The following is a 72,089-nucleotide window of genomic DNA, read 5'->3' as shown; positions in this document are numbered from 1 at the left end:
TAAGGACGGAGGACTTACAAATTCTTTCTGTTCACGGTATTAGATAAAAGTAATAAACAGTTTAGATTTTTATTTTTTTCCTTCTTACAATCAAAAGTTTTATAATTTTGCTAATAATTGTGATATATATGATATTACTGGATTTTGAACTTCTTTTAAGTAATTTTTTCTTCTTAAGATTTGTTTTTTTCATATTTTTTTCTTCAAATTTTGCTAATATTTACAATTTTATTTATTCATGTTTTCTTTCAGTATGATCTATTTTTAATCCTACGAAATCTATGTTTTTTATTTGAAAAAATCTACAACATGATCTGCTCTTCTTCAAGTCACATCAAAAGTGAGTAGAATACCAAAATTCAATTAATCTTCTCTAGCTCAAAGGTTCTCTTTTAGTTTCTCTAATATTCTCAATCACCCTTTTAATCTTTTCCCTTTATTATGTGTAATGTTTATAAGCAAACCATATAAACTGTAATGGGTCTATGTTATCCGATTGATTATCATGATGATGGTTATGTGTTATATGAGCCTTGTTTTATGGTTCCTTAAACATTTGTTTGGTTGCTGTGAATCCTTTTTTTTCAAATGTTAGAAAATGTAGTTTTGAGTTCTAATTCTTTTACTGAAATTAGCTTTTTTGTTCTCTAGACTACTATGAAGGTGTTCATTTTAATCATTGTGAAATCAAATTTGAAATTTTTTTTCTTCACAATATTTAACTAGATGAATATCTTCTTGTTTTATTGTTTGGTCTACTAATAACATCGGTAGGTGACGTTAACTTTTCTTTTGGTTAATGTTAAATATTATAGTGCTTTATTTTTAAATATATTTTAATGGCTTAACTCTTGATGAATCTGGATACTATATTTGGATTTGTTGACGATTAGATAACCAAAGCATTCTTGTGTTATAGCTTGCTCGTCTGGTGACATCATCATATAATATTGTCGAACTTCTTAATTGTCAAATTACATTTTTTTGTAGTCGATTGCTAATGCAGGCTCACAAATTTAGAAGCCTCAAGCGGTAACGGAGAAAGACATGGACAATTGTATGCTTTTTATTTAACTTGCTTCATTTATAAAGAAGTAAAAGTTTATAAACAATATATTGATAGACATTTTGTGAATGAAGTGTATCCAACATATTAACGTCAAATGGGTTTTTGACTTTGAATATAGGGATGAGTTTTGATTTAATTATAGTTTGGATTAACATTTGAATCAAATAAAGGTTTTTAAGGTTTCATTTTGGCATATCTTGATGACAAAATATAGGTATGAATAAATTCAGGGTTTTTACTTAGTTTGCATATATTAAATACTTGAGAAAGAATCATGGCATGCTTTAAATCAAAACGTTTATATTTTGTTTTGAAAAAAAAAAAAAACACTGAAACTTCAAACTCAAATCACAAGTTTAATTAGTTGATTGGATGAAAAGTAATTGCTCTATGAAAATTATTCACAAGTTGCCAATGATGGGTTACTAAAGCGGTTAAAGACCACCCACCCGGGGGGGGGGGGGGGGGGGGGGGGGCGGGGGGGGGGTTTTTAAAAAAAAAAAAAAACACGCGGGGGGGGGGGGGAGGGGGGGGGGGGGAAGGGGCCCAAAACAAAAAAAAAAAAAAAAAAAAAAATTATTCACAAGTCTTTATATCTCTATTAGAAAATCATCATGTATAGGTTTTAAAGGTTGTTAAAATATTTATAAAGAAATGTAGATTGATAACTTATCTAGATGCTAGGTGAATGTCTAGAGAAATTTGGTCAAAGGATTTTGAGTGTGATTTTATACTTTCCATATTTTCTTAAAGCCTAAAACAACTTCTATTTTTTGGGTTTTCTCTAATTAATTGATTAAAGACTATAAAGATCTCGACATGGGTATTGTTTTAAAATGAAAGTTTAATTTGTGCATTTTCACTTATAATTTGATTTTAATTATGTGTTTAACTACAAATGTAATAAGACACTAATTTGTAATTGTTGAATATAATTTTTTTATTTTTTCCATCAAAGAATAAGGCAATGACTATAATAACACCTTTAAGATATAAGTTTACAAATATTAAGTTCATGGTTTTAGCCTTTGCAAAGGTTTTTATTTTTATTTTTTTTTATTTAATTATTTTATTATTTTTTATATTAGATGTATCCATATTTCATTGCAAGAACATTTTCCAACAAGTTGGGGGTTTTTTTAAATAAAATGCTCATTTGAGACAATTTTGCATCAAAGATGTTTCCAATGTTGATCTGAAGAAATTCTCAAATACATAAGTTTCTTGCAGGTAATAGAAGAATGTTGACCTCGAGATCATGAGTCTTTACATCTATTGACATCTTGTAGGCTCTTGTGAAGCTTATCATATACAAAAACAAAAATGCATGAAAAATGATGAATTTTATAATGTTATAGAAATGGCTTCTCATTCCTCAAGGCCAAACTAATTGTCTTATCATTTTTAATTTTTTATTCCATCGTATTCAAATTTCTCTCATGTTTAATAAAGCTTTTTTCTCCCTCTCTCCTTTAAGTATGTTTTCACATTACTGTTTAAATGTGTAGAAGAAACTTGATAAAATTAACATTTTCTATTCAACACTTATTTTTTCTTTATTTGTGTTCCTCTTGGTTCAATAAAAGAGTACGCGTGTAAGCTACCTCAATGTCAGTAGAAATGAAGAAGCCAACTACTTCATTGGTTAACTTAGTTTTAGCTTCTTTTTTTAGTTAGCATAGAAATGAAAAGAAAAGAATCTAACTAATTATTTGCTCTGGTTACCAATTATTTCACAATAAAGTAGAGATTTTTAAATAAAGAATAAAGGGAACTATGTAAAATGTGTAATATTTGAACTTCAAATTGTTTCTTCACTAAAAAAAATATTATTAGTAAATAAAGATAGAAAACTTAGTAAATCAATTTTTTTTCTTCTTTTGAAGTAAATCATAATCATTTTAGATAACTAAAAGAATTTACTAAAAATCTATCAATTCAAATTTTAAATAGTATAACCAAAGACAATTTCAAAGGCATTTTCATTTGTTTACTAATTTTTATTATATATATATATACTAGTAAAAATGTGCATGTGCAAATGCACGTCACTTATTGTGTTGTATATGCTAAATTTCAACATGAGAATCGCAAATTGCATGAATGCGTAAGGTGGAACGAATTGATTCATATCTTAATCCGAAAATCCCCGCTCTGGAAATAAAATACTGCTTTTGTTCCATGGTCGTAGCTTTCTTATATAATACTACTGTTTGAGTTCTATTATGAGTTGTGTTCATATTAGGAATCCTCAACCCATTGTGTTTCTTTATTAGACTCTGTTTCTTTTTTTTTTTCTTCAAGATATTTTAGTAATACAGCAATATGATGAATCTGTTTCCCTCCATTATAGATATTTATATGCTTGTAATTAAAAAATATTTTACTTCTTAGTATTGAATATTAGAAATTAAAGTATGTACCAATGTTGTACCCTAGTGGTTCAAAAGCTCAGTTTAGGTTAGAACTTAAAATTGCAAAGATTTCATTATCTTATCAGTAGTATATTATTTATCAAAGGACATCGGTATCCATAAGTTGAGCACCAGCATGCTTGTCCAAGACATTAAAGCAGGGTCTTATTTTTAATATGTTTTCATTTCTATGTTAACTTAAACACAAGGAATTTAATGGTGGATCATAATACACTTTTTCATAGCGCTAGTTTATTTTCCTCCACTTCAAAGTATTAACTCCATCTAAAATTGATTTATATTGTCTGCAATATAGTCTCATGTTGCATCATGTGGAAAATTAATATAATCTGACAATTAGAGCTTTGAAAGTAGAAAACATTGAAATTCGAACATAATCATGGAAAGGAAATTTCATGTCCCGAACAGTCATGTTTCTTCCAAATTTTGAGTTCATTACCTCTAGTGTGCTATATGGGTTTATCTTCATCTTTTTGAATTCTTGTCTCAGGGAACTGCAGACGCCATTAGAAGGTGCTTGTGGGTATTGGAAGACTATCCAATACTTGAATTTCTAGTTCTCCCAAGTCATCACTTATATAGGATGGACTATAAAAAACTGATAGAGGTCCACAGAAACAACAATGCCGATCACAATTTCTGTTTCAAGTGCCGTAGGGAATGGGAACCCTGATTTTGGCTTTCTGAAAATTAATTCTAATAATGAAGTTCTTGAATTCAAGGAGAGGCCAGATAGAGAGCATGAAATGTGTAGTAGGATTGACCTTCTTGATCGGGTTCATACATCTCCATGCAATCACTTTGATTGGAGATGTGGAATTTGGTGTTTCAAACTGACAATTTTACTCTTCTTTACAAGACTCTTATGGAGAAGCCCCTATTTTACTCCTATTTTCAAAAAGAGAGAAGCTCAACACTGTTAAGACTCTAATGGAGAAATAGAACTTCAAAATAGAATAGAACATTACGGGTGAACAGATTTTATAAAATTATGTAAAAATACCAATTGAACCAATCGATGGTACTAATTTTACGTATCACCAATATGTTAATGAACAAACTGATGGAACAATATCAGAAAGAATTTAGATCATTCAGAGATCAGTTCAGTCCCACTAGAAACAACTCCATCAGTCCTAATTAATTGCCCAATTTGAAGTCGATTTTCTTCTGCTAATTCTATCCTTACCAAGATTTAAACTTTATTACCTAAAAAAAAAAAGACACCAAGATCTAAACTTAACCATACTCATTGTTAAGCCAATCCTTCAATGTTGGTTAATGCATTAGTCTGTGACAAGAAACTAATATGGATAGAGCTTTGAAAGTAGAAAACTAATATGGATAGAGCTTTGATTTATATCATATGGAATGCTCTAGAATGAAAACCCATAATAACATGTAATTTGCATGAATACAGGATCTCTCTCTTCAAATCATTTGGATTATCAGGGATATGAAGAGTTTTGACAGGAGAAGAGCAAGAAAGATGAAGAACAAAAGCATAACAAACAAGGAGTTATATAACAAGAAAAAAAAAAGCCATACAAAAAGAGAGCAACCCTTACAAAACCAGAACGGCGACCACCAATAACAAAGAACACAAATATGAGAACATAGACAACCGCAATACAAGAAAATAGGAGGGATCCATTTATGCAAAAAAAGAAACGAACCGGGAGCGACTATCACAGGTCACTAATGCTACCCCAACAACGAATAGGAAAGAGATATACAGGAAACAACAAACAGGATACCAACCAAGTTTAGAGTGAATAGAATCAACCTTAAGTAACCAAGGAAATATAATCAAACCAAACAAAGTGGCTCTCACCAAACGGATCATAATTAAACCATATAACCAGCCGATCAGTAAGTGGATGCCCAAAGAGCCTCACATCTGATTATTTAAAAATGTGCTCTATCTCACCAACCATTGTATTGATATTATCACCTCATTAAAAATAATAGTATAAAACATATCATATATAATATAAAGACGATGCTTGAAAGAAACTGTCAAATAGTGGCTTTGGATAAAAAAAATATATGTATTATAATAAAAAGTTTATAGACCTTATCACAACGTTATAATCAATATTTTTAATGAAAGTCATAAAAATACTATTTTTCATATAAAGACAAGGTTTCCCCACAACGAATATAAATCTATGGTTATTGGAAACGAATGTTATATTTGGTAGAAATTTATTATTTATTTATTATTTTTTGGGAAAAGTCATCATCAGACTACGCACTCCCGTGTTAGCATATAAGTGTATTTATTGCTTACAAAAGAGAAAAGAAAAGAAAAAGAAAACGAATAAAAGAAAAAAGAAAAGAAAGAAATAATAATATATTTTTGGTAAACAAGGAAAAAAAAACACAATTGATACCGAGGGACACGAGGCGGCGGAGTCCAGGGCCATCTCATCTACCGAGTATCATTGTCAAAGCCGTCGAAAGGATAATTCTAATCATTAAGGAAAGTAGAGTAGAGATAAACCCACCTCAAAAAACCCACCATAAAATTAGGGTTTCCATCATCTTAAGAGAAGAGAACAAGTAACCAAACGGAGAGAGAGAAAAGCCAAAAAAAAAAACACGAACATACGAACTCTGAAGAAGATGAAAGATTTGAGCCACAACATACGAACTCTTTAGGATATGAAAATCCAAAACCAAAAGGGAAAAATACCCGAAAACAAAAAGGCTAAACGGGAAGAGGGAAAGATTCTAGCAAGGTAGAATTACCTCACAAGTAGGGTGAAAGGAGAGATGATCCATCTTTACAAAAGATACAAGCAAACAAAATAAAATTAAGTCAGAATTGACTACGGGAACAAAAAAAGAACAAGCAAAGCGAAGAATAGGTTACCAGAAGCTCACCGATTAGGGAAGGGAAATCTTGACGGAACGGGAAAATGCGAACAAAAAAACCAAAAGAAGAACAAGGAAGGGAACCGAAAGAAAACAAAGAGAAAAAACGATGAACGAAAAAAAGATTGAGAGAGAAAAAGAGACGAGAGAGGGGAGAGAGCCAGAGGGAGAGAGAGAGGAAACAGAGATAACAAACAGAGAGAGATTCAGAACAGAGGAGAGAGATGAGGGAAATCGAGAGATAAATTAAGTGAGGGATTAAAATTAAGATAAATTAATAATAAGTATGACTAAAATGTCCAAAACCAACAAAAATAACTAAAAAAAACAAATAGTACAACAATTGGTATAAAAATAAAAGAAAAAATACAAAAAAGACAAAAAGAAGAGTACAGCATAAGGATAAAAAATACGCAAAAGGGCATTTATAAAGCGAAAAAAAAAGAAAAAAAAAGACACAAAGAACCGAGGAACCAACCACCGCAACAAAAGCCAAAACCCAACCACCAAAACCACAAGGCACACGCATCCACAGCAACACAAAAAACGAGATGAGTCAAACAAAAGAAGAGCCCCTCCCAAACGAACCAACTACGAAATCCAAAAGAAAAGCCAAGAAAAACAACCGCCTCTCCCAAAGAGGCTCAAGAGAACCAAAGGACACCGAACCAGAACACGAACACCCCAAGGACCCAGACAAACAGGAAGAGCCACCACGCCACACCCGAAAACCACAACCAAACACCCAGAAACCCAACCAAAACAGCCAAAAAACGAACCCACAAGAACACCCAAAAAACAAATAAGAACACCCAAAAGACAAACAAAGGAGAAAAAAAAAAAAAACAAAAAAACAAAAAAACCGCACAAGAACAAAAAAAAAAAAAAAAAAATAAAAAAAAAAAAAAAAAAAAAAAAAAAAAAAAAAAGAAACAAGAAAGCCCAAACAAACAAAAAAAAAAAGAAAAAAAAAAAAAAAAAACAAACCCCAAAAAAAAAACAAAAAAAAAAAAAAAACAAAAGAAAAAAACAAAAAAAAACAAAAAAAAAAAAAAAAAAAAAAAAAAAAAAAAAAAAAAACCCAAAAAAACAAAAAAAAAAAAAAAAAAGACAAACAAAAAAAAAAGAGGCAGCGGGGAAGGGGCTACCGGTTATGGACATCCCGCCCAATCAGACTCAGTATATGCCTCAATCTTCAAATGTCCATGAGCTGAAATTAAAATTCCTTTTCCTGGAGTAATTTTCAAGTATCTCAAGATCCGATATACTGCATCCAAATGTGAGGAATAGGGATCATGCATATACTGGCTAACAAGACTAACTGCAAATGTGATGTTAGGTCTAGTGTGAGATAGATAGATCAACTTTCCCACTAATTTTTGATACCTTATCTTGTCAACTGGTTCTCCTTCCTTTGCCTTCAAGTGTAGGTTATGCTCAATAGGAATCTCAGCAGGCTTACATCCTAGCATTTCAGTTTCCTCAAGAAGATCCAATGTATACTTCCTCTGGGATAGATATACACCACTAGTAGAATATGCCAACTCTAAACCTAGGAAATATCTTAGTTTTCCCATATCTTTGATCTCAAATTTAGTTCCCCAAAAAAATGCTGAAATCTCATCATCACTACTGCCTGTGATCACAATATCATCCACATATACTAAAAGTATAGTAGTGTGGCAACCATCTCTTTTATTAAACAAAGTGTAGTCTGCATTGCTCTACTTATAGCCATTAGATATCATTGCCTTATGGAACCTTCCAAACCACGCTCTTGGAGATTGCTTCAGCCCATATAAAGCCCTCTTTAACTTGCACACTTTCCTATAAGCCTCTGTAGTAGAATACCCAAGTGGTATATCCATATATACCTCTTCTTGGAGTTCTCCATGCAAAAATGCATTCTTCACATCTAATTGTTGTAAACTCCACCCTTTATTAATTGCACATGGAATAATAGTACGAACTGTGTTCATCTTGGCAACAGGGGCAAATGTCTCCTGGTAGTCAACGCCATAAGTCTGAGTGAAACATTTGGCCACCAATCTTGCCTTGTACCTTTCAACAGTCCCATCTACCTTGAACTTGATCACAAACACCCATTTGCACCCAATAGTCTATTTTCCTATGGGTAGAGTCACCAAGTCCCACGTTTTATTTTTTTCCAGAGCTTGCATTTCCTCATCCATAGCTTCTTTCCAGTTTGAGTGAGATAATGCCTTTTGCCAAGTGTTAGGAATAGAAGTAGAGGACAAAGAGGAAATAAAACTTTGAAATTCTGGAGATAGATGTCAAAAGCTTTGGTTCAGAAGGGGTCACTTGTTGCTTTTTTTTGATAGGTCTTCAGAGGTCTAGTCTCCCCCTGTATATCATCCACCAGCTATTCTTGTCCTGTCATTCCATCTTCCAAAGGAGGATCATTTGTAGGAATCTCAGGAGAAATATTGAAAGGAGGAATCAACATTGGAACCTCTTCACTAAAACTCTCCCCCTGAAGAGGTGTAAGGGAAAAAAAGGGAATTTGTTCTTGGAACACAACATCCATAGAGACGAAAAAACGATGAGAACTAGGATTACAACACTTATACCCTTTCTGTGTAGGAGGATAACCCAAGAAAATGCACTTTTAACCCACGAGGATCTAACTTTCCATGAACATGGTGCTTTCGGACAAAGGCAACACATCCAAAAACCTTAGGTGAGACTGTAAAGACTGCTGTACCTAAAAGAACCTCAAGGGGATAGCGTTGGTCTAAGACTCGGGAAGGCATTCGGTTAGTTAGATATGCCGTAATAAGAACGGCTTCACCCCAAAACCAAGGAGGCATATGCATAGAAAACATGAGGGAACGTGCTACCTCAAGTAGATGTCTATTCTTGCGTTCGACAACCCCATTTTAAGGTGGAGTGTCGACACAACTAGTTTGGTGTATGATGCCATGGTTTGCTAAGTAGGAAGGGAATGCGCCACCCAAGTACTCAGTTCCGTTATCCGTACGAAGGATTTTGATTGTCGCCCCAAACTGAGTCCTAATCATATTATGAAAATTTTGAAAGCATGAGATAAGTAAACCCATGTGGTCCTAGTACAACAGTTGATAAAGGTAACAAACCATCTATGACCAGATACATACACGGTCCGAGAAGGACCCCACACATCAGAGTGAATGACTGATAAAGGAATTTTACTACGATTATCTGAAATAGGGTAAACATGCCTGGTCTGTTTGTCCAAAATACATGCCTCACAATAAAAATCATTTAAATTGCACCTTTTAATCAGATCAGGAAATAATTTGGACAAAATAGGTAAAGGAACGTGGCCAAGATGACTATGCCATTGTAATAAGGTAACAAATGCAGGGGAGGTGGAACTAGAGACCGTAGAAAGAGCTGATGGGGACCCATCCATTAAGTAGAGCCCCCCTTTCTGTCTACCATTGCCAATCGTAAGCCCTGTTTCCAGGTCCTGAAACACACAATGAGAAGGAAAGAAAGTTATTTTGTAGTTCATATCACGAGTAAGGCTACTAATAAATAAAAGATTAGCCGAAAACTTAGGAACATGCATGACATTAGATAAGGTAAGAGAAGGCGAACAAATAATATGATCCTTTCCCAGAGATAGGGAAGAGAGACCCATCAGCCGTTCGAACATCCTGAGCATAGGGACAGATGAATAAGTATGAAACAAAGTAGATGAGCCTATCATATGGTCGGTTGCCCCAGAGTCGATTACTCAGGAGGGATAAGTCAAATTGACATTGTGACAACCAAAATACCTGTGGGGATTTGTGGATCAACAGAGGGATCAATGACAGAGGCTATATTCGTACCGGAAGTCGATACTGGAGAAGATGAGTCAAGTCTGGACATCAATTGGTGAAGGTGTTGGAGCTCATCTGAGGAAAGAGGTGTTGGAGTACTCAGGGTGTCAGAACTGGCTTGATTTGCAAATGTTTGATTGTTGCCCTTGATTCCATTTCTACCTTCTCCACGGGAATTTGTTGGATGTCCATGCAACTTCCAACATTTGTCCTTTGTATGACGCTCTTTTCCACAATACTTGCATTTTACTGGAGGGCGGAAATTACCCGATAAAGGAGATATGGGATCAGCCATAATTGCAAGGAGAAATTAAAAAAGTCCCTGAACTTTTTCAAAATTTACGAAAAAGTCCCCTAATATTGTTGCAAATTGCAAAAAAAATCCCTGAACTTTTTTAGAATTACGAAAAAGCCCCTGAAATATTTTCAAAATTACTCCCACTAATCACGTGAAAAGTATCTTCCTTAGGTTACCTCCAATTGGTATATTGTTGAATCAAAGTACACCAGGAAATTTCTAGGAAAGACTGGAGGGACACAACCAGTCCGTTTAAATACTAGACTCCTTAGACAAAATTTTCCTAGACATGCATTTAATCACCCAATATACGGTTCCAGGATACCCGAAAAGAAAACAAACAAGTGAATAGTGACTTCAAAAAAAATTTCTACAGCATCTCTGTAGGATGAAAACAAAACCTTGCTCTAATACCATGTTGTAATGTGAGGAATTGCTCTTCTAAAAGTATATTATTTACAAGACCCTAATAGCGTATATATAGTTACAACCTAGTTAAGTCCTAAATAAGTAGGAAAAAGAAATATACAAATAAAACTTTAGACTTATGAGGAAACATAATCCTATTCTAATTAGGAAACCTCAATCCATGTTTTCAACATTTCTCATGAAAACCAATAAATGTTAATTGAGGAAGAAGAAACTGCAATAAAAAGGTTTAATCAAAATCACACATCTCAAAAATAAACCTTTATTCCAAATTCCAATCTTAGCTATTGTTAATAGGTTCACTTAAGCATAGGTCATTCAACTTCCATGGCCAATACATCATACATTTGCACGTGACACTTTTAATAGTGTGAGTGTGTGTATATATCATACTATCATACTACTATTATAAAAGTATGAACTCAAGGGACATGGCATACATTTTGTTTTCCTCTAATACCATTCTATATTCAATCAAATAGATTTTTGAATCAGTAATAAATGATGTTTAGAATGGTAAAGTTAAATTCTTGAATTAATTATTCTCATTTTTTCCACTTTTCATTTTTCAAAGAAACCATTAATTACCATTACCCAAAAAATAAATCGGCAAAATCCGTTTTGAAATGAAAAGCCACAATTGGAAATCCTCTAATAAAAAGGGGAAGGAGTCTTATTTTAGAGTTTACCAAGGAGGTAAAATTCCTATTATTATTAATTAGGTATATGACAGTTAGAGAATGGAATTTAATATTAGCCATTAATAAAGAGAAAATTCAGTCATATCAGTCAATCTAATTCAAATCTAACCCATTTTAAGTTTTGAAATTTGGAAGGACATGTAATCTTCAAATCTCTTTGATTACCCAAATCATACTATCATATCATACTATTATAAAAGTATGAATTCAAGGGACATGGATAAATTTTGTTTTCCTCTAATACCCTTATATATTCAATCAACTAGACCTTTGAATCAGTAATAAATGATGTCTAATCAAATCTAACCATGTATATACTCACAAACTTAGGCAACAACACAACAGGGAAAACGCCTTCATGCTGAGAAGGCGAGTTAAACGCCTCCGTTCTTATAATATTTTTAAGATTAAGGATCTCCCATCTTCTTCATTCAGGTTCTCTCTCTCTCTCTCTCTCTCTACCCTGGATAGATTATAGGCATTATCGATCATGTTGAATTAGTCTAGCAGGAGTAATGGATATGGTGTGATGGGTATGAAATTCACACATCAGATTGGGTTGTTCTGATAGGAACCTTGGGTGATTTGTGTGATGGGTTGATTGCTATCTTGAAGAACAATCGTGGCAATCAGGCTTAAATATAGCCCATTTACATATTCATTCCTCATTGCAGAGCTTTTGTGGATGTGAAACGATTTGATCAAGGCCTTTTGTATTATGTATCTTAATTAGATCAGATTCCATCTATGGAATATAGAAAAATGGAAACCATTTCGTATATTTTCCTCCTGCTTGTGAATCTTAACTAGATTTGCTAATTTTTCTTGAATTTGGGTTTTTGCAGGTTCTCACAGTAGAAGTTTTCATTAAAAGAGCAGTTATGGGACGGGTGGAATTTGTCGACAGCTTTCGATGTTATTCTTGGCCTGAATTTCATCCACAAAATGGCTTCGTCCTCCCCTGTGACTGCTCCGACATGAGGCTCTAGTGCTTTAGATTCAAGTCCTCCGCCACCAGTTGCACCGCCACCGTTGCACCACCGCCAGCCACCACTAGATTCATCTTCTCCACCCCCATCATCTTTAGACTCTTCACCGCCACCCCCTTTAAAATCATCACCACCACCACCGAAAGCGGATTCTCCACCACCTAATTCTACTCCTTCACCACTTGTCACACCCCACCCGCCAGTCTCGGTTACCCGCCTGACAACCCGTGGGTGAGATCCGTCACAGGTTCCACGATCTTACCCATCAATAATAATCAATGCAAGAAATAGATAATCAAGAGCAAAAGCAAGTTCAATAATTAATCGAAGGGGTTACAGGAGTCCAAATACTCCAATAAAGAATCAAAGAAAGAATCAAATGAAAGTAATCAAGTTCAAAAGAATATCGAGTTCAGTGAAAGCAATAAAATAAACTAAATTATCTTCTCTTTCAGTAGACTTTTCTTCTAAAATAACAAGATAGGGAGTTCTCCAATTCTTCTCTAGGAACTTCTCAAAATGTTCGACGATCTGCATTCTTCAACCATTAATGGGTGCTATAAGCGCACTCCAAGCATCCACAGGAGGTTTCGTGGATCACATCTCCGTCTCCCATTGACGGTGCCACATCCTCTTCAAATAAGCGGTTGGAGCCATATAGAACTGCTTCGGTTTCTGACGACGTGCTACCATCTGTACAATTTAATATAACATACAAAGAAAGGAATGAATTCTGACGAACTCAGTAAGGATAATATATTTCTCATATATATGTCAACACAATCAGCAAGGCATATATGAAATGAATGATATGCAATAATATGAATACTACTAATATCTAACTATGCAAGTCTCTAGATAGTTGACATGCTTTAAGACATAACACCAGCCCTCCTCTGGGTAGGTCTAGTCACTCTGATCCCTCATGGACTGGTTACCTCTGTTGGGATCCCGGGTAAAGAGGTTAAGTCCTCATTAGTCGTCCATGGCTGATGTTTAAGTTAACACTCTCTCTCACATCACCATTGGTCTAAGTATTGGCGCATGTCAAGGTCAAGCCTAGCCAAGTGCGAGTCATCTACTTGATTATATCAACTTAGGGTTGGATACTTCCATTCCTCGCCCCGGGTGATCTTTTCTGGTACCTTTCCCCCTAGAGTCATCGTATCCTATGGCTACAACCAACTCGGACTACGGACTCATCAACCCTATTGGTCATCGACAAATAATAGATGGGAAGCTCTCATGTCTTCTCACGGATATAACTCACCAGTCTTGAGCGCCCATGAGCCCAAGTCTACTATTTGTGACCCTACCAATAAATGACCCCCACAATGTGATCCATGTCCTCTCACGGGTTGGTTACCGATCTTGAGCACCACAAACCCACATTGCTACCATGGGTTACTCGATCTCAATACCCTTCTGAATTGGGTCTGATATAACAAGGACATCCTAGCCAAACACCATTAGACAAGCCCTAGGTATGACATACAATAATCCGGGAAAGTGTTAAAGGGCACCATCGGAAATGTCCCATACTACTTCCACTGAGGTCTAAGGACAAAAATGTCAAAAGGACATTCCCCAATCCCAAATCATATCTAATCAATCATAATCCCAATTCAGTCACAACATACACAACTGATATCTCATCATATAGAAGAATACGTAAAGACATGATCAATTGAATAAGTAACATACATGAATAAGTATTAGTATATGATCAAGTAATAAAAGAAATACATGAGTAAGGTCCCACTGTACTTACAGCAGTAACATCATAATTAGAAAATGCATTAATAGTAGCAAATCCATGAGTTTTCCAATTTAGAAACTAAGATTCATGCAATCTAAGTTAATATGGAAACAATTGTCCTTACCTTAATTAGCTTCTATGAAAATCCGAAGATCAAAGAGAATGGTTCCAAAGTTAGCAAATAAACCCTAAACAAGCATATATACATCATTAGGAAAAAGACCTAGAAGATTAGAAGTCAAACAGATCAAATTGGATGAAGAACAAAGCTACTGTTAGCGTTGGTCGATTGGGTGGTAGCTTGGTCCAATCGACCAAGCAATCAACTAGATGAACAATATGCAGCAGAATTCAGAATTTTGATCCGAAACTCATCTTCCAGGATTCAAAACACTTCGAAAATTCAAAGGGACATTAGGAATAGTAATCTAAGACTAACTAGCATAGATTACACACCAACAAATGGTCAAAAACAATACTTACTAATTTGGAAACATGATTTCTAATTTGGTAAAAATCATAGTTTTCAATGAAAACAAGCTATAAACTCAAGAGAGGAACTAGAGATGATAAGATCTCATCCTAGTAGAACATAAACAGTAGATCATATATGAATCTAACATGAAAACAGATCTAACATGCTAGAGAAAACAAATCAAAGGAATGATCATGGCTTTATGAAGAAATCATAAGAATCATGGCTATGATCAAGTATGAAGACCATAGCACTATTGGAATGAATGGAGATTCATTCTCAACATAGAGACTGGAGATTCATTCTCAACATGACCATAGCACTATTGGAATACCTTCTTCATAATCAAAGTATAGAAATTAGTTCATGCAAGAGTAAATCAATAACAAGTTTGAGAGATTACTAACCTTGATTGAGGAACAAGATATGAAAACTTGTGAACTTACAAGTAGATCTTCTTCAACATCAAGAGAGGATTTGAGAGGGGTTCTCCATGTTCTCTAAGGGTTTTAGAAACAAAAGATGCTAAGAAACACATAGTTCTATTATATAGAGCACCAAAAGACCTAAACAGAGGATCTTCAAAGATTTGGTCCCCGTTGGTCGATTGGCTGGCCCAGTCGACCACCCAGTTGACCAAGCATGACAGCAAGGCCTAAACAGGGATATCGAGGTCCAAACCTCTTTCAAATCCAATGGTCTTCTCCCAACTCACCATATGACTTACCTAGTATAGAGGAATGCCTTCAAATCATGTCCAACTAGGCTTTAGGTCCATCAACAAATCTCATCTTCATCAAGGTGCAGTTTCATTTTCAATTCTACCAAAGCTTCCAAGTATGGAACACCATCATCAACTTCCATGGGTTCTGGGTCAAACACCATGTCTTCCACCGAGATGGCCCGTAGTTGACTTCTTCCTTTACTTCGGGTCTTATGACCTACAAACAATAGGGTTTCCGGGTCAAAGTTAGGGTTGGATTTCACATATGTCATCCAACAGTCATAATAGTGTTGGGGGCATCAGTGGGCATGTGTCCCATACCACAACCCTTTGATATCCCAAGCAATGGATACCCAATTGGATGCCCTTCCATCACAACTACATCACATCATTCACTATCATAACATAATCAATTGTTCAATATCATAAAGTGATAAAGTATATTGAAACAACACATACAACATGTATTCAATAGTATAACAATGACTTATACAACTACAACAAGTTACATGATTAATGAACAATGTAAGAAACAACTGATTCATCATATAGCATGTCATTGCATATAAACAAGAAAGTGTGTCCTTACTTGTAATTATGTAAAAGCTTACTAGAATGCAATCAAACCACAATTACAAGACTTTCAGCAAACTCAAAGAACACCTAAGCATAGGGTTACAAGAATATATTAAGAACATGAGTCAAATCAAAGCAAAAACAAAACTCACATAAGCACTGTGACCCAGCCGGTCGCTTGGGCTGGTCGGTTGGGTCAAGCGACCTCCACAAGCAACCGCCCCGTTAACAGAAAGTTTTCAAAGTCTGAAATTCTGACTTTTGAGCACCCAATTCCAATTCAATTTCGGGATGATTGAAGTCCGAATTTCATTCTTAATAAGTCTATAACAAAGGTGCAAATCAGTAACCTAAAATTATAAAGATTCACTACCCAATTCATCTCCCTTGATTAGATCCATCATTTATTCGAATGCAGGGATTTGTTCTCGGACATGATCTCCTCAAAATCATTAATTAGGGAATATAACCAATCATAATTAGGTCACCCCAACATAAATGAGATGGATCGATTACGGTGGGAACTCACACTTTTGTTATATACTGACGCCTATTTTGCTGCAAACAATCTTAACCTGGAAAATATCTGACCGTACCTAGCGAAGAGAGGATCGGAAAGGCTCGTTAACCTACTCTAATGGAAGACAGAAAGGACAACTAACAACAACAACGGTAATGGGCAAGAGAGAGCGGGAAGTAGGGTTTCTACCTTGTAGAAGATTTCATACCTGCATGACCATAGTTTTGTCCAAACTATTGAATCTTTTCAAATCATCAAAAAAAAAAAAAAAAGTTTTTAACATGATTCGATGGGCGAATGATAATGATCAAGAACCTAGAAAGGACACTTGAGTTTTGAGTGCCCATAAAAGAAGGCTGGTATCGTATAGTTGATCACGACTGCATTTAGGGAGCCCGAAGGGCTTCTTCAACAAGCCGGTAGTGATCTCACTTTCGAAAGCCCTGATAACCAATTAGCTAGGGCGCTCATGGAGTTGATTTTTTGCTGGGGCCATCCGCAAAACCCAGGCAGAAACCCTCAACCCGACATTCATTAGTTTCGAATGAAGAATGAAGAGTGAAGAGTGTCCACATCCAAAGTCGAGCAAGGACTCGCTGCCTAGAAACGTCGCACTATTGTCCAAGGATTGGGTGCACGACGATGGGTGGCAAACTTTTGTTAGCAAAAGGATAGCGTAGCTGTTGAAAAGGCTGCCCAACAACATCAAACTTCAACTTTGGCTCCTCAAATCCATTCCGAAAGTTGAGGGAAGAGAATGGAGTGAAGGGGATTCATTTACCTCAACCAGATTTGCAAAACAGATGGGGGAATGGATCTAGATCGCAATCCATGTTTCTCTCACCTTCCAGCACGTGTCTTCTGCCACCTAACTGTCCACAATAGCAATCCCAAATATAATAATGAGTTAAAAGGATGGGGTTTGCTATTTATAGAGGACATGGGGCAAATTAGGGCAAAATCCTGCAAGCAGACCATGACGGTTGCTTGGGGAGGTTGATTGGCCCAATCAACCACCTTAAGCAACCGCCCCCTAGTAATTTTCAGTACATGGGTGCTTTGCTCAAGGGGTTGATCCCCAACTCCAACCTAACCCTAAACAACACATGGGGGAGGTCTTACCTTCAATTCGGACATCTTCAAACACCTCTTGACCTTGACTGGGACTCCACTTTCACAGCAAGGTAGGTTCTTCATCAAGAGAATCTAGATCCATGGATTAAGGATATGGATCATGGACTTTAATCCCGATACTCCACAACTTATTCCGGCTTGACCTTTGGGTTATCGAACCTCCAATATGGATTCCGGGTTAGAATTATGGGGGTTGCTACACCACCACCACCATCTTCCTCTACCAAATCTCCACCACCGGATCAGACGTCTTCTTCCCCACCACCACCAACCAATTCATCCTCACAATTGTTGTCGTCTCCTCCTCCTTCCAATAACAACAATAATTCCACCTCCAAAAATATAGTACTTCGTCATAGTCGCCTCCTCCACCATCCAAATCACCCTCACCAAACTCATCAAAGGCATTATCTCCTCCCCCCACCTAGTCATAGTTTGTCGTCGGATTCCACTTCGGATTCGTCTTCATCATCAAGCAACAATCCAATGTTCTTACAGTGAAGTTTTGAGATCACACTTTATCATAAGTAGTCTGATCTATCAGTATAAATCAAATAGCACGTGACCTTGTCATTGGAAGATAAAAAAGTCCCCAAATAGAAGATGATGATTTCAAGCAAACAACCAAATTTTCTTTAGAAGTGGGAGTGTAATTTCGAAAGCCAAAATTTTACTACTACCACTCAATGCTTCTCTTAGTTTTGAAATTCCGTTTCTTCTTATTCGATTAGGCATTGGATTCTATGGGAGAAACTATTCCTACCATAATCTATAAACACTCCTTCATGGTTTTTATTAAAAAAAGAAAAGAAAAGAAAAGAGAAAAAGTAACGATTTTTTTTGTTAAAAAAGAAGAAGTAATGATTAGTTTTTTATTTTATTTTATTTTTTAAATAAAAATAGTTTGAGGGAGAGAAAAGAGACAAGATAGTTGTCTTGTGTTTGATAATTTACGAAGAATGGATAGATTTTATTATCATACTACTAATAAAAAATCGTTGGACTTTGGATATTTCATGAGCCATACAGAAAGAAGCTGTGATGCAATAATTGAGCGAGCATGGTGCAGCTGTAGTAGTTGAAGCCCAGGAGATTTTGGAATATGAAAACACTACTGAAGTACCTTTAAAGGAAACTTGCTCCGCCGACTAGAATTTTATCCAATTATATAATCACTTCCCAAGGAATGAGGAGAGCCATATACTTCTTCCTTCCGGTGTTTTTTTTTGTGATTCTTTGTTCAGTTTATTTCATTTTACAGTGATCCTCTCCATGTTCCCAATTTTAATTCTCATTGTCTCACTCTGGAGCTCCAAATTATATGACAAGGGCTCTAAATGTGAAATTGCTGGTTCTGAAACATTACAAAATCCTCTAAACACCTATTGCATAATTTTCTAATCACGATCATAACTATCTAACAGTTACCATGAGGCTTTGCTTGGTTGTCTAGACTGTCAAATCCCTAGACTGATCAAAATTTGACAATTTCAGATAGATGCTTCAGCTACTATTTGTGTTCATGCCACCTCTAGCTGTCAAAATGTCAGCAACTAGATGCATTCCCCCAACATCCTCTAGCTGGTCTATGTCCTTACCTTTAGACGAAAGTAAACTAAGGTAGTTTTAGGAAATAATTAGATCATAGCAAAAGACTGCAGTGGGATCATTTACCATAGGTTTAACAACTAGCAATCTTCGAGATGATAACTTTAGATGACTTTCCAACGATTCCTTATAAAATAGACAATTTTCACTATAAAATGCAAACAAATGAAATATATTAAACACTAAGAAGAAGTTAAACAGTATAAACTCATAAAGATTATTCATTGTTGGGAAAAAAAAAAAAGGATTATACATTGACAATAGAGCAAATTGCACTGGCACCACAAAATGGAGACTTTAAAGCATTGACACCCCACTTTATGTTTAAAAAGCACAGAGACCCTCAAAATTAGATTTTCATTGGTTATATTTGTCCAATTTGTCATTGAAAACCTTTCAGACATTGTTTATTATAGGAATATTTTTTAAAATAAACAATGATCTAACTGTTTTCAGTTATAAATTTGACAAAGATATCCAATAAAAATCCAATTTTGGGGTCTATGTGCTTTTTAAACATAAAGTGGGGTGTCAGTGCTTTAAGGCCTCCATTTTGAGGTGCCAACGCAATTTGCACTTGACAATATGTAAGAGTAGAACCATATGCATTTACAAGAATCATAGTTGAATTACTTAAAACCAGGGAACTAGAAGGGTTTTTGGGAGAGATCCTTCAAACAAAAAATTAGCTCAATCAAATATGCAATTAATATAAATATCACACTCTTGTGAGAACTTGCAAATGTTTACAGTATAATTAATTTTATAGTCTATATATGTCTAGATTATTTATTGGCTAAATTTTTACCCTACAGTTCCAAAATAGGTATACCCAAAATTATTCATGGAAGCTGTTAAATCGAAGTCATGGAGTAGTTAGGTCAACAGCCTCATCATCTAGTAGGGTGTTATTTGTACGGATACTTTCAAAGTGACACTACAAGAGTGGAAGGCCGAATCAACATATGGTACTGGAGTACAAGTAAAAGTATGAATATGCTGAAATAACTATGATAAATCTAAGCCTATTGATGATTATGTCCTTATAATTGTTGTTATTTCTTCTTATACTTATGTTATTCCTTCTTCTTTTTCAAGGTTGATGTAGTTGTAAGTTATAATTTGATAGTCATGGTGTGGAAATCTTTAATGTTGATTGTTTTCTATTTATAATTTATATTAGAAAAAAATGTGAAATTTTAGCAAAAAAAATATATGCATTTGTTTCAGTAAATAAATAAATTTGCAACCTACTGTTCTGTTATGTTCTTTTCATACTTTGAATTATGTTATATTCATATTATCGGTCCTCTGGGTGATGAACTGGGACGTAGGCTTGCAGGATTTGAAAGTTTTCAATTTGCTAGCAAGTTTGGGTTTGTTTTTGCAAATGGGGAACAAAAAATAAATAGGGACCCTACATGTGTAAGGGGAGCCTATAAGTAGGCCTGTAAACGGACCGGATTCGGCTCGGATACACCAGTATCCGAATCCGAATCCGAATCCGAATCCGGCAAAAACTTAGAGAAGGCATCCGAATCCGAATCCGAAACTTTATCGGATATCCAATAATAATGTGATCCGATAAAATATCCGATTATTGATTGATAATTGTCATTTTTTTACATTTGTTACTATAAATTTCTAATTTTTGATTACCGAATACCGCTATCCGAATCCGATTACCGGTATCCGAATCCGATTATCATCTATTAAAATGTTAAATACTTTACTCTATCCGGATAAAAATTTATCCGGATATTATCCGATCCGATAAGCAATTATCCGAATCCGAATCCAGTTGCTTAACGGACGGATACAGATATTTTCCGGTAAGAACATTTTCGGATACGGATACCCTTAAACGAATACGAATGCGAATTCGGAGGCGGATTTCGGCTATCCATTTACAGGTCTACCTATAAGGCCAGCTTGAAGAGGCTTCCAAATTTAAATAATTTTATGAGGCTTGATTTGAGTTTACAATGGACTAGATTTATATTTTAACATCTTGAGGGATTTAATATAATTTTAGATAGATACTAAAGATATTGATCTTAGAGTAATCTCCAAAATCCTTGAAGTTGAGGTATTCTGGCTTCACTATCTTTGGGGGAGTCACTCATGATGTCCTGTATCCAAACTTAATGGTGACATGTGTAATTATAGTAGTAAAGTATTATTCACGGTCCCTCCGCCACCGTCATTGTGACTAGGCATCCCAAATATATAGGTTTTAGGTTAAATTTAACTCGAAGAGAAACATAAATTTTTAATTTTTTTTTAGTTACATAATAATAGAAAATTATATTTAACAACACATTACATGTGCATTTGCATGTGCGTCATTACTAGGATATATATATATATATATATATATATATATGTATAAGATGTATTCTTACAAATTGGTTTCTTACGATTAAACTATAAGTGAGTTAGTAGACCTACCAAATCTGAATAAAGAAGAAGACATAGGATTTGATAAAAATTGAAACTGTCAATGTTATGTTTGCTTGAGCTTGTTTAATTATGAGTATTTTAAACCAAATAGAAGTCTATAATTTGAAATTACAACATGTTATCTATGCTTAGTCTAAATTAGAAGGCATACAGTCCGACTTTAGTGGATATTGAAAGGATTGACGGTAAGGTGTGTATTTGATGAGCAGGTTGTTTTAAGGGCAAAGTAGTTCTTAGTCATGGATGTTGGGTACTCTACAATTGTTGGTTTTGACGCTTTGTTTTCTGTCTTCATCTGTTTGCCAGTATGTCATGAAAAGTTTCATTTTCCATAGTTTCGATATTCCTTCATTTCTTTGTTTCTATTCTTTCTCAATCGATTGACAAAATATAAATTTATATTTTAGTCTTAATTTTGTATTTTTTTATTGGATTTGGATGGTTGCCTGTATGTAATGGATAGCAAGGTAAGGAAGTAGGTCCCAATTGAATTCCAAAGAAAACATTTATGTTTCTCACTCCATTTATTAGGCCCATAATAAAAGCTAATGAATCATATAGCTATAATTCTTTCAATTTTTTAATCTACAATATTTCTTTTTATAGTCAATTTTTTTTGGCAATTCCTCTTACAATCATTCATCTACTAAAATTTGCGTCTCATGGCTTTCTTTTATTTTTTTGCCCCTTTTCATTCTTCTTTGTATGGATCTTGGTTTTGCTACTTTATTTTGAAAGGACCCAAATTAGAGGTTTTGGGGTTTGATGTGTTATGGCTGGTTCTAAAAGAAGCCATCCACACAAAGTATGAGGAAAAAGAAAAATTAGTCCATTTGATGATACCTCACAATTTATGTTCATCTCATATATTTAGACATTCAAGTAAAGATTGTTTCATCTATTTATCTAACAGTTAACAAGAAAATTTAACTCCATGGATGCTCTTCACTTCCACATGGTTGGAGAGTTTTTGCATAAGAGGTAAAGCGTATGTATTCATCTCACTGAGGTCATGGAGACAAATTTCTTCAATGACAACTGGGGATCTTACTTTCCCATAACTTAGATTTAACTTATAACAATAAATCCTCTTCCCTGTAGCAAACAAAAGGTACTCTCCATCATAATGTTGAACCCATTATGACTGGATTCGCTTCTTTTGATGCTTTCACTTTAACTTGTATTTTCAAAATTAAACTCCATGAGTGCGTATAGTAGTTATTCAATAATCGTGCCATGATAACGGATTTCGTCAACCTTACCAAGCAAATAGACGACTGTGATGAAGAAGAAGAAGATGAATACTTGCTCCATATGAAGATTCTCTTATATTGGAGATTACACTATGTAGTTGATTAATTAGTTTTGTCTTAAAAAATTAGATGTGCCTTTGCTTGCATTTATTTTTTATATCCTTCAAACCCTTTCCTATTTAGAACAAATGAAGTTGAAGCATATGAAATTGGTATTTCAAATGGCATTTACAACGTAATATTTTGAATGGCTATCAAGTCTACTAACTATTCCATCCAATTTTTGATTCCACGCCTCTTGGAAGGGGCCAACCCTAGGCCTTAATAAGGAGATTCAAATGGTCTGATGGTCCTACTCTCACTTATAAAGAGTGTTGAATTTGTAATGGACATAAAATTTTTGGCCACTTCTTCTAGTGTTAGCATTTTGGTAGTCTTTCTTTGATTCAAGATTCGATTTGTGTATTGTTTTTAATTTTTGATTTGATAGACATGTTGTTTTGATAATCAACGTTGGTTATTTTCATTTCGCATCAAGTTTACAATTGCAATACAGCAAGTGTTGCCCCAAATAAATGGGTTGTTCTATCTTGTAAAAAGTATGCATACAAGAATTCTTCAGTTGATAACTTCAATCATTATTTGCTCATTGTGAACTTTTCCATGCTCTACAGAGAAGTTTTTGTTGGTAAATTAGTATCTAAATTATGCGAAATGTTTGTTTGTTTTGAGGTTGTCATAGTATTATAGCATTGTTAGTTACCTTATTTGGAATTTGGTGACTGTTTCATGTCAGTCATTTGATGTTGATTGGCTTGTAATTCTAGAAATAATTATTTGATGAATGTCAGGAGTAATATGTATTTATCTTTTCATTATTCTATATAAGTGCAATGTAATGTAATTGAATTGTACTTTGTTTTCAACATATGTTTGTTTATTAGCTTTTGTATTATCTTTGAATTAGAACCTTTTTATAGACCACATTCTATGTGTAGTCCTCTGTTTTGGTTGTCTTGTTCCCCTTTTTTATTAGTCCTTTCGTGGTTGACATTGAGATTCTTGTTGATAATGCAACATACAATTGTCCATGTGAGAATATCAGTTCTTGTAGATAGATACCCACTTTTGGTATTGTTTGCTCTTCTGATTTGTTGATTGTCATTGCAAAACTTGGAGGAACTGACAATACTTTCTTTTCAGACAGAATGGATATCCTCATTTTTTGTTGGGCATAGTGGTATTCCTGATATTCGGACCAAATTTCTTTTAAACTGACCAACTGCAATTTTAGCTTGGATGACATTCTTTTTTAATTGGTGACAAACCAGTCTTGTTCCAATGCATTCTCTTTGGGCAAGATTTAGGTTTTTTTGGACACGATTGGACAATTGTTTTTCAACATCAATTGGTGAGGTGGTAATCCATTTTGAGCCAAAGAGTTGAGAAATTCCTCTGGATATTGTGTGTCTGCATCATCTGTTGTGGAATTGTAGTTGTAGTATGTCACTCGTTCCCCTAAGAACCGGTCAATCATTTTTTCATTTATGTTGTCAACTATTTTATTCTTAGTTGCTAAAGTTTCTCTTTCTGTGATATCATTTGCTAAGTGGAGCTCTAGCTGCAGTGTTGGGAATATTTCATTTATCAATTCTTCTTCTTCTTTGTTTTGATTTTCCATTTTGATTAACATTTCATTTAGTATTTTAATCATATCTTCAAATTTTGTGGGTTCTTCTTCATTTCCAATCTGTAATAAGAATTCGTTGAATTTGTAATCATTTATAGCCTTCATATTTATTGTAAGGTGCATCTTTTGCATGGTTGGCCATAAATATATCACCAAACTGGAATCCACTATTTCAATTTTGGTTCCTCTTTGTACAACAGATAGTACTTGTTTGAAGTCTCCCTCGAAGATGACGACTTTCCCTCTGAATCGCATTGTATTACCTATTATATCTTGCAATGTCCTGTCAACTGCCTTAATTGATTGTCTTTTGTGCATTCGTGCTTCAACCCATATGATCAATTTTGCTTTAAGAAGTTGTAGATACTTGAATCTTCAATGTTAATTGGAATTTTGAATCTTGAATGTGCTGTTCTCCCTTCGAGCAATATTGAGGCTGCAACTCTAAATGTTGCTGTTGCAATGGCGATTTGTCTTTCTACTCTTATTGTTACTAGTATTGCTTTGTATAGAAATGTTTTTCCAGTTCTTCCTAATCCATCAATGAAGAATGTGCTGTTTCCTTTAACACTTTTTTGGTTCCACATTCATTTTAGTTGGCACCTCATAGTCTTCTGTGGGAATTGGGATTGTATACTCATCTTCAATTTCTTTATAACAGCTTGCAACTATTTCATTCATTTGATCCTCAAGCTTTGGGATGTCATATTGTTCTATACTTTGGCCCATTGAGTGTAACAAGTTAGTATACTTTTCATTGTTTTATTAGTTTGCTCTCTTATGCTTGTAGTTGTTTTTCTAAAGTCTTTAGATAATGCTTCAAAATGGCCTTCGGGTCTTCCCATAGCTTTCTAACATTTACCGGTTCCCAATACACTAATATTGTTGCTAAAAGTTTATGGACGGTTATTGGCATGTTGAATAATGCCGCATCTCTTAAGCATTGGGAGATTGCATCATCGCTTTTAAATAGTCCTATCCTTTTTGCTGTTTCTTGGAAAGTGTGGCATTTTTTTTTCATTTACAAACATAATATTTTCTAATGATGTTGGCCCTTTGATGTTGTTTAGTAATAATCTCAAATAGAACTGCACTCCTTCAATTGGGTTAGCCAAGTTTACTTGTCCAATGGCTTCTTTTATCTTTCTTCGTGTCCAACATTTCACCTAATTATTCCATACAAAATTCTTTGGTAATTCTTTGCATATTCACATACTGAGTTCATTTCGAAGACTGAACAACATTCTTGATGTGTTATCAGAATGAATCACATTAGTCAAATCCCTATTCTTCCATTACTAAATCAGTTGTTGGTTTGGTAGATGCAGTTGAAGGTTTTTCATATAAAGGAACATCTCATTTAAATTAAATTAAAAAAATTCTCCACATTGCTTCTTGTGCTAATACCCACCTTGTGTTCCTATACAGTTTTATTTCATCCATTAATGATCCAGACATCATCTCCGTTTCTATCTTTCTTGTCCTTGCAATATAGTAATAGTAGTTTGAGTTGCCTTAGTCTGAAGTTTGGAGATTGAGAGAGAAAGTTGTTGAGTTTGCAAAGATAGAGAGAGGAAGGGAGGTTAAAATGGTATAGGTTGATCTTGAAGAGGCTATATGTAATTAGGTTTTGTTAAGCTTTTGACTTTTAGGTTTCTTGTGCATTCCAAGTTGTTCATAGTTTCTAAGATTCATAGGTTATGTGGTAGAGGTCATATTAGATTAGCAAGCAATGATAATCTCAGGTTAACGTATTGTGTTTGTTTTAGATTTTGATTTTTCCATTGGCGAGAAGAGTGTTCATATTTGTTTTAACTTGGCCTTGGGGTTGAAGTAGTATGGAGTCTTTGATCTTTTCTTATTTTCTTTAGGTTTTTAAGGTCAAATTTTAACTTCCAGAGTTTGCTGAGTGTGTAGGGCTTTTGGGTTTTCATGTTTGTTTTGAAGAATTTAGATGGTGATGAGGCTCATTCAGTAAGCTGCAGTAGGTTTCAAGCATGCTCTTGTTTTAGTAGTCTTCGATCTATAGGAGTTTTGGTACTGTTGAGCACCACTGAGTCGTATCCAAAGCCTCCTCATCTCTTAGTCCTCCCATGAAGAGTGGTCTCCCATGAAGAGTGGTCTCATCTTTGTTCCTTTCCCATTTTGATCTGGTTTCTTGACTTCATAGTAGACTTGCTTTCTTTGTGTCATATTTTGCTCGTGGATTGATTATTGGGATTATTGAAATCCATTGGTAAACAAGAAGCACGACCCTCATTCACTCAAGCTGTTGTGATTTTAATAAGGATAATTGTCTAGAGAAGTTTGCTCAGACAATCCTGGCTCGTCCAGTCCTCTCTCGAACCATAAGTAACTCTTCAATGATTAAAAGGGGTTGAGATTTTACCTACCCAGTGATCTTCGCCCACTTTTACCAATCTGAGCGGTTTCCACACCTAATTTGAATTCCTGAGTTAACTCTCATGTGAAGTGAATTTTGGACCTTTTTGTTAGAATATTAATAAAATATTTCACATAAGATGGGCTTCATTGATTGTGTTACACTTTGATTTGGTTTCCTTATTGGTCTGATAGGATAATATAAAGTTACTAAAACTCTATTATGAGACTAGCTAGTGTGGGCTAATAGGGACCGTTAGATCTTGATGGATGATCTAATGGGTTTGCGTATATAAAGGATGCTAGGATCGTCCTTCCTCTAAACCCTATTCATTATCACATTATTCTCTGCGTTAGTCAGAGAGGTTATACCATCAAGCTAGTGAATAGAGAGGAGTCTAGAGGAGAAGATCCAACATCAAGTTGATCATAGAATCAACTTCAAGTTCAAGCTCGTTCAAAGAGGGAGACTAAAGATAAAGAGATTCCGCTGCGCTTCGTCTCCAATGGATTGTAAACAAGGTATGTTAATCATCATCTTGTGCTATTATCATACTAAGGTGTTTTTAGTCAATCTATGCGATCTTGGATAGAAATATTCTTATATGTGGCATCGAGCCCTGTATAAAATCAATTGAAAACCTATAGTAATGTTGAATGATGAATTTAGAGTTCTAGAATCGAACTTGTGTAACTTGTGATTTTTTTCTCCTGAATATTTATCCAAACCGTATGGTTTTTTGTAAATAAATTTTTTTCTAGAAAGGATCTTGGAAATTCGAGACCACCACTGTGAAATCCAGCCCAAACCTAGCTAGGACACCCTATCTGTTTTGGGTGAAGAAAGACTTGTTTAAATGTTAGACCTTGATGTTGGACCTTGATTTCAGTGTTACTATCTTTGAAAGTCTTAGGAAGTCATGTCAGACCTTTCCCTTAGGGTAGATCCAATGTCTCGAAGTGAAGGAAGAAGTCTCTGTGGGCCCTCTCTATAGAAGACATGGTGTTTGACCCGAAACCCATGGATATTGTTGATGGTGCTCCATACTTGGATGCATTGTCAGTGTTTGTTAAGAAACTGCACCTTGAAGAAGGGGAGTTTAATTGATGGACCTAAGGAACTCCTGAACATGATTCGAAGGTAATTCTCTGACCTAGACTTGTTGATTGAGTTGTAGGAGAAAGCCCAAGTGATTTTGACTCAATCTGGCCTTCCAATTCCCTATCCCAAGTTGCTGTCATTGCTTGGTTGATTGGCTTGGTCAACTAAGCCAGTCAACCAACCCAGTCGACCAAAGGATTATTAAGCCCGAGAAAATCTGATTTTTGGGTCTTTGAGCTCTATTTAAGTGGTCTTCGTAGCATAAACCCTATTCTATTGCTGAGACTCTCTTGGAACATGGAGAGGCTCCTCTTAGGCCATTCCTTGGTGTTGGTGAAGATCTTCTTCAAGAATCATTGCCTCTCATCCCCAAAATCGTCTCCAAGGTATGTGTTCTCTCTCTCACTCTCTATTCTACTCTAATCCCTTCTCTTTCTTGCTATTGAGACCATGAAGATGGTGATGCAACCTTGCAACCACCTCTTCATGTGTTCTCTCCTTGCTATTGCATAAACCCATTTCATTCTACCAATGCCATGCTCTCTATTTGGATTCTTAACCTTGCATTACCATGATTTTGTTCATAGCATCATGATTTCATCACCTAAATTGATTTGTAAATTATGCTAAGTTTGATTTTAGGTTAGTAATTGATCCTAATCTATTGTCCATCATTTCATTACTTGAATCCCTAAATTCTCTTTGCAATTGCATTTGATTTCATTGAAAACTATGATTCTAGCATTTAGAACCTAGGGTTTCAAATTGGGGATTTCTAATTAGACCATTGTTTTATGTTAAGTACTTACCAGATAATGTTCTTCTACTTTTCCTAACAATTCCTCCAAATTTCGGAGTGATCCGAGCTCCGAAAGTTAGGTTTCGGATCAAAATTCACTATTCAGCCCTGCACTGTTCACTTGGTCGACTGACTGGGTCAGTCGACCAAGCCAGTCAACCAATTGATGGCTGCATTGTGTATTTGCCTGTTTTGACCGTTCGACCTTCGATTTTCCCGATTTCTTTTCTATTCTTTCATTTATGTTTGTCTAGGGTCTAAGTACTATCTTTGGATCATTCTCTTGTGATCATTGGATTATCTTCATCTTGACTCAAGGTAAGGACGGTTATTACCATAATCACATGGATTATGTGAATTATGCTTCTATGTTGAAACTTGGAAGAATCACCTCTTTTGTGGTAATTCTAGTATCACGTGACTGCTGTATGTACTTTAAGACAGTAGTACCATGTTTATATGTTATTTGGTTATCATGACTATGCATTCTTGTTAATTACATATATGATTGATAATGTTATGTTATATATCTTTCTATATGATGAAGTATCATTTGTGTATGATATGATGGAATTGGAAATGTGATTGAATATGTATGATTTGGGATTGGGGAATGTCCTATTGACATTTCTGTCCTTGGACATCAGAGGGAATAGTATGGGATGTTTCCGATGGTGCCCATTGACGCTTTCCCAAATCATGATGTCATACATAGGACTTGTCTAGTGGTGTTGGTTAGGATGTCCTTGTCGTATCAAACCCGAATCAGAAGGGCATTGAGACCGAATGACCCGTGGTAGTAATGGGGATTTGTGGGCACTCAAGACCGGTAACCAACATGTGAGAGGACATAGATCACATTGCGGATACTCAATAGAGGCCATTTATTGATAGGGTTGCAAATAGCTAGACTTGGGCTCATGAGCGCTCAAGACCGGTAACCAACCCGTGAGAGGACGTGAGAGCTTCCTGTCTATTATTTGTGGATGACCAATAGGGTTGATGAGTTCGTAGTCTGAGTTGGTTGTAGCCATAGGATACGTGACTCTAGTGTGAAGGATACTGAATCGAGTTGGTTGTAGCTATAGGGGAAGTATCTGGATTTGACATTATACGACTAAGTAGATGACTTGCATTGGGCTAGGCTTAACCTTGACATGCGCAATACTTAGACTAATGGTGATGTGAGAGAGCGATGACTTAAACCCCAGCCATGGATTGTCCCAAGGGATGCATGACCCAATTACCATTGGAGAATCCAAGATATTGGAATGACTGAGGGAAGAGTGATTTGAGACCTACCCAAAGAAGTATGGTGCTATGACTTAAAGCATGTCTACCATAGAGACCAGCATACATAAAGTTAGATTCATACATGCATCATCTATTTCATATCATCTTGCATCATGTATCTATGTTATTGTGGAATAACTTGCCTTGCTGAGTTCTTTTGAACTCACTCCTTTTTGCAACATCTTTTGTTAGACTCTACTACAGGTACTACTACTGTTGACTATGATGGTTAACACTATGAAGACCAAGTTTGATGACTCATACACTACTGATCATGGTGACTACGTCGGTGAAGACTATCAGTACGAGACTAATATTTGTTAGGAGCAGTTCGGCTTTTGTACTTGTGTGCCAGCGATGGGATATTGACACATTCTCTTTTTGACCTCTTAGTGGATTCGTTGAGACCGTAGTTTAGTTCGTTCCCCTTTCATTTGGGAACCGGTTGTAACCTTTACTTTTATTCGATCTACCTTCCGCTGTTGTTGTAGAGTGGATTTCCGCCTCATTTCGCATGTTGACTATTTATTCTATTGGTATCATTTTCTGGCACTCGATGTTCTTTTTGATCATTCTAAGATACTTTCTTGACTTTTATTATTAAATTACTTGAATACAAAGATTTGTTCTTGCTTTTGATTATATTATTGTGCTAAGTGGTTATGATCGTTCCTAAACTGGATCGTCAAGACCGTGGATCACTTCCCCGGGTAATCCAGATAGGGTACCCCCTGGGTGGATTTTGCGGGATGTGACAACCATTGCATAGATCTCGAAAAAACAAAGAGATTGTTATATTATGGGTCATCACCGGAATCCGGACGCGTCGGCACGTGTTGCCGGAATTCGGCAACGGTTTTCTGGATTTTTAAAATGTGTTTTTAATTCATATAATTGATGACGTGGCAGTTTGACCGGATCAACGGGTCAGGTAGACCCAACCCATGACCCGTCAGAATAACCCAGATCTAAACCTGGTTGACCGGTCAACGGTCCGACCGAATGGGCTTGCGTCGGGTGAACTGCTTTACTATTTGAACCTTTTTTTTACTCAACCCATTTTTGACTCAGCGAGGCGACCGCCAGTATCGCGAGTCAACTTTGCTGGTCCAGTTAAAGGTTCAATTTTGGTCCAAATCAATTGAATATGGTTCTGTTTTGATTTAGACCGTTTCTATTGATGGCCGAACCAGTTTAAAAAAAATCCAGAATACTATATGTTTAGTATTTTTTAATTTCTTACCAATCTGTATGGAATTTTGAAGCGTTCTCTTGAAGCTCTATGTTTTGGACCCTTTCGAACGTAATGGAACCATTTTCAAGATCCAAATTTGCCCCTATGTATGTGAAATATAATAAAACATGTTTATGGGTTTGAAACTTTGCCGTTAAATAAGTCTTTGACATGATTCTTTATTTAGTTTCATAGTCATATATTGTGAGCATATTTTGTATGAGTTTTTGTGCAAATGTATGATTTATTTTATACATGCTTTGATTGCCATTTGGTAATCCTGAATCTTTTCCAAACAATGTACTAGCATTATTTGTTGGTAACATAAAGTATATCCCAATATGAGAATTTCATGAGTTTGGCTGTGAGTGACTGCCAAAGTGGCATCATGGTTGGATTTATGGAATGTCAACCATATATAGTAATGGGATGTCTCTCAGTGTTGATGCGTTTTTATACACCCAAAGCTGATAATTATGTATTAGCATTAAGAGGGAGACACGTACAACATTTGGTTGGGAGTTGACTAATCTAAGAAGTTTATACACCCAAAGGTGGTAAATTTTTGAAGGTTGGAATACTCTCATGGCCGTTGACGTGTAAGGGAGTATCACAACTGTAGGTCATGAATTCTGCCCAAAGGTGTTTACATGATGATATATGTATACTCTCTAATGATGTATTGATAACGTTATCCACATTGTGCTAATAAAGTATACATTGTTTATTTTTTTAGTCACCTTTTCTGTCAACAATAACATGGTTATTATTGAGGTTCTTACGGGGTCAAATTTTAAAAATGGAAGGAGGATATATTGTTTGCTATGGAAATGACAGATGTCCACATATCTTTAGTTACTGAAAAACCAGCAGATTTGACTGATAATAGTACACAAGAAGAAAAATTACTTCATGCTGCCTGGGTGAAAAGTAACTGTATATGCATACTGTCAATGAAGAGGTCTATCAGAGAACACCTGAAAAGTGGTTTGCCCACAGAGTGCACTGCTAAGGAGTTGTTGGAAGCAGTGGCACAGAGGTACCGTGTCTCATCTAATGCTGAAGTTGGTACATTTCTGCATGGACTTTTTACTATGAAATATGATGATTCTGGAGGAGTTAGGGATTATGTCATTAGGATGGTTGATTTTCAAACCAAACTCAAAGCCCTTGGTGTTTCACTTCCTTATCATGTTATTGTCCATTAGGCCCTTAATACCCTCCCACTTGAGTTTAGCATCATAAAGACAAATTGCATTTTCCAAGATGAAGCTTGGTCCATCAATGACTGAATCTCTAGGGTTTTATCTGAAGAAGAGAAATTAAAAAAAGACAAAACCCATGTAGCATTGTTTGCATCTAAACCCAACACCCATAAGGTAAAGAAGTTCAAAAAACCTAGTCCTAAGGTTGCCAGGGTAAAGGTAAAGAAACCGGTTAGACTAACAATTTAGGACCCAAGAGAGCTCCTCTCAAAAAGGATGATGACGGTTGTTTCTTTTGTAAGAAGAGAGGTCACAGGAAGGTTGACTGTACCAAATATAAAACTTGGTTAGCCAAATGCGAGAATAAAGGTACTGACTCCTTGGCTTTTGTGTGAATCCAATATTTCTCTACTTCCATCAACTTCTTGGTGGCTAGATAGTGGTGCAACTAATCATGTTACTTCCACTTTATAGGGTTTCATAAACAAGAGGAAGCCAAGTAGAAGGGAGTCAAAGCTTGTTGTGGGGACACATGCAGAAGAAGATATAGTATTAGTGGGAGACATTATTTTAACATTAGACGCTAGTTTTAAGTTACTGTTAATGGACACTTTTTATGTACCCACATTTAGAAGAAACTTGATTTCTGTTTCAGTTTTAGACTTATGTGGTTATTCCCTTGAAGTGAAAGATAGTAAATATCTTTGTTTTTTAATTCAAATAAAGTTGGATGTTGCACAATGTCATATGGATTACATAGATGATTCTGACTTCAAATGAAGATATCTATGTCTCCTGTAATGTTGAAACTGTTGCTCCTAAAAGACCCCTACCTAAGGAACAATCTTACACGTTATGTCATAAAAAGACTTGGCCACATATCTAAAGAAAGAGTAGGAAGGTTGATAAATTCAAACATCCTGCCTACACTTGTTGGTGGCCTAGATTCTTGTGTAGACTATTGTAGAGGTAAGTTGATCAAAACCAAAAAGAAATCTACAGTCCGTAGTTCTGATCTATTAGAAGTTATTCATACTGATATTAGTGGTCCCTACTCAGCCACATTGTGTAGAAACTATTATTTCATCACATTTATAGATGATCATTCCCGATATGGTTATCTGCACTTGATTAAAGAAAAGTCTGAATCTCATGAGATGTTTAAGATTTTTAAGACTGAAGTTGAAAATCAATTGGGAAAAATCATAAAAATTGTTAGATCTGACCGGGGAGGAGAGTACTATGGCAGACATGGGGATGCTGGACATCTTAAAGGCCCATTTTCCAAGTACTTAGAGGAATCTGGTATAGTTGGCCAGTTTACTATGCCTGGTAGTCCTGAGCAAAATGGTGTAGCTAAAAGGCATAATTGCACCCTTATGGATATGGTTAGGAGCATGGTTAGTAGAACTAATTTACCTAATTTTTTATGGGGTGAAGCCTTGAAAACAACCTTTATATTCTTAATTATGTCCCTTTCAAATCTGTTCCTTTGACTCTTTTTGAGCTGTGGACTGGTCGTAAACCTAGCTTGAACCATCTTAAAGTTTGGGGTTGTCCTGCAGAAGTAAGATTGTATAATCTAGCATTGGGAAAATTGGAACCTAGAACCACTCGTTGCTATTTTGTTTCCTACCCTGATCATTCCAAGGGATATCATTTTTACAACCCCTGTGGAGGTACCATAATTGTTGATTCTCAAATAGCCAAGTTTTTGGAATTTGATGTAGCCGAGAAGGGTAGCTTGTGTTCACAAAATGTGGAGGATAACAATGATATTGGAACATCTATATCTTTCTCTCTCCCCAATCAAATGGATATAGCATACTACATTAGATGCTGCACCCGTTGAGGTTTAGGAACTTGTTGTTGCCAATACTCCTATTCAGGATCCTCAAATTCATGATGTAGCTATTGAAGCTCCACCAAGGAGATCCACAAGGGAAAGGAGATCTGCTATACCAGTAGACTACGTGGTTTACTTAGGTGAGCACGACTATGATATTGGTATTTTGATTGATCCAGCCACCTATCAGGAAGCTGACTCTAGCCCACAGTGAGTTTTGTGGATGGATGCAATGAAGGATGAGATGCAGTCAATGAGACATAATGGGGTTTGGGAGCTTCTTGAGTTGCCCAAAGGTTGTAAACCCATTGGTTGCAAGTGGGTGTACAAAACTAAAAAGGACTCACAAGGAAAGATAGAGAGTTCAAGGCTAGGCTAGTAGCTAAGGGATTTACTCAAAAAGAAGGAATTGACTATAATGAGACTTTCTCACCTATTTCCTTTAAAAGACTCTTTCAGGGTAATTATGGCATTAGTGGCTCATTTTGATATGGAATTTGCATCAGATGGATGTGAAAGCTGCTTTTCTTAATGGAAACCTTGATGAGGAGGTCTATATGGTTCAGCCAGAGGGTTTTGCAATGGATGGTTCTGATAATCTTGTGTGAAAACTCAAGAAGTCTATTTATGGTCTCAAGCAAGCTTCTAGATAATGGTACTTAAAGTTTGATAATGTTGTCACTTCATTTGGTTTTGTTGAGAACCTAGTAGATCAGTGTATATATAGCAAGGTCAGTGGGAGGAATTTCATCTTCCTCATTCTTTATGTTGATGATATTTTGCTTGCTAGTAGTGACATTGGTTTACTGCATCAGACCAAGAAAATGTTGTTTGAGAACTTTGATATGAAGGACCTTGGTGAGGCAAGTTTTATCTTAGGCATTGAGATCCATTGTGATCGTTCGCGCCACTTATTGGGTCTCTCACAGAGGGCATATGTTGATCGTGTTTTGAAGAGATACTACATTGTAAACCTAGGAATGTTCCCGTTGTGAAGGGAGATAAACTGAGCCGGTCACAATGTCCTAGAAATGATGTTGAGAGAGAACAAATGAAGAATGTACCATATTCTAGTGCACTTGGTAGCATCATATATGCCCAAGTTTGTACTAGGCCAGACATTGCATTTCTGTAGGACTTCTAGGCAGATATCATATGAACCCTGGTTTCGATCATTGGGTTGCTGTAAAGAAGGTTCTGAGGTACTTGAAGAGGACAAGAGATTATATGTTAATCTACAGACGTGTTTCAGACCTACAACTAGTAGGGTATACTGATTCTAATTTTGCTGGTTGTGAGGATGATAGGAAGTCCACATTTGGATACATTTTCATAATGGCTGGAGGGGCAATATAATGGAATAGTTCAAAGCAAAGTATAATCACTTCTTCTACTATGCAGACAAAGTTTGTAGCGTGTTATGCTGCAGCTACTCAAGCTGTTTGGTTAAGAAACTTCATTAGATAGTTGATAATTTTTGATTTTGTGGATAGACCTATCCAGTTGTATTGTGATAGCAGTTTCTCTGTGTTGTTTATTAACAACAATAAGGGTATCACAGGGTCTAAACACATGGAAATTAAATATTTGACTATTAAAGAAAAGGTTAAAGGATGTGACATCACAGTAGAGCATATTGGTACAGATGATATGGTTGTAGATCCCCTAACTAAGGGTCTCTGACCTAACGTCTTTGATAGACATGTGGTAACTATGGGCTTGGAAGCATCCTTAGATGCGGTTTCTTAGTGGGAGTTTTTCATATTTTTCTCTATTGTGTAATAAATTGTTTTCATTTGTACTCGTTTCTTGACATTTTTTATGCACTGATAATTTATTATTTGAATTCAATAAAGTTCATTGGTGACATATTGATGTTCACATTATTATCATGTTGCATGTTATGAAAGTCTTAAGGTATGTATTAACTTTAAGCAAAGGCTAAGGCATTTCTATATTAGCCTTGAGGTGTGACATGTAACACATAAAGTTAAACTTGAGTTATAAAGATAACATATAGGTTCTTGGGAATCATAATGTACATACTTTTGTGGCATTGAGTCACAGGTTCTTGAGAACCATAATGTACATACTTTCGTGGCATTGAGTCACAGGTTCATGGGAACCATAATTCACATACTTTTGTGGCATTGAGTCACGGGTTCATGGGAATCATTAAGTATATTTTCTTGTGGCATTGAGTCACATAAAGTGAGAGATTTGGACTGACAACAAAATGACACATGAAGATTTCTATAAAGTGTCATTAGTTGTCACACTACCATATTGGATCCATTTTCAATAGAGTATTTGTAACCATGGATAGTCCTGTGTCGCTTAAAAGATACAATCACTGCCTTGATTCAGTACTTAAGGCTCTATGTGAAGGGATTGAGTTTTAGGATTATTCTCAGATCAATATAAAGTTGTGCACATAAAGGTCAAAACTAAAGAGATGTTTTGTTTTGCTCAACTGTGTCACAATCAATATAGCCCAGTGGAAGAATGTTAGAATATTAATAAAATATTTCACATATGATGGGCTTCATTGATTGTGTTACACTTTGATTTGGTTTCCTCATTGGTTTGATAGGGTAATATAAAGTTATTAAAACTCTTTTATGGGACTGGCTAGTGTGGGTTAATAGGGACCGTTAGATCTTGATGGACGATCTAATGGGTTTGCCTATATAAAGGATGTTAGGTCCCTCCTTCATTGATTAGCCCACACTAGCCAGTTCCAAAGAGTTTTAGTAACTTTATATTACCATATCAGACCAATAAGGAAACAAAATCAAAGTGTAACATAATCAATGAAGCCCATCTTATGTGGAATATTTTATTCTCTGCGTTAGTTAGAGAGGTCATACCATCAAGCCAATGAATAGGGAGGAGTCTAGAGGAGAAGATCCAACATCAAGTTGATCATAGAATCAACTTCAAGTTCCATGCAAAAGCGTTTCATTTCATTTTAATTTGGAGTCATTAAATTCCATTTGGGAGCATTTCATTTCATTGAGCTTAACTCTCATGTGGGTGAAGTGTTTCATTTCATTTCACTTGAGTTTAGTTCTCATGTAAAGCGTCTAACTCTCATTTCATTTCATTCAAATGTTTCTAGATTTATGAGGGCTTATGGAGGATTTAGAGTTTACAAGGGCTCCACCCAGATGAGGGTTCCTGTTTGCTCTAGTCGCTAGGGTTTTGGAGATTGATTATGCGGAGGTTTTAAGCACTTTTGAAAGTTTGTAACTTTAAGAGTAACATTGTTGTTGGCGTTCATCCATAGCAGCTGAAAAGCTCAGGATTTAGTAGTTGTTCATTGTGGTTGCATTCGATGCTACCGTTGCAGCGTTTTATGGAACGGGATCTAAGGAGGAGGTGAGAAACTTTGGTTTTAATTTGTGTTAACGGGGTTTTGTGGGTTCGTGATTTGTTTCCGAATTTCCCTTCTTTGTTCTCTTTCATTGGCTTTTGAGGCTTTTGCTTCTCTCTTGTTCTTTGCAGTTTTCTCTCTCTTGTTGCTGGGTTTACAAGGCCGTGTTGAATCATGGTTCATTTACAAATTTGGGGATGTTTGATTGAGTTGTTAATAGACCCATCAATGTTGCTAGTCTCTTTGCACTGGTCTTGAGCATTGCTCTCAAAGTTGGATTTTCATTTTCATCTTCTTAGGCTCTTTTTGGTATCAATTCTCATTCTCTATTTATGTCTATTTAAAAGAAATAATTATAAGAATTCATTATTGGTCAAGAATGAAAAATGGTTCGATGAATTTTGTGGAAAATAAATTATGGAATAAAAAAAATAAGTTTGGTGTCAAAAAAAAAAAAAAAAAACAATTGTTAGAAAATGATAGTGAGCAAGTGAGGAAAAGGGAAAAAAATATGGTTTTTATAAAAGAATGTGTATTCACTATTTTACTCTCATTTTAACTATAAAATTTTAAGTAAATCTGTGCATAAATGAAGAGAATGAAATTCTCACCATAATCCATAATAGATAAAAAGTCTATTTTGAATGTTGAAGGTTTTTCTATTATATTAACTAAAAATAAAAATGATAATAGATGCCAAATAATTTAAAATAATAAAAAATTCTCATAATTGAGAATTATAATTGATGCCAAAAAGAACCTTAATCTAGTTATTTTCTATTTTTCTTCTTGTTTCTTGTCCCGATCCTCTTCTTCAGCAATGGCTTTTGCAGACATTGAGTTTCTCTCTTGTCCTACACAGTTTTCTCATTCTTGTTGCCTGGTTTACAAGGCCCGTGTTGGATCATGGTTCATTTACAGATTTAGAGATGTTTGACTGAGTTGTTAATAGATCCATCAATGTTGGTACTCTCTCTTAATTGGTCTTGAGAGTCTATGGGCATAAACTAGATTTTCCAAGGAAAAAAGGAGTATTAGTGCTAATTAGGCTATCAATACTTTTCATGGTTCTATTCAAAAAAATAGAAAAGAAAAAAGGAACTCTAATAGTCACATGGAGTGTCGAATATGCACATATTAATGCATTATCCATAAGCACATCAATGCAGATATAAGGAGTTTTAAAGTCCAAAATCTATGGAAGATAAGGAGAATATATATAACTGCATTGAATACTTCCATTCTTGAATTTTTCTTTGGGAAGGTAGCAAGACATCAAGATGTTTGTAATTTCAACCATTGGTAAATGAGACGTTTGTAAATAATGAGGAAGGAGTAGGAGAACTGGTAAATGATACGGTACTAGTGAATATACAAAGGAAAAGATCAAAAGCGGGGGGGGGGGGAAGCCATCTATGCCTGGGCTCTTTGTTGGTTTCATAGCGAATAATGCAACTTTAATTTCCTCTTTGCTTGGTTGTTCAGCTGTCACCATAGGATCAATATCATGAAGTGCTTTATCAAGGTCTCCATTAGTAACATCATCAGAGGCAAACAATGTAGCATAATAGTTTGAGAAGGTGTCCTAAATCTCTGCTTCTGACGAGCTCCATTCCCTTGCTGTGTTATGAATTTTTAGCACTTCGTCTCTTCTCCTTCGCATCACAGTCGATGCACGAAAAAAAGAAGTGTTCCTCTCCCCTTCCTGCAGCCATTGTACTATGGATTTCTGTTTTCAGAAGTCCTCTTCACACCTCAGTAATTGTGCAAATTTTCAAATGGAAAAGAGCAAAGTAAGAAGGATTCCAGGTACTTTTCCTCAATTATGTTTTATAGAAAATATTTGTATTACCAATGATTAAATGTCTTAACAAAGAAATTTTAGTAGAATTGCAGTAATATGCTTGCTATTTCTTATTATTTTCAACTCTTTGGTCCTAATTAGGACCAATAATGCCCTCGAAAGCAGGCTTCAAAACTAGATAAACTAACACACAGAAACATAAAAGACTACAGTATCAACTGTTGACTTAGACATTACAAGTTTGGAATTTGACATTCTCTATTGGTAGCTTGTCAGTTGGGAATGGGCAAGGGTAAGCGCCTTGATCTGGCAACAAAGCACAAGCAGGAGGGCTCACATTATCGGTTACTCCGCTGATATCAGTGCAGTTCCACTGGATTTTCTTGGGTTTTGGCGATGGCTTAACTGTGACGTTAGAGATGCAAATTCCAGAATAAATATCATCATTAATACCAGCTAAATTTGCTGCCATGGTGACATTCTCGGCAACCATATCACTGTAATTGATATCTTTAACAACAGGAAGTGCTTTAGGATCCCAACCATCATCCGGGTGAGACCCATATGCTCCTGTCATCCAGAAGACATACTTCATGGTATGCATAACAAACCTTCTTGCAAAGATGTTTTTCACATATCCACCTCGCCCTGGAGCGCTTTTGATCCTGATTACAGACTCTGAGTTAATGGCAAGAACATCCTCAGCCCTGACATTCTCGATGCCACCGGACATCTCACTCCCAAGAGCGATAACAACATGCCTGGGGAAATGCGGGTGAACCTTTCCGATTATGACATTCTTTGTGGGCATCCCAAATTTTATCCCGTATTGATCCCAACCACTTTTCACTGCAATGCAGTCATCCCCAGAAACTACATAACAGTCTTCAATTCTAACATTTGTGGATGAATCTGAATAGCAGAGGAGAACCCAAGAGAGAGAGAGAGAGAGAGGGGAAAAAAAAGGAAAAAAAGAAGAAGCTCAATTTAGTTTCTAGCTGTTCACTAAAATGAATCAATAATTGAATTCCTCTATATTTCTAGACAAACCTGGGTCAATCCCATCAGTGTTCGGGGAATCAATTGGTGCGAGGATGGTCAGGCCTAATACCAACACGTTACTGCAATTGAAGACAACAGTTTTGATCACAAACCAGAAATCTTCTTCACGAGGAAGATGAGGAAGATGGAGAATGGTGTAGTGTTTATGAATGGGAAGGGATGAACCTGCAGTAAGTAGGATGAACGAACCAACTTGGAGAATTGAGTAGAGTCAGATTGGAAATCTGGACCTTGTCGGAGAACAAGATTTCAATCATGTAAGGTCGGGTATGGTTGGTCTGGTTATTGTGAAATTTATCCCACCAAGAGACACCTTGCCCATCAATCGTCCCATTGTTACCTGAAATCCAAGAACCCATCAAAGTCGATCAACGAGACAGAGAACCCCGAAACAGAGAACCTTGAAATTGCAACTGATGAACATAAATACCTGTAATGACCACATCAGTTAGGTTTGTGCCATAAATGAGCGCTTGATATCTTGGACCCTTGTCTACATTATCTCTTCCTTTCCCATAGGAAGGCAAAGGAGGGATAAGTGGATACTCAGCTTCATCCTATCAAGTTCATATCAAGTTAAGCTAATCACATATAGAACCACAGAATTGAAGGTCAAGAACCAAATAGAATTAAATAGAAACCTGAGAACCAAGAATGATGGCATCTTTGGGTAGAAAGAGAGTGAAATTGCTTGTGAGGTTGAAGCTCCCGGTAAGCCATTTTCCTGGAGGAACGATCAACACGGAACCACCGTCACTTGAAAATTTGCTTAGATGTGTGATAGCCTCGCGGAAGGCATTGGTGTTTGACGTTTTCCCATCTCCCACACCTCCAAAATCCGTGATGGATGCAATGTGTTTTCTGCAAGCTACGGCTTCATAGCTAAATCCGGCGTTCAGGTGCGAAACATTGAAGCATTCGGCCTCCCTTAAGCCCACCAATCCAAGCAATACTATCACGGCAACTAACTCAATTATCTGTGAATTTTCAGTTTCAGAGGCATAAAAAGGTAAGATATTAGACACAAAGGGAACAAACCCAAATACAAATTCAACATAAAAACGAAAAATAGGAGACTGAGTACGAAGAAAGAATCTGAAAGTGACGATCGAACGTTTGAAATTTAGGATTAAAAGAATTAGAGAAATGCCCATAAACAGAGGGTGGTGAAGGAAGGGAAGAACAGTAAAAAGATGGTTGCTAAATGTTTGATATTCAGGATTTCAATTTAGATGCATGAATGTAGAAAATAACCAGTCTAGTAATCAAAACGAGTGGAAGAGAAAAACATATAATATAAAAGATTTTTGTAAGAAAAAGAAATATAAACAGAGAAAACAAAAAGGCATGGAAGTGGGTCATCAGGGATAACATAGAAGATGATGTAGAAGAGTTACGTTTGTTATTCTGGGATTTCTGGAAGAAGCCATTGCTTAGAAAACCTCTGCAAGGACAAAAAGACTTGTGGGTTGCAGAGCTGATTAGACTTGGTGTTTATATAGAGGGAAATCCTATATTTGTGAGGAAAACCCTTTAAAAATCTTTGACCAATACTTTCTAAAAATGGTCGGAAAATCTGGTCATCCCGTTAGACATTGATGGAAAATGCAATCTCTAGTATTCCCTTCCTTCTTCTTCTCAGAGATATTTTTTGAAATGGGATAAATGCCGTACATCGACAACGTAAAACTATTTTAACGGCTACACGCTTTCGAGTCTAGTGATTCTCTTTGTAGGCTTAGAGTCTGGATTTCTTCCTTGTGACGCGAAGAACAATTGCTTGATGTATTTTACGAATCCTATCTTCTTCTTTTGTAAAAATTTGAGGGACATCCCAAAATGAATGGTGAAGAGTATAGACTCCCCAAGAATTTCTCAAATTAGTAGGGACAGTCCAAAATGTCTCTTAAATTAGCATAATGGTATACTTTGTAAACAAATTTTGTTAAGTTATGGTTAGATAATCTCATAATTCCTAGATCGCCCTTAATGTCATGTAATTTTACAGTATTGCCCTTAACCCTTTGTCTATACAAAAAAATTTCCTTGATCTACCGTATTCAAATTTTTTTATTGTATAAGGTTGTTTAAATTTTTTTTACCTTGATGGGTTTTTATTTTGGAAAATATTTACTTCTACTACCTATTTTAATACTCTTTGCTCCCTCCTAATAAAGATTTCATTGTAGCCCGAACCATTAAGAAAGAACTGAACCGACCAAAGCTTATTGAATGGGGTATGAGTTGAGGACAAAAAACTGTTAGGTTTGGGGCCGGTGCTTTGGATTGGTTTTCTTATTTGTTGTTTTTTTATAAGTTAAAAGAATTGTAACATAATAAATTTTTAATTTTATTTGTGCTTTATGAATCTATTTTGTTAGAAAAACCAACTAAATATGGTTGGAGGGATTTGGTTGTATTGTCTAACTTCGCAATATGCTATACAGCTTCAAATTGATAATGTTAAAGATAATAATAGTTGAAGGGGGAGAGAGAGAGAGAGAGAGAGAGAGAGATACCAATTGTAGAGTTCTTCTTGTATGTAATAACTAGTGTTTGATTAGTTGTGAGATTTCTAACATCAGTAGAACTCTTGGAAGTTTGATCAACTGTGGAATTTCTAACAGTAGTAGAACTCTTGGAAGCAATCTTAGCCGCATATGCTTGAGATGAAGTGGCGACTAGGATGTTGGTTGATTTTCCCGGTCTATCCTTAATAGATAAGAATACTTAAAAGTGGGAAGCCATTAGAGAATAACTTGCAACTTTGATAAACTATTCTACCTTAAAAATTGTTTGCTTGTTACTTAATTTTGGATGAGGGTCATATTTATTTTGAAGTTAGCTATAGAATATAATGTTATAGAAATGAGGTCATGTAGATTACCGCCATGAGGCTGAAGGTACATGATGTTGAAAGGAGCAACTAATTAGAAATTATGTTTCTTACTACATTGTAGGTGCCTATATTTTTTTTTCATGCCTTCTAGAGATGCCTTCTAGACTCTATTATAGGAGTGCTTGCTCCTCTTTCAGAAGAGAGTTCAAAGAGTGAACCTAGAGCTCTTAAGGTCAATTTTTATTTTCTAGTAGTCCATTCAGGTCCTATTTAGCCTATGATCCCTTTCAAATTTACAAGTCAAAATTGACCTCAAACATTTGTCTTTTTAGTCATATGGCTATACTTCTCTATAACTAATTTTGGCATTTAGCTCACCAAGCCCCAGAGATACCAATATTCTATCCAAAGATCAAGCATTTGGCTCCTTAAATCCCTATGATGTTGTTACTTTGATCGCAACCTATCCTTTCTATGAAATATCACCATCTTCGTCTCTTACAACTCTCAATGACACAATCCCTCCCTCTCCAACAAAGTAAAAAGTTCTTACAATCTCCCTTTTGTTCATTGAATTCCTTATGTACTGATTTTTTTAAAAGTTCTATAGAATGAGATATTCTCTCTCAGTGTCCATCTATGAAACCCAGCCCTAACCTTAACCCGGAAACACTGTTGTTTGTAGGTCCAACAACCCGAAGTAAAGCAAGAAGTCAGCTATGGGCCATCCCAGTGGAAGACTTGGTGTTTGGCTTAAAATCCATGAGTGTTGATGACAGTGTTCCATTTATGGAAACTGCACCCTGAGGAAGATGGAAGTTGATGGACTTGGAGTACTCTCTGACTTGGTTCGAAGGCATTTCTACCCACTAGTTAAGTCACATGGTGTGTGTGCAAAACCCCTTTATGTTTGGATTTGATTAGAGCCTTCAATTCCCTATTTTGGACTTGCTGTCCTGATTGGTCAACTCATTGGTCGACTGGGCCAGTCGACCAATCAATTGACCAATGAGATCTGATTTTGCTAATTAGGTCTTTGCTTGCTCTATTTAAGTCCAATCTCGAGTTTACTTCTTATTTTCTGCCTCCAAACTCTTTGGAACGAACCAGAGCCCTCTGCAAGTCATCTCCCTTGCATCTTTAGTGATTCTCTTGACGGATCTTCGTCAAATCTCTTGCATTTACACACAAAGGTATGTGATCATCCTCTTCTATGTTTCGTCTTTGATTCTCCATTACTTTTCTTTCCTTTTCTGATTGAGGACAGTAGAGATGATGTTGTATCTCTGTTGCAACTATCTCTTTACTCATTCCCTCTCTTTTCCTAAGTATCTAAAGCTTGATGGATGATCTTCATCAAGATCATCACTCGCTTTTAAAGGAAAACATGCATCTATTCTCTTTCCTTATTTAGATTGATGTTCTTCAGCCTTAGCTCTATTTCTCTTAAGAATCTATGCATGCTAATCATGAATCCTTTGTCATATTAGTAATCCATCAACCTATTGTTCTTGTCCATGATTTTTACTAAGAATTCTTCAAGAACCATGATTGATCTAATTATGGTAACTTTTTGTTTCCTAATTTGTAACTTGAAGACTTGATATGATTAGTGTTTTGAAGTCCTCTATATACTAGCATACTAACCATGTAGTTTCCCCCTTGTTTGGTACCCTTTTGAACCACCAAATTCGGTTTTATATTCTAAAATTTCTGATTTTGAAGGCCACTATCTTTGTTGGTCGACTGAGGCAGTAAACCAATCAATCGACCAATGAGGACAGCAACCTCATGTTTGGTCTGTTTTGGATGATTTGATTTCTTTCCTTCTAGGTATCTTTCCTAATATATTATATATACTTGTTTAGGACTTTCTTTCCAAGTTTAGACAAGGTCTTACTTGATCCCCAAGATCCTTTGCGAGTTATATAAGGTAAGGATGATTATTTCCTTAATTACATAGATTGCATGTTCTAGTTTCTATATTTGAATCTTTGGTTTATTTCCTTAATTAGATTCTTACACTGATATACTACTGATGCAACTACCTTGATTACAATAGCATTATTTGTTTATGCTAAGTTGATTCATGTATGATTTACTTACCAAATATATGCAAGTTGGATGTTATTATTGATTTCTTTCCATATAAGAAGTCAACATATATGTAATGTTATGGATTTATGTTTGTGAATGATTAAGTATGGTTTGGAAAGGAGAGGTGTCCTTTTGACACTTCTGTCCTTGGACAACTACGGGAATATTATGGGATGTTTCCGGAGATGCCATTTGGACACCTTCCTAAACTGTTGGATGACATATTTAGGGTTGTCTAGTAGTGTTTGGCTAGGGTGTCCCGTTATGTCAGACCCTAATCGGAGGGGTATTGAGACCGAACGACCTGTGGTAGCAATGGGGATTCATGGGCGCTCAAGACCGGTAACCAACCCGTGAGAGGACATGAATCACATTGTGGGGGCCATTTATCGGTAGGGTTCCATATGGATAGACTTGGGCTCACGGGCGCTCAAGACCAGTAACCAACCCGTGAGGGGACGTGAGAGCTTCCCGTTTACCATATGTGGATGACCTATAGGGTTGATGAGTTCGTAGTCAGGGACTATGAGGACTCTAGTGTGAAGGATGCCAGAAAGGATTGCCAGGGGCGAGGAATGGACGTATCAGGATCTAACTTGATGTAACTAAGTAGGAGACTTGCATTTGGCTAGGCTTTGACCCTGACATGCGCCAGTACTTAGACCAATGGTGATGTGAGAGAGCGGTGACTTATCCCCCAGCCATGGAATGTCCCGAGGGATGCCCGACCCACTACCAAAAGGCGTTGTGTGATGAGACCTTCCTAAAGAGGTACGTTGCTATGACTTAAAGCATGTCTGCCAATAGAGACCAGCATACATAGAGTTAGAATTATATTGCATCATGTGTTTCATATCATATAGCATTTTACTCTGTTTTGAAATCCTGCTATTTATGTTATTATGGATTAACTGCCTTACTGGGTTTCTTTGAAACTCATTCCTTTTGTGCAATGTATTGTTAGATTTCTCTACAGGTTCTGAGTATCATGACTGCTCGTATGAAGAAGCGCAAGGAGAAGAGGCATATCTCCAGGAAGGTGATTGCGGTTACAACAATTAGACTGAAGATTCCGCGGGTGGTTATGTTGCGTACGATGCTTAGTCCGACCATAGAGTGGAAGCTCCCTTGCGCTATTTTTGAGATTTATACTTATAGAGATGTTGTCTATAAGATTGAAAACAATTTAGTTACTTATTGTACTTGCTACTGGGATTAGTTTTCATCCCTTTTCCTTTTTTTTTATAACTACTTTTCTGCTATTTGTGGAGTGAGATTCCGCCTCACTTTACTTATTGATTTAGACATTTTGATTGTCTTTCGTACTCTGATGATATATGATTTATTCTTTCCTTATTTGGATCTTTTGGATTATACTTTGTACATTGATTATTTATGTTCATGATTATGTTATTGTCTATGTGGGAGGTTGATTACCTCGATACTTGATCTTCGGGGCTGTGGATCACACACTCAGGTATGCCAGGTAGGGTACAGGCTGGGTGGATGTGACACCATCACTTATCAAATTCATTTTTTTTCCAAAAAGAAAAAAAAATACCAAATAAATTTCATTGGAAATCTAATGTCAGCGTATAGAGGAGATGACCTGTTTGGTTATCTGAATCTAGTGATTGTTATATAAAACTATAAGCCAACTTCCCCCTTGCTATGATTGCTGTGGAATAATGAAAGTATTTTGGACCTCCAATAATACTTTTCCTTTTTGGGTGTGGGAGTGGGGAGATGACAATAATAATAACCTTAGATTCAGGGGTGTTTCTCAGTCCATTGTGAAAGATAACTCTCTCTCAAAATTAATGTCTTTTTTATTTTTATTTTTTTTTAATTCTTTTATCTATTATAAAGAGGCCTTAAGATTCTACAGCCATTGAATGTTAATGTTTGATAAAACTCATTTTTCTTGTTGGATTAGGTTAGTTGTTCTTCACAATATTGTTCTAGGAATGTGATTTTAAAATATAGCTAGATATAATTATTTGAATGGAATGGATGAACACCAATGAGATCTAAATTCCATGAAATTCTTCTCTGACTGTGTTGCAGGTTCGCATTGGGGAATCTTCCCTTTTATTCATGCTTAGGACTCTATTAATAAATAACTATCATAAAATAGGAATAATAGGAATTATCTAAGAACTGCTCGCAGTTCTTTTTTTCATCAACATTGGGATTTGACGAAGACCAATTCCCTGTAGTATTTTCAAATCCACTCAAGCTCCTATTATGCAGTGAGTATAGACATCACATACTTAATGTAATGTTGATTTCATAAATTTGGTCGACCATAGGATAGATGAGCAGTAGGAATCAATTGATTGTAAAGGACATGGCGATTGATTTGTGTATTCATCTAATCCATTTAGGCTTCTTTTAGTCTGGTTCTTTTCTTATTAGTTCTTTATTTTTTGGCTCCTAGGTTAAATGAAATCATTTTTATCATTCAAATATTGCAAAAAAGTGTGTCGTTGAATACTATAAATTAGTAATCACAGTGGGAGCAGACTACAATTGTGAGAACACAAATATGTGTAGTGGCATAGAATCTAATTATATTTAATCCAATAGGTAATACTGCAAGTAGCAATTGAAGGAATAAATATATGTCATCTTGACCTTATACTTGAGGGAAAACTTCTCATGATAGTAGTAACTCTTATTATTTGAATGAGAAAAATGTCAAACATCACTAAGTTCCTTAGAACTCAAGGATATAGAGGTACGAGCCTATAGAACAGATCCTGTTCAAGTAAGGTCGTAAACATCACTAAGTTCCATTTTTCAAATGAGAAAATAATTACATAGTAAGCCGTATTGGTGCCTGTAGAATTCCTAGGTACTAATTTGATTAGCATTTTTGTACTTCCAAGGAGGTAAGCTTGATCAGTCATTGCTGATCAAAACAAAAAGAAGGAAGGGTGAACTCAGTGCCAAAGGCTTCATGAAAAAAAAAAGTCAAAACCAAATTTTCATTGGAGGCTGTTTTGATGAATCAAACTTAGAGCGGTTAAAAATTATTGTGTCTCTATTTCTTCCAAGGTCTCATGAGTAATAGTTTCATAACAATGACCAAAACAATATTGTTTCAAGTGGTAACTATATGAGCACATAACTTTTATTACAAGAGAAAAAAATCATAGTGAGTTTACTTTAGGGGGAAATTAATCTATGTTCTTACCTTCCCTTTGATGGATCTTCCGAGATAGTCCATCCCAAGGGATTTACAATGCCATCTAAATCACAATAGGAATAGACAACTCCTAAATATCTACCCCAAGCTCTTCCCATGTAGATACTCCCCATCCCCTTAACATTTATGAAGAGAATAACATTGTCTCATTCTCAAAATTTTATTGCAAAGCTACTATGTCTCCAAATTGTTCAGCTGTTGAATGCAAAGCAAAATCCTAATCAAGAAATACAACATTATTGTATCAGAATCATGCTTAACTTAATAAGATAAACATGTTAGCTGTATTAGTTTGAGGGGTATGGAAATACGTTAAAACAATGTATAAAGAGATAGAGGAAGAGATGAAAAAGAAGAATGAAGAAACAAAATTTAACATGGTTCAGTTGCTCAACACAACTTACATCCATGGTTGAATGATTTCATCTATGTGATTCTTGCAATAATATAATCCTTGAATAGGGATAATCTATTTGCTAATCAAAGGAATGGCTTCTGTATTTAAGGAAACAATTTCTTCAATAGTTGGTATCCTTATCAATATTTTTTGATTATGCAATGAACTATTTGTCGCAATATTCTTGGCTTTATCCAAAATCATCTCCTTATGAATATTCCCTCGATTATGCAATAACCTAGTTGTTGCATTATTCTTGGGATTATCCAAAATCTTCTCAACATGTGTTCCATGGTCAAACTAGCCGTTAGTGCAAGTTCCTCTTATATGCCTCATCAAACTCAAGGGGGGTGAAGCCACCTTAAGGTTGGATAACAAGGAATTGAACTAGATGATGCATAGTGGCTCGGTGAAGATGTTGGCTGGTTGGTCTTTTGTGGAGATGAAAAAACATGATGACACCTTTTGAGACATCATCCTTGACAAAATGGAAGTTTATTTCAACATGTTTTGTTCAAGAATGGAAAGTCGGGTTGGCAGTTAGATATGTAGCCTCGATGTTGTCGCACGACAAAATTGGAGCACTTCGTAGAAAAATATGCAATTCCTTGAGTAGTAACTGAAGCCATGTTATTTCAGCAGCTATATTGGCAAGTGCTCTATTTTCCAATTCTATACTTGATCGAGCAACAGTAGCTTGTTTGCAGGAGCTCCATGAGATCCAGTTATTACCAACAAAGATTGCAACACCACTAGTTGACTTTCTATCATCTGGGCAACCTGCCCAATTTGCATCAGAATAGGTAGATAGATGCATATCGTTTCTATGACTTTAAAGTAGACCAAGTGAAATGTACCTTTTAGATAACGTAGAATTCACTTAATAGCCGATCACTGCTCAACTGTTGGATTTTGCATAAATTGACAAACTTGTTAACACCAAATTGGATGTCTGGTCTAATCAATGTTGCTTATTGGAGAGCACCAATTGTGTTGCAATATAGAGTTGGATCTTCCATGGGAGTACCAACAAATTTGCTGAGTTGAGTTGACACTGACATTAACGGTATTGAGATGGGCTCACATTCAACCATTTTAGTCATTGATGGTAGATCAATTATATATTGGCATTGGGAGAGATAGCGCCCTTGCTGCAATTGTGTAACACTAATTCCCAAAAAATAATGCGATGGTCCTAGATAAAAGAATGGCAAATGCAACACCAGTTTTGGTAAGAAAGCCAGTGAGTAGAGAATCATTGCTGCTGGTGATGATGATGTCATCCATGTAAATGAGTGTGTAGATAGTCCCATCCTCTTTGTGATACATAAATAAGGAGGTCTCCGTCACATCCATCCAACTGGTATCCATCTACCCAAATACCTGAGGGAGTGATCTATAGTCACAAGATTAGGTTGCATGTATTCAGACACACCACACCACATAATAACATAATCATGAGCAAGAATCAATAAAAGAATCAAGTGTTAAAACTATATTAAGAATCAAGAATATTTGTAGATCTCAGGTGCATCTAAAAATAATGCGGAAGCGAAGTCAAAACTAAAAAGGGAAAAAAAGAAAATCATAGTCTGTTTCTTCCAAAGTTTCAATTTCTTCTTCAAGCGCTTATACACTCGCGTCTTTGAATCTATATCTAACTCATAAGCCCAATGGTGAACTAAGTGAGTCCTATCACTGTTGATCGGGGCTGTAAGCGTACTCCAGACTGGCACTTGGATTGTACCACGAGTCACAATCAGCTACCATCGATTCCTCAATTGTACAACCAAGGGGAAATATCTCCGAACTCGGGGTCTCTTCTTCACCTTTGTAGACACTTTAAAAAAAACAACATAGTATGAAGGAGGAACTCAACGAGAAAATTCAAGCATATATATTCACCATTCACAACATGAGAAACTTACAATAATATGATATGATATGCAATGCAGAGAGATAATACTCCTATACTCTAACCAATGCAAGTCTCTATCTAGATAGACATGCATTAAGATACGACACCAGCCTCCTCTGGGAAGCTTCACACATACCCCAAAGGCACCAAACCGACTGCGCATCACAATCGAGGTATATGGATAATATTTTCTCATCAACCATGGTTGGGGATCAGGGCCACACTCTCTCATCACAACCATTGGCATTGATACTAGTGCATGTCAAGGTAATACCTAGCTCAATGCAAATCACCTACTTAATCATATCATTCTAGGTTTAGATACCTCACCCCTTACACCATACACTCGATTCAGTATCCTTAATGTATCTTATGCCTCCAACCAACTCGGACTATGCCTTCTCTTAACCCTATTGGTCATCCACATATAATATGCTGGAAACTCTCATGTCCTCTCATGGGTTGGTTAACAATCTTGAGCGCCCATGAGCCCAAGCCTATTATATGCAACTCTACCAATGAATGCCCCCCACAATGTGGTTGTGTCCTCTCGCAGGTTGGTTACTGGTCTTCAGTGCCCACCACTCCACATTGCTGCCACGAGTCACTCGACATCAATTCCCCTACCGATAGGGTAATGACATGATGGGGTTACCTAACCCTGTTCATCTAGACATCCTAGAAGTGCATCTTAAGCTATATTTCCATAGTAGGGTTCCTAGGGCGATGGTTGTACCACAACCCTAGGTCAAGTCCATTTTTATTTCTAACTTAACCACACCATTTACAAACCGACAAGATAATAATCAAACATGATTCTAGCAATTTCATATTAGAAAATGAATGTAAAAGTCATAAAACAAGCATTCAAGAACATGAATCTAAACAATAATTCATCAAATCATAATTTAGGTCTCTCTAAATCGGTTAATTAGAGTGATTGTGGAATCACTCTAGAAGTAATGTAAAATAGGGTTTAGGTTCGCCATAATTATAGCTTTCTATACAAAGCTCTTCGAAACAAGCTATTACTAAAGGATGAAGCGACTAACCTTAAGATTCGCGATTGGAACACAAACAACTCTCCAGACGATCTCTGTAAAGTTTTCATCCTTCGCAATGCTCTCACTAACGTGGTCTGACGTTCTTTGATGGCTAAGGAGTATAATAATGTGTTTTAGGTCGAAACCTCATTAAATAGGGTCCAAAACATCAAATCCCAAAATTACCCTTTTATTTCCTGCGGGCACCATGGTGGGTTGCTCGAGAGACCCATACCCAAGAGACCCCTAGGAAAAATTTCCCAAGAGTGAGTTCAAGGGCAGTTTCTTTGAGGTTCTTCTTCCACATTATTTTACATACTAGGGAGTTTTAACCTGTTCTTTAGGACCTTCCAAAAGTGCCGGCCATGAACTCTTAATCCATTTTCTTAGTCTGTCAGTGTTCGAGTTAGTTCTTCTTTCAAAACTTTGCAAAGTTCCAGATTCACCATCTCCACCATCCACTTTCATTGGTTCATGTTCCAATCCAAGATCTCAATCTGGTGGTCCACAGTTGTCTTCTACTTGCATTGTGAGTTCTTGGACCTACAAAACGTGTTTTCGGGTTAGGATTATAGGGGATTTCATAGTATCGACTTTGGAGCTTTCAAAATCATGCTTAGGTAGGATTATAGGAAGGAATTCAAGTGTTCAAATCAAGCCTGTGGTGCTTGCTTTAGCCCATATAAAGACATGAAATTTGCATACATGTTGGTTAGTTGAGAATTAATGAACCCTTGAGGCTGTTCATAAATACTTCCTCTTTACGCATTTGATGAAGAAAAACATTTTGAACGTCAAATTGCCTAATGGGCCATGATCAATTTAGTGCAATAGAGAATATGAGATGTATCGTTGTGGGTTTCACAATTGGGCTGAAATTTTCATTATAATTAGGGCCCTCTTACTGATTGAGACCTTTAGCAACAAGGTGAGCCATATATTATTTTATGGAGCCATCAGCCTTGCGCTTAATGCAGTATACCCATTTGCAACCGACCACATTTTGGGGTGGATTTGGTGGTACAAGTGTTCAGGTCCCATTCTAATTTAACGCTATGAATTCAGTATCCATTGTAGCTCGCCATAGTGAGAATTTGTTGGCCATTGTAAAATTAGTAGGTTCACTAGTGGTTTGGAGTTTGAGGCGCTTTGAACATTGTAGGTTTTTGGGCGTCGTGTCCCATCTTTGGTTATGATTATCATTGGGTGGGTGTTTGTAGTAGGGACGAGAATAAGATGGCCAATACCAATGGGAACATGGACATCCACAATGGATGGTGATGGTGGAGTTATATTAGATGTGGCAATGGGTGTGGTGGGTGAATCAATTGGATGTATAGAGGGTGAGAGGATAGTTGGGGTTGTATTAGGAATGGGAGATTGGGACTTGAGGAAGGTGATGGTGAATTGTGGCATAGGTAGAATCCCATCTTGCCATTGTGGTGGAACCCAAGGGATAAGTGGCGGAGGTCCAAAGATTGAAGGAGTGGTTACTGGTGATTGGGAAGTGATGGGTTTGGGTTTTCTATATGGAAATCTTTCTTCATCAAAGACAACACGATGGAAAATTATAATTTTTCCCAGTGGTTTCATGGTAACATTTGTATTCACGATGGCATGAACTATATCCCAAGAAGAATATGTGGAAACTAGACCTGCAGTCCAACTTGTAGTGATTGTATGGCTCTAATAGTGGGTAACAAGTCCATCCAAAAACCTTCAAATGATCATACGTCGGATGAGCCCATAAAGCTTAAAAATTGGTGAGACATAGTTGACAACCACTGTTGGCAACATATTTATGAGAAACATTGTTGTACCCAAAGCATGATTCTAAAATTGTTGGGGAACTGAAGCTTGAGCAATAAGTGATAACCCTATTCCTACAATATGGAAATGTCATCTTTCAACCATCCCATTTTGTTCATGGGTATGAGGACAAGAAATGCAATGCTCAATACCAGATTATTGGAAAAAAAAAATTGAAACGAGGACAAGAAATGCAATGCTCAATACTAGATTATTGGAAAAAAAATTGAAACTGTTTGGTGATCACCACCCCAATCATTGTGAAGTCTTCTAATTTTATTGTCAAATAGATTTTCTACGAGAATTTTGAATTTCTAGAAAATAACTACCACCTCAGATTTAATAGTTAGTGGGGGTAATACCAGACAAATTTACTAAAGTCATCTACAAATATAACATAATAACAATAGCCTCACTAGACGGGATGGGGGATAGTCCCCAAACATTTGAAAATAGTAAATCCAATAGATTTTGAAATAGAATAACCATATGGAATTCTATGAATTTTTCCTTGTTGAAATGCATTACAATTTAAAAAAAAAAAGAAAAAAGAAAAAAAGCTCTCTTTGTAGAAATTGGTAACTGAAAATCATGAGCTATGCAACGAACAATTCTAAGAGCAGGATGGCCAAGTCTATTATGCCAAGTGTTAATGGATGCCCTTTCACCATCGCTTTTGGAGAGTCCTTATTTGGAGATATTAATTTATTTAGATTCAGCGAATAAAATCCTTCCTTAAGCTTGCCTTGAAGAAGACATTTCTGTCACGCCCTCCCAGCCGGTACCCTATCTGGCATACCCGAGAGTGTGATCCACAGCCCGAAGATCAGGTATCGAGTGATCAACCTCCCACATAAACAATAACATAATCATGAACAATCATAATAAAAGTGCGGAAGATAAATCATAGATCCAATAAAGAAAGAATGAATCATAAATGAATCAGAATAATAGATATAATCAGAGTATCAAACAGATAAGTAAAGTGAGGCAAAAATCCCACTTTACAACCAGCGGAAAAGTAGCTCTAAAGAGAATAAACTAAATAAAATCTAATCCCAGTAGCTAGTACATTGGGTAACTAAATTGTTCTCCACTTTATAGACAACATCCTTGTAAGTGTAAATCTCATAAATGGCACAAGGACGCTTCCACTCAATGGTCGGACTAAGCATCGTACGGAGCATAACCACTCGCGGGATCTTCGAGTAATTGTGGTAACCGCAATCACCTTCCCGGAGATATGCCTCTTCGCCTTGCGCTTCTTCATAGGGACCGTCATAGTACTCAAGACACTGCAGGATAGTCTAACAACATTGTACAATAAAGGAATGAGTTTCAAAGAAACTCAATAAGGCGATTAAAAATCCATAATAACATAAATGGCAGGATTCCGAACAAACATAAATGCAATATGATATGAGACAAGCAATGAATGAATGAATCTAACTCTATGTATGCTGGTCTCTATTGGCAGACATGCTTTAAGTCATAGCACCGTACTTCTTTAGGAAGGTCCACTCACATCCTCAACCATTTAAGATATCTTGGATTCTCTCACGGATCATTTCACCGGTCTTGAGCAGCCGATTGGTAATGGGTCCTTCATCCCTCGGGACAAACCATGGCAGGGGGTTAAGTCAACACACTCTCTCACAACCATTTGGTATAAGTACTTGGCGCATGTCGGTGGTAAAACCTAGCCAAATGCAAGTCTTCTACTTAGTTACATCAAGTCAGATCCAGATACTTCCATTCCTCGTCCCTGACGATCCTTTCCGGTATCCTTCACACTAGAGTCCTCATAGTCCCTGACTACGGACTCATCAACCCTATTGATCATCCACATATGGTAAACGGGAAGCTCTCACGTCCTCTCACGGGTTGGTTACCGGTCTTAAGCGCCCGTGAGCCCAAGTCTAACCATATGCAACCCTACCAATAAATGGCCCCCACAATGTGATTCCTGTCCTCTCACGGGTTGGTTACCGGTCTTGAGCGCCCATGAATCCCCATTGCTACCACGGGTCGTTCGGTCTCAATACCCCTCCGATTAGGGTCTGACATAACAGGACATCCTAGCCAAACACTACTAGACAATCCTAGATATGTCATCCAACAGTTTAGGAAGGTGTCCAGAGGGCATCTCCGGAAACATCCCATAATATTCCCGTAGTAGTCCAAGAACAGAAGTGTCAAAAGGACACCTCTCCTTTCCAAACCATACTTAAGCATACACATGCATCAATTCATATCATCACATATATGGTAACTTCATATATGGAAAGAAATCAATAATTACAATCACTTTTATAACATTGGTAAGTAAATCATACATGAATCAATTTAATATGAATAAGTAATGTTACTGTAATCAAAGTTATGCAACAGTAGTATACCATTGTAAGAATCTAATTTAGGAATCATATCTATGATATTCAAATATAGAAACTAGATTCATGCTATCTATGTAATTAAGGAAATAACCATCCTTACCTTTTATAACTCGCAAAGGAATCCTAAGAAGTCAAGTAAGATCTCGGCAAACTTGAGAAGAAGGTCCTAAACAAGTATATACAACATATTAGGAAAGATCCCTAACAGAAAAGATACCAAAACATCCAACATAGACCAATTCTGGAGTTGCTGTACTCATTGGTCGAGTGGATTGGTCGACTGGTCCAGTCGACCAATCAGTCGACCAATGCAGACAGTAGCCTATAAAATCAGAGTTTTAAGATATGAAATCCGAATTTGGTGGTTCAAAAGGGTACTAATCAAGGGGTAGACTACATCAGTAGTATTCTAACATATAGGGGACCTCAAAACACCAATCAAATCAAGATATCAAGATCCAAATTAGGAAACAAAAAGTTACCATAATTAAATCAACCATGGATCTTGACGAATTTGAAATAGAAAACAAAGACAAGAACAATAGGAGGATGGATCATTGCTTCAGGTAAAGGAAACATGAAAACATGCATAGGTCTTCATGGAATAAGGCTTAGAAGCATAAATCTAAATAAGGAAATAAAACCTACCATATATGTAACTACCATGCATCATGAAGAACACATAGTAAGGTAGAAGAGAACACTAGAGATCTATAGATTATGGATCATGGAAGGAAAACACAGTAATTAACTACTAACATGATCAACATAGAAGATCCAAAGAGATCAGAATTCAGATTAGAAGTTTAACAAAGATTAGATCATGGTTTGATCATGATTCCTTCAAAAGCTTGCAATGATCATGGTTAAGATCATTGTTCTAGCCTCAAATCCTTAGGATGATCATGAGAACATGTTCAGAGATGTTTGCAACAGAGAATGCAGCATCTCTTCTACTGTCTCAACTCAAAAAGGAAAGAAAAACAAAGATGGAGGAGAAGAAGAGAGAGTAGACATACCTTTTGATGCAAAAAGAAGAGTTTCGACGAAGATCCGTCAAGAAAACACCAAGGATGCAAGAGAGATGACTTGCAGAGGTCTTTGGTTCGTTCCAGAGAGTTTGGAGGCAGCAAATACGAAGTGGACTCGAGATTGGACTTAAATAGAGCAAGAACAACCTAATTGCCAAAGACAGCACTCATTGGTCGAGTGGATTGGTCGATCGCCCGATCGACCAATCGGTCGACCAATGTCGACAGCAAGACCAAAACAGGGAATTGAAGGTCCAGATCAAATCCAATCCTAAAGGGGTTTTGCACACAAGTCAAGTGACTTACCTAATAGGTAGAAATGCCTTCAAACCAAGATAGAGAGCACTCCAAGTCCATCAACTAATCAGATCTTCATCAGGATTCAGTTTCCAAAAATAGAACCTCATCATCAACTTTCATGGATTCAAAGCCAGACACCAAGTCCTCCACTGGGATGGCCCAAAGCTGACTTCTTACTTTACTTCGGGTCATCGGACCTACAAATAACAAGGTTTCCGGGTCAAGGTTAGGGCTGGGTTTTACAATTTCCCTGACGACCAATCCTTCACATAGAAAGTGTCAGACGAAACTCAAGAAATGTATTATTATCACAAGTAAACTGAGAAATAGAAAGTAGACTTTTAGATATATCAGGCACATGGAAAATATTTTTAAGATTTAATGGCAAAGATGAATTAGATGATGAAGTAGTACCAATGTTGGATATATGAAAACCTGTGAGATTTGGAGGTTCTCAATATTAGATGTAATGTTATTGGAAAGAGAGAGAGAGGAGGAGATGAGGAAGAAGAAAGGAAGATACACAATTTATCGTGGTCCACTCTGGGATTCTTGCAATAGTACAATCCTTAAATAGGGATAATCTATTTGCTAAACAAAAGAGTGGATTTTGTATTAGGAAACATAATTTCTTCAATAGTTGGTATCCTTATCAATATTTCTTTGACTATGCAATGAACTAGTCATTGGAATAGTCTTGGCTTTATCCAAAATCCTTTCCTCATGAATATTCCCTTGACTATGCAATAAATTAGCGTTGCATTATTCTTGGGATTACTCAAAATCTTCTTAACATGCTGTTCTTTGGTTAAACTAGCCGTTAGTGCAAGATTTCCTCTTATACAAGTACATGATTCAAAAGTTAAGCTAAAATGTAGTCATGAATGAATTACTTGACTACCATGATTTTAAGCTAAAATGTAGTCCTTGTTCATCAAAAGTTTAGTACTAATGCATTCTTGTACAATTCTATTTATACAAGTACTGTTAAGTACTAGAGTTTTACATTAATTGTGTTTCTTGTGTGTTTGAGATAAGATATAATTCTGAAAATGCTTTAGTTTTTGAGATGATGGAGAACTCTAAAGACTCTTTTGTGTTTGAGATAATGTTGACTTCTAAAGCTCCAACTTTGTTTGAGATAATGTAGGACTTCGAGGAACCTCTTATGTTTTAGATAAGATAAAACTCTGAATATTATTTGCTATTGAGGATAAGTTTTCAGCCAGGGTTATTGTGCATCCATGTGTCTTTCGAAAAACACCCTTCATGGCTTAAGGTGATGTGGCGGCCAGGGTTGTTGGTGAAGTGCCAAAAAATTCCTTAATTCACACCCTCAAACTCAAGGGTAGAGATGAGACCATGAGGTTGGATAGTAAAGTGGTGAACTATTGATGTTAGAGGGGTTTTATGAAAATATTAGCAAGCTAGTCCTCAGTAGATAAATATCGAACTTGAAGATCTCCTTCTGCAACTTAATCTCAAATAAAATGTAAATCAATCTCAACATGTTTCGTGCGAGTATGAATACTGGATTTGTAGTGAGGTAAGTGGCATCAACATTATCACACTAGAGAAGTGGAGTTTCACGCAGATAAACATATAACTCCTTTAGGAGAGACTAAAGCCAGGTGAGTTTAGCTGTTGCATTTGCCAAAGCTTGATATTCGGACTTCGTACTAGATGGAGCAACATCATTCTATTTTCAGGAACTCCAAAAGATCGTTATATAACCCAAAAATATAGCATATCCACAAGTAGATTTTCGATCATTAGCGCAACTAGCCTAATCAACATCCGAAAAGGCTAGTAAAATTTATTGGAGATTGAAGATTAATGACAGTACCATGACAAGAAGACCCTTTTTAAAACCTGAAAAAAATGTTTCATAGTAGACCAATAATCAATATTAAGATGCATAAATTGACAGAACTTCGTTGACAACGAATTGAATATCTGGGTGTGTCATTGTACCATAATGAAGAGCCCCAACAATGCTATGGTAGAGTGTAGGATCAATCAATAATTCCCCTATAAGCTTACTTAGTTTGTCAGTAGTACATATAGGAGTAGAAACAAGCTTACAATTTGACATGTTTGCTCTTTTGAGTAAATCCTAGATATATTGATGCTAGGAAGATGAATATCATCATGTGTTTTGGAGACAGACATGCCAAGCAAATAGCATAGAGGACCCTAAATCATTGAGGAAAAAAAAAAAAAAACCAAAAAACCAAGTTTGCATAGGAATTGGGCCAAGAGAGTAAGAATTGCCAGTCAAGATAATATCTTCAACATAAACTAGAATATACATAGTGCCAGTAGATCCATAAAAAATAAATAATGATGTGTCAATGTTGGAGCTAATAAATTCATATTTAATAAGAAAATAACTAAGTCTGTCAAACCATGCATGAGGAGCTTCTTTAAGACCATAAACAAAACGATGAAGTCTGTAAACATAATCATGATAATTTGGAACCATAGAAGAGCCAAATACAAGATGTGAATTTTTTTTGACCAAATTTGACTTAAACCAAACCTCAGGGGGTCCAAATAAAAACTATCCAAAAATCTATATTACTACTTTGGTGGGTTATGTATAATCCTATCATAATGTTACGTAGTCCTTTCTGCAGCCATATATGGTGGGATTGTTTCATATAATATAATGAAACAACTATGCACATTTATACAATTTTCTTTCATAATGTTACATAATCCTTTCCACCAACCCCATTGAATATAATTTTTTTTTTTTAATTTTCCTTTCTCAAGTTCTAAGTTTCTCAAAAAATAATAATAATAAATTTGTTTGAATTTTAACGATTTCGTTAAGAGTCAGTTTTGATTTAGACCGTTTCTATTGCTGGCCGAACTAGTTTAAAAAAAATCCAGAATACTATATGTTTAGTATTTTTTAATTTCTAAGCAATCCGTATGGAATTTTGGAGCATTCTCTTGAGGTTCTATATTTTGGACCCTTCTGAACGCAATGAAACCATTTTCAAGACCCATATTTGCCCCTATGTATGTGAAATATAATAAAACATGTTTATGGGTTTGAAACTTCGCCGTTAAATAAGTCTTTGACATGATTCTTTTATTTAGTTTCATAGTCATATATTGTGAGCATATTTTGTATGAGTTTTTGTGCAAATGTATGATGTATTTTACACATGCTTTGATTGCCATTTGGTAATCTTGAATATTTTCCAAACAATGTACTAGCATTATTTGTTGGTAACATAAAGTATATTTTAATATGAGAATTTCATGAGTTTGATTGTGAGTGACTGGCAAAGTGGCATTCATGGTTGGATTTATGGAATGTCAACCATGTATAGTAATGGGATGTCTCTCAGTGTTAATGCGTTTATATACACCCATAAGTGGTAATTATGTATTAGCATTAAGAGGGAGACACGAACAATATTTGGTTGGGAGTTGACTAATCTAAGAAGTTTATACACCCAAAGGTGGTAAATTTTCGAAGGTTGGAATACTCTCATGGCCGTTGACGTGTAAGGGAGTTTCACAACTGTATGTCATGAATTCTGCCCAAAGGTGTTTACATGATGATATATGTATACTCTCTAATGATGTATTTATAACGTTATCCACATTGTGCTAATAAAGTATACATTGTTTGTTTTTTCAGTCACCTTTTCTGTCAACAATAACATGGTTATTATTGAGGTTCTTACGGGGTCAAATTTTAAGAAATGGAAGGAGGATATATTGTTTTCTATGGAAATGACAAATGTCCACCTATCTTTAGTTACTGAAAAACCAGCAGATTTGACTGATAACAGTACACAAGAAGAAAAATTACTTCATGCTGCCTGGGTGAAGTAACTGTATATGCATACTGTCAAGAAGAGGTCTATCAGAGAACACCTGAAAAGTGGTTTGCCCACAGAGTGCACTACTAAGGAGTTGTAGGAAGCAGTGGCACAGAGGTACCGTGTCTCATCTAATGCTGAAGTTGGTACATTTCTGCATGGACTTTTTACTATGAAATATGATGATTCTGGAGGAGTTAGGGATTATGTCATTATCATTTGGAGGAGTTAGGGATTATGTCATTAGGATGGTTGATTTTCAAACCAAACTCAAAGCCCTTGGTGTTTCACTTCCTTATCGTGTTATTGTCCATCAGGCCTTTAATACCCTCCCACCTGAGTTTAGCATCATAAAGACAAATTACATTTCCCACGATGAAGCTTGGTCCATCAATGACTGAATCTCTAGGGTTGTATCTGAAGAAGAGAAATTAAAAAAAGACAAAACCCATGTAGCATTGTTTGCATCTAAACCCAACACCCATAAGGTAAAGAAGTTCAAAAAACCTACTCCTATGGTTGCTCAGGGTAAAGGTAAAGAAACCGGTTAGATTAACAATTTAGGACCCAAGAGAGCTCCTCTCAAAAAGGATGATGACGATTGTTTCTTTTGTAAGAAGAGAGGTCACAGGAAGGTTGACTGTACCAAATATAAAACTTGGTTAGCCAAACACGAGAATAAAGGTACTGACTCCTTGGCTCTTGTTTGTGAATCCAATATTTCTCTAGTTCCATCAACTTCTTGGTGGCTAGATAGTGGTGCAACTAATCATGTTACTACCACTTTACAGGGGTTCATAAACAAGAGGAAGTCAAAGCTTGTTGTGGGGACACAACGAAGAAGACATAGAATTAGTGGGAGACATTATTTTAACATTAGACACTGATTTTAAGTTACTGTTAATGAACACTTTTTATGTACCCACATTTAGAAGAAACTTGATTTCTGTTTCAGTTTTAGACTTATGTGGTTATTCCCTTGAAGTGAAAGATAGTAAAATATCTTTGTTTTTTAATTCAAATAAAGTTGGATGTTGCACAATGTCATACGGATTATATAGAATCATAGATTATATCTGACTTCAAATGAAGATATCTATGTCTCCTGTAATGTTGAAACTGTTGCTCCTAAATGACCCTGCCTAAGGAACAATCTTACACGTTATGGCATAAAAGACTTGGCCACATATCTAAATAAAGAGTAGGAAGGTTGATAGATTCAAACATCCTGCCTACACTTGTTGGTGGCCTAGATTCTTGGGTAGACTTTTGTAGGGGTAAGTTGATCAAAACCAAAAAGAAATCTACAGTCCGTAGTTTTGACCTATTAGAAGTTATTCATACTGATATTAGTGGTCCCTACTGTAAAACCCAGCCCTAACCTTGACCCGGAAACCTTGTTATTTGTAGGTCCAATGACCCGAAGTAAAGTAAGAAGTCAGCTTTGGGCCATCCCAGTGGAGGACTTGGTGTCTGGCTTTGAATCCATGAGAGTTGATGATGAAGTTCTATTTATGGAAACTGAATCTTGATGAAGATCGGATTAGTTGATGGAATTGGAGTGCTCTCTATCATGGTTTGAAGGCATTTCTACCTATTAGGTAAGTCACTTGATATGTGTGCAAAACCCCTTTAGGATTGGATTTGATCTGGGTCTTCAATTCCCTGTTTTGGAATTGCTGTCTGCATTGGTCGACTGCTTGGTCGACTGGACCAGTCGACCAATCCACTCGACCAATGAGTGCTGTCTTTGGCAATTAGGTCTTGCTTGCTCTATTTAAGTCCAATCTCGAGTCTACTTCGTATTTGCTGCCTCCAAACTCTTTGGAACGAACCAAAGACCTCTGCAAGTCATCTCCCTTGCATCCTTGGTGTTTTTCTTGACGGATCTTCGTCAAAACTCTTCCTTTTGCATCAAAGGTATGTCTACACTCTCTTCTTCTCCTCCATCTCTGTTTTTCTTTTCTTTTTGAGTTGAGACAGTAGAGGAGATGCTGCATTCTCTGTTGCAAACATCTCTGGACTTATCTCTCATGATCTTCCTAAGGATTAATGGCTAAAACAATGATCTTAACCATGATCATTGCAAGCTTTTGAAGGAATCATGATCAAATCATGATCTAGTCTTTGTTTATCTTTTGATTTGAATTCTGATCTCCTTGGATCTACTATATTGATCATGTTAGTAGTCAATTGCTGTGTTTTCTTTTCATGATCCATGATCTATCAATCTCTAGTTGTTTCTCTTCTACCATACCATGTTTTCTTCATGAATCATGATAATTACATATATGGTAGGTTTTGTTTCCTTATTTAGATTTATGCTCTTAGGTCTATTTTCTTGAAGATCTAAGTATGCTTCTCATGATACCTTTACCTGAATCAATGATCCATTCTCCTATTGTTCTTGTCTTTGATTTCTATCTTGAATTCTTCAAGATCCATGATTGATCTAATTATGGTAACTTTTTGTTTCCTAATTTGTATCTTGATGACTTGATTTGATTAGTGTTTTGGGATCCCCTATATGTTAGGATACTACTAATGTAGTTTACCCCTTGATTAGTACCCTTTTGAACCACCAAATTCGGATTTTATATCTTAAAACTCTGATTTTATAGGCTCTCTTATCTGCAATGGTCGATTGATTGGTCGACTGGACCAGTCGACCAATCCACTCGACCAATGAGTACAGCAACTCCAGAACTGGTCTGTTTTGGTATCTTTTCTGTTAGGGATCTTTTCTAATATGTTGTATACACTTGTTTAGGACCTTCTTCTCAAGTTTGTCAAGACCTTACTTGATTTCTTAGGATTCCTTTGCGAGTTATAAAAGGTAAGGATGGTTACTTCTTTAACAACATAAATTGCATATCTTAGTTTCTATATTTGAATCTTGTTAAGTTATTTCTTTAATTAGATTCTTATAATGTTATACTACTGTGGTACTGTCTTGATATCAGTAGCATTACTTATTCATATTGAATTGACTCATGTATGATTTACTTACCAGTTATATACAAATTGATTGTAGTGATTGATTTCTTTCCATATATGAAGTTACCATATATGTGATGATATGAATTGATGCATGTGTATGCTTAAGTATGGTTTGGAAAGGAGAGGTGCCCTTTTGACACTTCTGTCCTTGGACAACTACGGGAATATTATGGGATGTTTCCGGAGATGCCTCTGGACACCTTCCTAAACTGTTGGATGACATATCTAGGACTGTCTAGTAGTGTTGGGCTAGGATGTCCCGTTATGTCAGACCCTAATCGGAGGGGTATTGAGACCGAACGACCCGTGGTAGCAATGGGGATTCATGGGCGCTCAAGACCGGTAACCAACCCGTGAGAGGACAGGAATCACATTGTGGGGGCCATTTATTGGTAGGGTTGCATATGGATAGACTTGGGCTCACGGGCGCTCAAGACCGGTAACCAACCCGTGAGGGGACGTGAGAGCTTCCCGTTTACCATATGTGGATGACCGATAGGGTTGATGAGTCCGTAGTCGGGGACTATGAGGACTCTAGTGTGAAGGATACCGGAAAGGATCGTCGGGGACGAGGAATGGACGTATCTGGATCTGACTTGATGTAACTAAGTAGAAGACTTGCATTTGGCTAGGCTTTACCCTGACATGTGCCGGTACTTAGACCAATGGTGATGTGAGAGAGTGGTGACCTATACCCCCAGCCATGGAATGTCCCGAGGGATGCCGGACCCATTACCAACTGATGATGAGTGATTGAGACCTTCCTAAAGAAGTACGGTGCTATGACTTAAAGCATGTCTGCCAATAGAGACCAGCATATATAGAGTTAGATTCATACATTCATAGTTTGTCTCATACCATATTGCATCTATGTTTGTTTTGTAATCCTGCCATTTATGTTATTATGGATTTAACTGCCTTACTGAGTTTCTTTGAAACTCATTCTTTTATTGTACAATGTTTGTTAGACTATTCTACCGGTACTGAATATCATGACGACCCCTATTAAGAAGCGCAAGGAGAAGAGGCATATCTCCAGGAAGGTGATTGCGGTTACAACAATTACACTGAAGATCCCGCGAGTGGTTATGCTCCGTACGATGCTTAGTCCGACCATAGAGTGGAAGCGCCCTTGTGCTGTTTATGAGATTTATACTTATAGGGATGTTGTCTATCAGATTGAGAACAATTTAGTTACCTATTGTACCTGCTACTGCGATTAGATTCTGTCTTGCTTATTCTCTTTTAGAACTACTTTTCCGCTGGTTGTAGAGTGGGATTTCGCCTCACTTTACTTATCTGATTTAGACACTCTGATTTATATATGATTCATTCTTTCCTTATTTGGATCTATGGTTAATCTTCCGCACTTTTATTATTATTGTTCATGATTATGTTATTGTTTATGTGGGAGGTTGATTACTCGATACCTGATCTTCGGGCTGTGGATCACACTCTCGGGAATGCCAGATAGGGTACCGAGTTGGGAGGATGTGACTGATTGGTATCGAGCCCAAGGTTCGAGGAAATCCTAGCCACAAAAGACAATAACTGAACATTCCTGAGTCATTGATCTGAAATGACTCCTCTACTCTTAGAAGTGAATAATAGAACACTTGGATTAGAAACTTAACCTATGAAGCATAACAGAACATTTCCGAATAACATACCATAATTATACTTCAAATGTCACTAATGCAAAGAAAAGAAAGGTGCATAATATACAATAATTAAGTGAAACAAAATGAACTTCATTAATTTCAAAAGCTTTTACAACGATTACATCTGAAATGCATAAATGAAAACCCTAGGGTACAGTCTATCTAGGTGATCTTCTCGATCTCTGTATGCTCCGAACTCCTCCGCTAGCTGAGTCACCCGATGCTCTATCCTATCTTGTCGTGACTCCATCCTCTCATACATCTGCTCTGTCTCGACCTCCATCCTCTCTAGCATGGAAGTCATCGATCTCATCTGTGCCCCAAGATCTGAAGTCTCTGGAATTGCATGTGAAGGGCCACCTGCCTCGAAGTGTGATGAAGGAAACTCGTGATGCACTGGCTCAGCCTCGTGCATCTCTGTATCATCTCCGGCCTGATCATCACTATCGGGACCGATATCCTCTCCTCCATCCTCCGACTCCTGATCTTCATCCTCCGACTCCTCATCATCCTCACCCTCCGGACCGGGAGATCTCTCGAGGCTGCTGCAGTCTCATTTGACGAATGGTCCGAGTCACGATGACGTATCCACGTGAACCGGTGTCCCACTGGTGTATCCTCGAAACTCACCTCGAAATGCACGAAGATCAAGGTCGGTAGCCTCCCATAGCAAAGGTTCCGCATGCTAGGCCGCGAGAACCAAGTCCGGCATGACCTGCTGAATGATGTAGGAGAGATCGATCTCGAAGCCCATGTAGATGCGGTAGATGACTAAGGCCTCCATCACTGTGACCCGATGGTGATGTCCGGCTTTCGGCATAATGTTTTGGCCGACTATGCGACCGATAATCCGTGCAGAATCCGTCATCCGCCCGCTGGTCCACGGAGTGAAGCATCGACGACTATCCCATAGTGTAGAGCATATCTCGCGAAGCTCGTACGGCATCAGATGGCTGTCCAAATCTGCTCTGCGGGTATCCACACACACTGCTTGTGGATAGTAAGGAACACTGCAAGATCTCAGCCGGTGCTCGGGTGGAAAAGCGAATCTGAGTCCGGAAGACCCTGCTCCTTAGGACAAGTCTAAGTGGATGTCCTTGACCTCGAGCCTCCTCTGTGTAAGTAAGGTTCCTGAAGAACAACCTCACTAGCTCCGGGTATACCGGCAGATCCTCAGTGAAGAGATGAGTCCACTGCAACGTGTCGAATCTCTGCCGAATCCTAAAGACTCTGAGCTGGCGTAGGTGAAGTAGACGTCCCAACTCGATGTTACAGTAACTGAAGTAGGCCTCGTACAAAAACTCGGCCTGAGGTGTGTCGAACATGTCCGGTCTCCGAACCTCCTGTCTAGGCTCTGAAGGAACCTGACCTCTGCCCCTAAGTGCCCCTACAATGCGACCACGACCTCTACCTCGTCCTCGCCCTCCCCTCTGCATAGTGTGTATCTGTGAAAGAGACAAGAGACATTTCCAGTTAGTGCTACTTTAAGATTTGAGCCAAAAGGGTATTTTCGTAATTTTTCGGAAAATTTCAAATTTGGGGGGAAATTTGATTTGAACATACTAGCATGTGCGCAATACTTGGAATTTCATGTCTATGAAGTTTGTTTGAAGAAAATCGATCGAAAACTTGAATTAAAGCGAAAAATTCAGCAAGAAGGAAAATTTGGGGATTTTGCAATTTAGGTCAAAATTGGATTTTTGAAAAGTTGAAATTGGTTAAATCAAATTTTATGGACCTATCTACAATATCATCTTGAGCATGTAGCATTTGATTTCGTGCAAAAACTTCAAGCGGTTTGAGAGAAAACGAAAATTTTCTAAAGATAACGATTTCGGTATGAAAACGTTGCGAGATGAACACCAATATGTTAGAACTTGTTGTCTATGCATGGCATTGTGTTTAAAACCTAGGGAATATGTTTCTAAGTATTCCTAAGCATGATTTCTAGCATTGGATACAAGCAAAGCATGGTTTTGATTGAAATGCAAGCATGAGAAGATGAAAATGGAAGAAAGAATGAGAGATTTACCTTGTTTGTGATGATTGTGTGTTGATGTGTTGTTGTTGAAGCACCAAAACACCTCAAGAACACTTGTGAGAACCTTTGGAGACTTTCCCTAGAGCTCTCTCACCTTTGAAAGAGGATAGAAGGAAGTTGGAATGTGGAAATGAGGCTTATAATGCGAATTTTCGCATTCTGTCTTGATTGGTCGACTCATTGGTCGACTGGGTCAGTCGACCAATCACTCGACCAATGGTCACAGAGACCTCTTTTGCTGTTGAATTTTTGGAAAATGTGATTTTTGCCTTATGGATTATTGTTTGATGACTATATGGATATATTTAAGCATGATTTAAGTTTTCAAATCATTTGGACTTGTGGTTTATGTTGAAACTTGAAATTCGGTATTTTGATGTTCTCAGTTTTGCAGAATGGTTACTCTGAGAAGTGGGCGTGGTGAATCCAGTGGTCAAGGAGGTGGTGAAATACCTCAGGGAGGTGGTGAAATACCTCATAGAGGTGGTGAGATACCTAATGTTGATCAGGGTACCCATGAGATACCCGGTGCCCCGAATGTTGGAAGCTTCCGTGATATTGCCAATATTATGGGCAATATGATGCAACAACAAGCAGCTCAGTTCAACCAGATGTTGGTGGGTTTCATGACTCTGCATAATGAGACTCAAACTGGTGCTAATGTGAATCCTCATGCCCTGATCCTGAATGCGGGAGGTTTAGCTGGAACTCCTCATACTACTTTGATGGAGAGTTTTACGAAGATGCAAGTACCCACTTTCCTTTGGAGTTACCAAGGACCCCTTGTTTCCTAACAAGTGGCTTCGTGAGTTGGAGAAGGCTTTCCGACATCTGCAATGCTCGGAAGCTCGGGAAGATTCTGTTCTTTGAACAGAAGTTGCAACAAGAAGCCGATGCATGGTGGACCTCCACTCGGCTGTTTTGGAAGGTTTGCATGCGGGAGTTGTAACTTGGGAGTTGTTCAAAGAGGCTTTTTGTATGAATTATTTCCCGAGGCGGTGAAAGATGCGAAGGAAGCTGAGTTTATGGTTCTCACACAAGGATCTTTGTATGCGTGTTGGAGTACCAACGAAGTTTGAGGAGCTTCATTTCTTTTCTCCAGATTCTCCTGAAGGCCGATCTCGCCAAAGCAAAGAAGTTCTTCAAAGGACTGCGCCACTGCCATTAAAGCTTACCTCACGATCCGGCCTATAGTGAGCTATGCTCAAGTGGTGCGGAACTCGAAGAAGTTGGAAGAAACAAAGAAGGAAAGTGCACGTGTGCAAAGGCCCACGGCAGCCAAGGAACCCCGGGTTGGTGGATCGTAATGATCGGCGTTTTGTGAGACCTACACCCTACCCCACTCCTACCTTTCAGCCTAAGAGTGTAGGTCGGAACTCGGGTTTTCAGCGCAGCCCGGCCGGTTTAGACGGTATGGCGGAAACCGACCACCGGTGAGTGCAAGTGCTAGGCCTTTTGTTCGAAGCCCTCTGTTGCAGCTACCCCGGTTGGACCCAGCAATCCTGTTTGCTTTTCTACTGCAAGCAAGCTGGTCATTTCGCTCGTGCTGTCCGAAGCGGCTGTGTCATGACAGCTGCTCCGGTGGTGAAGAGTGCTCCTACTCCTCCCTCTCGGTAGAGTGTTCAGTATTTCCAGTGTTGAGCAGGATCCAAGCCATGAAGTGATTACAGGTACATTGTTAGTTGCTTCTATTTCTGCATTCGTCTTATTTGATACGGGTGCATCTCATTCGTTCATGTCATCTGCATTCATCAAGAAGACTGACCTAATCCCTGAGAAGTTGTCTAGTTGTTTATTGATTAGTACACCCTCTTTGGTCTGTTGTGAAACTAGATAAGGGGTTATCTAAATGTCCTGTGTTGATTGGTGAGAAGAACTTGGAAGCCAATTTTGTAATTCTTGATATGAAGGACTTCGATGTTATTTTGGGAATTGATTGGTTAACAGCCCACAAAGCTGTGTTTCTTTGTTCCTCAAAGAAGATCCAGTTCCATATTTGTGGAAGTCCGGTCTTAGAATTTCATGGTGAGAAGAGAAGGGTTTGTAAGAAGGTGCTTTGTGCTGCTTGATGCAAGTCTATGCCCTAGTGGATGATGCTTCATCCGAAGGCAAGGGTAAAGTGGAGAAAAGAGTCGATGAAGTCGGGGTTGTCTGTGACTTTGTTGATGTCTTCCACGATGATCTATCGGGAGTGCCTCCAGAGACGGGGGATGTCGAGTTTTCTATTGATCTCGTCCTTGGTGCCGCTCCAGTATCTAAAGCTCCGTATAGGATGGCTCCTATTGAGTTGAAAGAGTTGCAAAATCAGTTGAATGAGCTCATTGATAGAGGTTTCGTACAACCTAGTGTATCACCTTGGGGAGCTCCGGTCTTGTTTGTCAAGAAGAAAGACGGTAGTATGCGCCTGTGCATCGACTACCGTGAGTTGAATAAGCTGACTATCAAGAATAGATACCCGCTGCCCGGAATAGATGATCTCTTCGATCGGTTAAAGGGTGCGATTGTGTTCTCAAAGATTGACTTAAGATCCGGATATCACCAATTGAAAGTGAAGTCTAGTGATATCTTCAAGACAGCTTTCCGAACACGGTATAGTCACTACGAGTTTAGGGTCATGCCCTTCGGATTGACCAATGCTCCTGCGGTGTTCATGGACCTCAAGAACCGAGTATTTCACGATGTGCTTGATAAGTTTGTGATTGTATTCATCGACGACATCTTGATCTATTCGAAGAGCGAAGAAGAGCATGCGAGTCATCTAAGTTTCACTTTGCAAAGGTTGCGAGAAAAGAAGTTGTACGCTAAGTTTAGCAAGTGTGATTTCTGGCTTAAGAGAGTAGTATTCCTTGGCCATGTGGTTTCAGCCGAAGGTATTCGTGTCGATCTTGAAAAAGTTCAAGCTGTGGCTGATTGGGAAAGACCGAAGTCGGTAACGGAAATAAGAAGTTTTCTTGGATTGGCGGGTTACTACAGAAGGTTTGTTGAGAACTTTTCTCGGTTGGCTGCTCCTATGACTAAGTTGACCAGGAAAGAAGAAAAGTTTGTTTGGTCAGCGCTTTGTGAGAAGAATTTCCAAGAGTTGAAAGATAGATTGACAAGTGCCCCGGTTTTGACTATACGATAGTTCCGGTGGTATGACAGTTTTATACCGATGCGTCAACGATTGGATTGGGTTGCGTCTTGATGCAACATGGCAAGGTCGTAGCCTATGCTTCTCGGCAATTGAAAGATTATGAGCGGAATTACCCCACTCACGATCTAGAACTTGCCGCTGTTGTCTTTGCTTTGAAGATTTGGAGACATTACTTCTACGGTGAGAAGATTGCCATTTTCACGGATCATAAGAGTTTGAAATACTTCTTTACCCAAAAGGAGTTGAACATGAGACAAAGGAGATGGTTGGAACTAGTCTCTGATTATGATTGTGATATTCAGTATCACCCTGGGAAGGCAAACGTTGTTGCTGATGCTCTTAGTAGGAAGAACCAGAAGAAGACTTTGGATTTGAATGCTTTGAGTTTACCATTGTGGTCTTCTATTGAGAGTTTTGATTTGGAAATTGTCC

At 37.0% G+C, this 72,089-nt stretch overlaps 1 protein-coding gene across 1 annotated transcript; it reads right to left on the bottom strand.

Moving 5' to 3' along the window:
- Positions 1–40,100: 40,100 nt before the first annotated feature.
- Positions 40,101–42,366, bottom strand: LOC149024412 (putative polygalacturonase). The gene is made up of 6 exons (XM_089143474.1): positions 42,334–42,366; positions 41,578–41,913; positions 41,367–41,493; positions 41,102–41,276; positions 40,925–40,995; positions 40,101–40,786 (listed from the first exon to the last, which is right to left on the bottom strand). The coding sequence occupies exons 1-6, from the start codon at positions 42,364–42,366 to the stop codon at positions 40,101–40,103; spliced, it is 1,428 nt and encodes a 475-aa protein (XP_088999600.1).
- Positions 42,367–72,089: the final 29,723 nt, after the last annotated feature.

The sequence above is a fragment of the Hakea prostrata genome, chromosome 2, assembly GCF_041222555.1.
Source record: "Hakea prostrata isolate BN-2017 chromosome 2, UWA_Hpros_2, whole genome shotgun sequence".
Lineage (NCBI taxonomy): Eukaryota > Viridiplantae > Streptophyta > Magnoliopsida > Proteales > Proteaceae > Hakea > Hakea prostrata.
This window is presented reverse-complemented; position numbering and strand designations above follow the sequence as displayed.

Coding starts and splice junctions, on each gene's coding strand:
- LOC149024412 (XM_089143474.1), bottom strand. CDS start 42,366: ATGGCTTCTTCCAGAAATCCCAGAATAACAAAC. Junction 41,494..41,577: donor CCATCATTCTTGGTTCTCAG/GTTTCTATTTAA, acceptor TGAACTTGATAG/GATGAAGCTGAGTATCCACT. Junction 40,787..40,924: donor CACTGATGGGATTGACCCAG/GTTTGTCTAGAA, acceptor TCTGCTATTCAG/ATTCATCCACAAATGTTAGA.